Source organism: Capsicum annuum, chromosome 8 (assembly GCF_002878395.1).
Source record: "Capsicum annuum cultivar UCD-10X-F1 chromosome 8, UCD10Xv1.1, whole genome shotgun sequence".
In the NCBI taxonomy this organism is placed as follows: Eukaryota; Viridiplantae; Streptophyta; class Magnoliopsida; order Solanales; family Solanaceae; genus Capsicum; species Capsicum annuum.
Window position 1 is genome coordinate 136181993 of NC_061118.1, and position 72089 is coordinate 136254081.

The following is a 72089-nucleotide window of genomic DNA, read 5'->3' on the forward strand; positions in this document are numbered from 1 at the left end:
TCTAGTAGAGTTAGACATGGTTGATTTTGACGTCATATTAGGGATGGATTGGTTACACTCGTGCTATACTTTTCCAGATTGTCGAACCTATAAGGTCATCTTTAAATTCCCTAATGAGCTGATTATTGAGTGGGAAAGTGGTTCTCTAGTGACTAAGGAAAGGTTTATATCATATCTTAGGTTCTAGAGATTAATCTCCAAGGGGTGTCTTTATCATTTGGCCTGGGTTAAAGATTTTAACTCGAAGAGTCCTTCTTTATATTCCGTCCTGGTAGTGAATGAATTTTCTGAGGTCTTCCCTGGTGACCTTCCTGGTGTCCCTTCCGATAGGGAGATTAATTTTAGGATTGATCTTGTTTCGAACACTCGTTCTATCTCTATTCCCCCATATAGAATAGCTCCAACTGAGTTAAAGGACCTTAAGGAACAATTAAAGGATCTTTTAGGCAATAGTTTTATCTGTCCTTCTGTGTGCCCGTGGGGTGCGCCTGTTCTATTCATGAGCAAGAAGGATGGTTCTCTTTGGATATGTATTAATTCCCAGCAATTTAATAAGGTGATGGTAAAGAATAAGCACCCTCTTCAAAGGTAGATGATTTGTTTGATCAACTTCAAGGTGCTACGTTTTTCTCCAAGATCGATCTTCAGTCTGGTCCAGGTATCATCAGTTAAAGATTAGGGAAGTGGATATCCCTAAGACTGCCTCAAACCCGGTATAGTCATTATGAGTTTTTAGTCATGTCTTTTGGGTTGACCAATGACCCAGCGGCATTCGTAGATTTGATGAACAGGGTATTCTATTAGTTTCTGGATTTGTTCGTCATCGTATTAATAGACGATATTCTGGTGTACTCTAAGAGTGAGATGGATCATGCCGATCACCTCCGTATTGTATTATTGACCCTGAAAGATCAACAATTGTATGACAAATTTTAGAAATGTGAATTATGGTTGAGCGCTGTTACTTTTTTGGGTCATGTCATTTCTAGTGAAGGGATCATAGTGTATCTGTAGAAAGTTGCAGTGATTAAGAAGTGGCCTAGGCACACGACTCCAATCGATATTCAGAGCTTCTTGGGTTTATCCGATTATTATAGGAGGTTTGTGGAAAGTTTTTTGACTACAACTGCCCCATTGTCTAAGTTGACCCATAAGAAGGTGAAGTTCTTATGGTCTGATGCTTGTGAAGGTAGTTTGGAGAAGCTGAAAGATAAGTTGACTTTAGCTCCAATTTTGACCTTGTCCAAGGGTAAGATAGATTTGTGGTTTATTGTGATGCGTCCCGTGTAGGACTTGGTTGCATTTTGATGCAGCATGGTAAGTGATAGCTTATGCTTCTGGACAATAGAAGGTGCATGAGAAGAAGTACCCGACTCATGACCTGGAGTTGTTGGTTATGGTGTTCAGGTTAAAAATCTGGCATCACTATTTTTATGAAGTGCATGTGGATATATTTTCAGATCATAAGAGCCTGTAATATGTTTTCACCCAGAAAGAGCTTAATTTCAAGCAAAAGAGATGACTTCAACCACTCAAGGATTATGATATGAGCCTTTATTATCACCCAGTTAAAGTTAACATGATTTTTTATGCTCTTAGCAGGTTATCCATGGTAAGTCTAGCTCATATGGATGAGGAGAAGTGAGAATTGGTGAAAGATATTCACCGTTTGTCTAACCTTGAGGTTCGTCTCTTGGACTTTGAGAATGGTGGTGTGTTTGTGCATCAGGTGGCGCAGTCATCCCTCACTGCTTAATAAAGGAGAAACAGGTATTGGAACCTATTTTGATGAAGATTAAGAGATATGTGGGTCAGCAAAAGGTTGTAGTTTTTGTGATTTGTGGCGCTGGTATCTTGAGGTTCCAAGGCAGACTATGTGTTTCTGACGTACATGGATTACAATAAAGGATCTTAGAGGAGGCTCATGGGTCACGTTATACTATTTATCCTGGTTCGATAAAGATGTATCATGATTGTAAGGATATTTATTGATGGAATAATATGAAGCGGGATATGGCCAGTTTTATGGCTAAGTGCATGGAATGTCAAAAAGTGAAGGTTAAGCAGTTGAGGCGGAGTGGGTTGTCTCAGGAGATTGAGTTGCCTGTATGAAAATGGGAGGTAATCAATATGGACTTCGAGTGGGTTGTCTCAGGAGATTGAGTTGCCTGTATGGAAATGGGGGGTAATCAATATAGACTTCGTTACTAGCCTTCCTCGATCTCGGAATTAGTTTGATTCGATTTGGATCATCGTGGATAGGATGACTAATTCTGCTTGCTTCTTGCCAGTGAGGACTAATTACTCGACTGAGGATTATGCCAAGTTATTTCTAGATGAAATCGTAAAGTTGCATTGGTGCTTTGGTTTCCATCATTTTGAATCGTGGTACTTAGTTATCATCTCACTATTGGAGATCTTTTCAAAAAGGTTTGGGAACTAAGGTGAGCCTTAGTTACTGTATTTCACCCACAGACGGATGGACATGCGGAAAGGACGGTTCAGGTCTTAGAAGATATGCTTGAAGGCTTGCGTGATTGACTATGGTGGTAGTTGGGTCGATCATTTACCTCTCATAGAGTTCACGTAAAATAATAGTGAGTCATGGTGACTTACGGCTCATGGTGAGCCACTTGTACTCAGATCTAACCTAAGTTACTAAGTCTAAGATTAAGTGAATGAACCAAATGACATGTATCCACCAATACAACTCGTACCCATTCCAATAACCAAAATCCATCCCTCCAACCAACACTGGCCAACATACGACTGAACCATACCACCCATACCCCAGTGTACGACTCATACCCCATAGTCGTATCATGACCAGAAGCAAGAAATCCATGAAATTTTCTAAGGGTCAAAACCCAGGGTGTTATAGTCTCTCCCACTAGGAACATTCATCCCCGAATGACGGACAAGGTAGGGGTAACCACACGCATGAGTCATATGCATTATGAAATATATTTCCAATCTTTAACAAAGTTTGAAAACAAAGAGGCAAAGATATTAATCTTTTCTTTAATAAACTCAGAAATAAAGATGTGTTGAAGACACATACCTTCTGCACGAATCCTAGGAGCAAAAAATAGATGTAGATACTTGGACTTCATTTCCTCCTCTGCTTCCCACGTAGCTTCCTCCACCTTATGGTTCCACCATAGAACCTTACAAAAGCCACATCCTTGGTCCACAACCGACGAACCTTCCTATCTAATATCTCCACCGAGATTTCTTCATAAGACAGAGAATTTGAGATACCCAACCCCTTCAAATGAACAATCAAAGAAGAATCACCAATGCATTTCCTCAACATGGAAACATGAAATACCGGGTGAACCAAGCTCAAGCTAGAAGGCAACTCCAATTAGTAGGCCATATTACCAACCCTCCACAAAACCACATAAGGTCCAAATAACCGGGGACTGAGCTTCCCCTTCTTACCAAACCGCATTACTCCCTTCATGGGAGATACCTTAAGGAACACCTTATCCCCAACCTCAAACTCCAAGTCTCTATGCCTTTAAGCCTATCCTGAATCACCTTCACCTTCTCCATAGCCTGATATACCAAATTTGGACCAAACATTTCCGCCTCATCAAGCTCAAACCACCTAATAGGAGATCTACACCTCCTACCATACAATGCCTCAAAAGGTGCCATACCAATACTAAAGTGATAGCTATTATTGTAAGAAAACTCTACCAAAAGTAGATACTCAACCCATTTTCCACCATAATCAATCACGCACGCTCGAAGCATATCCTTCAACTTCTGAATAGTACTTTCTGCTTTCCCATCCGTCTGCGGATGAAAAATAGTACTCAGACTAACCTTCATACCCAGCCCTTTCTGGAAAGACCGCCAGAAATGAGATAAAAACTGCGTACCACGATCAGAGATAATAAAAAATAGGTACCCCATGCAGCTTCACAATCTTTTAAAGATACACCTTCGCATAGTCCTCTGCTGAAAAGGTAGTCCTCACTTGCAAGAAGTGAGCAGACTTTGTCATCATATCCATGATGACCCAAACCGAATAAAATTGGTTCCAAGACCAAGGAATACCGATAACAAAATCCATATTGATCACCTCCCATTTCCATTCGAGCAACTCGATTTCTTAATATAATCCACCAGGACTCATATGCTCAACCTTAACCCGTTGACACACCATGCACTTAACCACAAAATCAACCACATCCCTTTTCATATCATTCCACCAGTAGATCTCCTTGATATCATAATGTATTTTTGTTAAATCGGGATGAACAACATCACACGATTCATACGCCTTAGCCAAAATACTTTGTTGCAAATCGTCGGCATCGGGAACACACAACCTCCCTTGGTACCGCAAAGTACCATCACCACTATCTCAAATACCATTACCTTTTGCCCCCTAACATCACTCTTTATTTTTATCAGGATAGGATTTAACACTTGTTTATCCTTGATCTCTGCACCAAGAGACAATCGAACCACCTCCTGTACCATCACACCACCATTCTTGGAGTTCAAGAGACGAACTCCACGATTGGCCAAGATGTGAATATCCTTCACCAATTCCTGTTTTCCTTTCTCCACATGAGCTAAAATCCCCATGGAAAACCTACTAAGAGCATCAGCAACCGCGTTAGCTTTACCAGAGTGATAGTGAAGGATCATATCATAGTCCTTTAGAAGCTTCATCCATCTCCTCTGCCTGAGATTAAGCTCCTTCTGAGTGAACACATACTGTAGACTCTTATGATTAGAAAAGATATGCACATGTACACCATACAGATAATGCCGCCATATTTTCAAAGCAAAGACCACAGCAAGAAGCTCCAAATCATGAATAGGATAGTTCCACTCATGTACCTTCAACTGCCTGGAAGCATAGGCAATCATCTTCCCATGTTGCATAAAGACACAACCAAGACCTACCCGAGATGCATCACAATAAACCACAAACTCCTTATTTCCATCTGGCAATGTCAAGATCAGAGCCGAATTTAACTTGTCCTTCAACTTCTTAAAACTCCCCTCACAAGCACCCGACCAAGAAAACTTTACCTTTTTCTGAGTCAACTTAGTCAAAGGAGCAGCTATCGTTGAAAAAATTTCCACAAACCGCCTCTAATACCCAGTCAAACCTAAGAAGCTCCAAATATCGATTGGAATTGTGGGTCTAGGCCACATTTTGACCACAACCACCTTTTGAGGATCCACCATAATCCTCTCACTAGAAATAATATGACCAAGAAAAGTCCCAACGTTCAGCCAAAACTCATATTTAGAGAACTTGGCATAGAACTGTTGTTCCTTCAAGGTCTATAATACCACATAGAGATGATTAGCATAATCTACCTCACTCTTTGAATAAACCAGGATGTCATTAATGAACACAATTACAAAGAGATCCAAGAACTGCCTGAAAACCATGTTCATCAAATCTATAAATATTGCCGGAGCATTTATTAAACCGAACGACATTACTAAGAATCCAAAGTGCCTATAATGACTACAAAAAGCCATCTTAGGGATATCCACCTCCCTAATCTTAAACTGATGGTACCCAGACTGAAGATCTATCTTAGAAAAAAACTTGGCACCTTACAACTAATCAAACAAATTATTTATCCTTGGGAGAGAACACTTGTTCTTGACCGTTACCTTATTTAACTACCGATAGTCAATGCACATCCAAAGTAAACCATTCTTCTTGCGCACGAACAACACTAGTGCACCCCACAGAGATATATTAGGATGAATAAACCCCTTATCCAGAAGATCCTTAAGTTGTTCCTTGAGTTCCCTCAACTCAGCTGAAGTCATTCTATAAGGAGGAATAGATATTGGACGAGTGTCTGGAAGCAAATCAATACCAAACTCTATTTCCATATCCATAGGAACACTAGGAAGATCATCCAAAAAGACCTTTGGAAACTCATTAACCACAGGGACCAAATGAAAATAAGGACCTTCAGAGTTAGAATCCTTAACCCGAACCAAATGATAAAGACACCTTTTAGATATTAACCTTTGAGCTCTAAGATAAGAAATAAACCTCCCCCTAGGAGCTAGAGAACCACCCTCCCACTCTATAACCAATTCACCAGGGAACCTAAAGACAACCTTATGGGTCCGATAATCTAAGAACGCATAACAAAAATGTAACCAATCTATCCCAAAATGACATCAAAGTCCACCATATCTAGCTCAAAAAAATCCACCAAAGTCTGCCTACCACCAACAGATACCAAACACCCTCTATAGACTCTTTCAGCAGTAACCGAGTCACCTATCGAGGTAGAAACATAAAAAGGATCCAAAATAATTTCCAGATCAAAACCAATACATACAACCATAAATAGGGTCACATAGGAAATGATGGACCCCAGTTTAAGAAGACAATATACGTCACAAGAAAAAAATTGTAACGTACTAGTAACGACATCAGAAGATGCCTCAGATTCTTGCCGTGACACAAGAGCATCTAATTAATTTCGGACAACACTAGAACCAGGACCAGTAACCGACGCATAAATAGCACTACCGGGTGCAGGAAAAGAAGATGAAGCAACCGGAACCTTATTTTCTCCCGTAGCAACCTTATTAATTGAGCAATTCCTGAGCAAATGGCCTGGCTGGCCATACTTGAAATAGCTGTCCCTTCCTTCATCATATAACCCCGATGAGGAAGACCATAAAACCAACAAGGAGGTCATGATAAAACTGATTGTCCCCTACTCACCTGATATTGGACACCCTGTGCTCGAAAGTTATGACCACCTTGCTGATGTCTATCACCCAACTGCTTTGGGTAAGGAGCACTAACAGTAAAGAAGGAACCAGAACTCCCCCACTTTTTTTTCATCCATTTACTTCCATCCCAACCACCTTACAACTGAACACCTCCCTAGTCAGAAAACCTTCCCCTCTTACCCTGCCTATCTTCGAACTTCTCCTGTTTCCACTTCTCATTCTCCACCTACTGCATGTGGATAATCAACCTAGAAATGTCTATATCTTTAATCAACAAAGCAGTCTTACTTTCCAAGATCAAATCATAAGATAGACTAAAAGAAACTTTCTCATCTCGCTCTCATGTCATTCACCAAATTAGGAGCATATCTTAACAGCTGGTGGAATATCAGGGCGTATTCTGTAAAAGACATCTCCCTTGCTTAAGATTTACAAACTCCTCCATTTTTGCTTCCCTCAGTTCTTGATGAAAGAAACGATCCAGAAATGCACCAAAAAAGGCACCCCATAAGGATGACTCTTCCACATTACCTTTATCCATATCCCACTCATCGTACCATTGGTACACAATATCTTTGAGCTAATAGGATGCAAAGTTTACACCTTAAAAATTAGTAGCCTACATTACCCTGAATATCTTCTCCATTTAATCCAAGAAAGCCTGAGGATTCTCCTCCACCTTCATACCAGTAAAAGTAGGAGGATTCAGCTTTATAAATTGGCCAACCCCTGTGGCCTTAGCAGATAATCCACCAAACGTATCCCGCTCAGCCTGAGCAGTAACCAACTGAGTAGTGACATAAATAGATTGACAAAATTCCGCATTAGTCACCTTACCCTGAGGAGGACTAGTGTCAATCAGAGGATTCTCAAAACAGTTAGGGATAAGACCCTGAGATCGAAGACAAACTCCAGACATAAGACGTACCCCCATAACCTCATCCCCAGATAGGGTAAAAGAATTTTCTTGTGTTCTTAATTGCCAAGGCATGATCTAAAAAGTAAACAACCAAGGATTAGAGAAGAATCCAAAACTTAGACTCCAAGATTGAAAAGAGAATACCAAGAAAATGAAACATTCCTAAATACCCCGTAGCCTCTCTCTTATGAGTGTGGCACGCAACACACCCCTAAAAGAGACTCTATTAGACACGGCTTTGTGGACTCCCAATCGACCATGAACCTAAAGCTCTAATACCAACTTAACACGACCCGAACCAGTGCCTTCTTGTAATGGTCATCCCAAGTCCAATCAGTAATGAAGACCACCTCCATTTCCCAACCTAACTAGCCTACATGTACCTTGAGTTAGCTAAATTTTGAACATATAACAAGATAGCGTGATTAGACAGGGACTGACTTTTAGGATAAGTCTATCCCTATACCAAATCGACCAAGCTATTCTGTATGCCATATAGTACCAACCAAACCAACCAAGCCAACCAATACCAAATCAAAGGCCATAAACAAGGACACAACCAAATGGGTTCCAAGATATAATATAATAAATCCCAAAATAAAATACGATGGAAAAGTGAAAAATTATGTCTGATGATGTCAGCCCCAATACCAGTACCAATACTATGGCTGACACCAATATCGATCCCACTTATACCAAACCATAGCAGTACCATAAAGTCTCTAACTAAAAGAGTAATAAAATCTGGTTGGGACATGCCCCCAACCATAGCCAAAACCAAAATCCATAAGTAATCTAAAGTATGAAATAACATCCAGGAAATAGAGCCTTTTGAAAAGATAAAAACTCACCACTTTAATCCAATAACTAAAACAAGTATCTGAATGCTAAGCAGAAGGAGTAGAACATATGGTTCCTGCATAGCATGGTATACATCCGCTCAAATATGGGTTAGCAGGTGAACGCTAGCATAAACTCAGGATAAGGATAAAATAATATTATTTATAAAACCAAGTAAAATCATCCATAATGCATACAACCATACATATATATACATAACCATGCAGGGATAGAGAATCAGGTTTAGCATGCATTTGAAATCATTAACCTAGCCATGTGAAGCTTAATCGTCATAAAACCACCCACGGGCTATATAGGTCCAGTTAATCCCCTGAATGGGCCTCGATGCGTGTAGCCACACGAATCAGAGATATCATAAGATATTTCGATGTACCCGTCGCTCTATATGATACATATATACATATGTTAAGGGATTCCCATTTACCTTTCAAATATATGGACACCAAGGCCATTCCTCATGTAGGTAAACATGAGTTTCCAGTGACTGTCCTTTGGACTCACACCTTCATGGTTAGCTATCATAACCCCACCATTATTACCTAATTAAAACCATTACCAAACAACCAAACATTTATCCATTTATTATTATCCAAGGACATTAGTAGTAGTATCATCATACCAACTATAAGTTGCAAGTATTGTCCTTAGCTTAACTATTTTCAGATCAAGGGATTCCCATGTACCCATAAATCATATTATTCAATTAACTTGGGGGATTTCCACGTACCCCACAAGTAGGTTTATTAAGTCAAACCATTCTTTTAAACTATTCCAAAACCGTTTAAGCCATTTAGGCTTCCATTACTAAGTTTAAATCATGCATAAGTTCCATTGAAAATCCAATAATATAGTGAAAACATTGTTATAGGCATTTTATCAAACACATTTGGGGCATAGTATTTTCAAAACTAATTCCAATTATCAATAACCATTCCCATACAATCCAATTATCTGAAACCACCATTAAAGCATATAAAACATAATTAAAGCATAGGAAAATCATAATTAAGCATTTATAAATAAAACCCCCAAATCATATTTGAAAAATCAAACCATACAATATTCAAACCTTGCAAACATTTTATAAAACTATGCCTTTAGTTTGAACTAACAATGAGGGAAGAGAACATGCCTTAAACAAAGATGATGATAAAGAGAAATCACCAAGAATAGAGAAATCTAGAGAAGATTTAAGAGTGTTTTATAAGTGTTTAAGAATAGAATAATAGGTTAAATAACCTCCCAATAGGAATATAAGTCATGGGGACTTATTAGGATAAGTGGGAAATGTCATGATTGCCCTCACTTAAACTACATTAAATTCCCATCATAAGGTACGACTGACCCTTATGAGTCGTACCCAACCTGTATTAGTGGTACCCGTCTCTCGTACCTTAGGCCTTCCCCTTGGGCCCAACGTCGTCCAAGGTACGACACACCCAAACCTAAGTTATATCTAAGTGTACGACTGGTACCCATAAACCGTACCCCTAGCAGAATAGAATCCCAAGAAAATTAAATATTGTCCCCCATACGAGTTTATGGTATGACTCGTACCCTAAATTATGGCTCATGGTGAGACACTCATACTCATATCCAACCTAAGTTACTAAGTGTAAGATTAAGTAAATGAACCAAATGACACATATCCACCAATAAGACTCGTACCCTATAGTCGTACCTATTCCAGTAACCAAAATCCATGCCACTAACCAACATTGTTCAGCATACGACTGGACCATACCACTTATACCCCAGTGTATGACTTGTACCCCATAGTCGTATCATGATTAGAAACTAGAAATCCAAGAAATTTTCTAAGGGTCAAAACCCAGGGTGTTATACGTTCACCCCGCTAATAGTCTTCGGACATTATATCCCTACGCGATGCAGGAACCGATCATACTCCCACTCTTTCTGCTTAATAATATGGTGATTCGGGGATAAATTTTGAGTCATACTGAAGTAGTGAGATTCTATACTCCGAAAGACATCATTTCATGCTATGAATTTCTTTATGCCTTTATTACTCCTTTTGGTTTTGGTTTGGCTATGGTCGGGGACATGTTCCGACTGTATATTCTTTGGTTTTGATTAGAGGATTTTTCAGACCACTGTAGTCCTGGGTGATGTCAGTATTGATATCGATATTAGTATTGGTTAGTCATTTGGTTGTGGATGGTTGGTTTTGGATATAAATTTAGTATAATGTCTTTAATTTAATATTCTCTTATCTTGCTATATGTTTAAAATTCATCCAACAAGGGGTGTAAGGTATAGTCGATGGTTTGGGAATTTAAGGGAGGTCTTCGATCCTTGTTGGACTTGAGATACTCGTCACGGCCAGGCTCTGATTTGGATCATGATAGCAACACCTATTTATCACTTTATCTTGCATTAGTTTATCATGTTATATGTATCATATTTAGCTTTTATAAGTGATTTCCCATCTCACATACTCAGTAGATTCAAAGTACTAATCACATACTTTTTTGCCCTATATTGTCTCATCATATAGGTTCTGACGCTTAGCATCTGGATCGCGCATAATACGATCTACTACCGCATCAGCAATAACTTTTTGATGAGTCCTTATTATTAGAGGGCTAATATCAGTATTTCATTTTGTCATTATCGTACTTCAATTTTCAGATAATTAGAGTTATTTGAGGGCTTATCCCAGTAACTCGTCTTAGGAGAGGCTTTCAGACTTAAGGTTAGATGTTTAGCTTATGGTCTTAAACTCAGATATTGTAGTTGGTTTTCTTTTGAATATTTATTTTATTATTCAGTTCAGTTTCTGCATAAGTGTTTTTATAATTTATATTTGGTATTTTTAGTGTCTTGTTAGGCCATAAGTTAGCTTAGGGTCACTTATGACTTTAAGCACAGTGTTACGACTAGGGGGTAGTCTTGAATCTTAACAAACTTGGTAGTAGAGCATCAGGTTTAAAGTGCCCTAGGGTGTCTGAAAATTGTGTTAAATAGAGGCTTATTCATGGGTGTGAAGCGCGCCACACTTATGAGTGAGAGTATATGAAACGTTATAGGGAAAGCTTCACTTCTTTCATGTTCATATCATGTGATAGAGTGTGAACTCTATTAAAACCTTCTTCTAACTCATTCTCTACACGTTTACAAAATACTAGTTTAATTGTACGTGCCTCGCACATGTAAAGTTTGATTATATATAATTAAATAATTTTATTTACCGTGGATATTTTAAATGAAGTGTAAAAGTTTCAATCACTTTTCAAAGATTCTTCACACTTTAATATAATAATGTAATCATATATATATGTATATATATATATATATATATATATAATATAGTGTACGCACATATACATTTTACCATCAGAAGTTTCAAGTGGTTGACGGATCATCACTTTTGTATTTGTGATGCAATACCTCTTTTCGTTGCTGCCAGAGGCTAGGAGAGACACATCAATTTGAACCATATTTGTGGTACAGTTATTTTTTTTTATATTTAAAATATTACTTAGTTTTTAAAGTCAAATCTTTACAAAATCATTGATTACATTCTTATTACGTACTTAAAACTTTTAAAAATTTGATACTTCTTAAATTTTTCTTATTTTAACGCTTTTATATTTATTTCTATATTTTTTAAATCTTCTTAAAATCAAATTTAGTTGATTTAGAATTCTTAAATAAATAAAAAAAATATTATTAGTGATTAATTCTGTTGAGTTCTAATAAGAAAAGATTTTATCATAAACATATTTAATTGATTTTCAATATTTAAATATTAGGAAATATAGTGAAAAGATGTTTTTGTCTAAAACGAAGATTTTAATAAAGGAAAAAAAGTTCAAACAATATTATGCCCTTTACACTTTTAATATATTGTAGATGCCTCTTGAGAGAATGGATGGAAGGAGGAGTGGAGACGACAATGGTGTTAAGAATCAGCAAGTACCACCAACTCCAGTAATCCATCTACATGAATAGGTCTCCCATACTGAATTTCAGGGCTACTTTCACTGCCTTAGCCCAATCCATGACCACCCAAAATAACCAGCCGGTTATGGCCCTAACTAACCCGACATTGAATGCGATAATATCTAGAGTCTGAGACTTCACTCAAATGAATCCTTCAATGTTCTTTGAGTCCAAGTCTGAAGAGGATCCACAAAAAATTATGGATAGTGTTTCAAAAGTTACAGAGATCGTAGGTGTTACCTCAACTGAGAGTTTTAACTTGGTCGTCTATCAGCTACAAGAAGTAGCTCACACCTGGTATAAGTAATATAAGGAGAATGAGGGTGCAGATGCAGAACTGGTAGAATGGGAAGAGTTTGTTTCTTCATTTTTGGATAGGCTCTTCCCACTTGAGCTAAAGTAGGCTAAGGTGCGGAAATTCATAAGTCTGAAGCAGGGAAGCATGAGTGCGGAAGAGTATTCTTTTAAGTTTACTCAGTTCCAAGGTATGTTTTAACTATGGTTGTAAATTCCAGGGCCCGCATGAACAAGTTTGTGTCTGGTGTTTCTAAGGATATGGTAAAAGAGTATAGGACTGGTGTGTTGATGAAGGAGATAGACATCTCTAAAATGATGGTTCATGCTCAACAGATAGAGGAAGAGAAACTTAAGAAGAAGAAAATGGAGAATAAGAGGTCCAAAATAGCTAGCTTTAATTTCTCTCAACAGTGGTTAATAGTGAAAATTGCTCTCAATTCTTCTAAAAATCTTCAGCCCTATCCCCAGCCCCTGCTAGTGCTCCAGTGACCAAGTTCAAGCAAGATAATTGAGATAGAGCACCAGTCTCTAAATCCCAAAGTAGTGTGAGAAATATTCGTACCAACTTGATATGTAAAAAATAAGGTAGGAACCATAAATATAAGTGTATGGCTGGTAGTGACATTTGTTTTGTGTGTGGCAAGCCATGCCTCATATTTATGGAATATCCAGTGACTTCACAGAGTGGTAGGGATACTCGTCATCAAAATAAGTTCAACACTTCAGCAGCTCCAGTAGGTTGGCCAACTTAATAGGGTGCCTCATCTAGTCCAGCTGACAAACAATGTCAGAACAGGTTCTACACCCTTCAGACTTGATAGAATCAGAAGAGTTCTCCTGATGTAGTCACAGGTACGTTGTAAGTCTTCCATATTCATATTTACGCATTAATAGACCTGGAGCCATACCTTATTTTGTAACTCTATATATAATAATATACTTTGGTTTTAGTCCCAAAATTCTTTCAAAACCTTTCACAATCATTACTCCAATTGAAGACTCAGCATAGCTAGATGGATATACAAAAATTTCCCGGTCATAATTTCCTAGAAAGTCACCTTAGTTGATCTCGTAGAGCTAGACATGGTAGATTTCAATAACATTCTTAGCATAGATTGGCTACACTTTTGTTATGCCTCTATTAATTATAGGAAGAGAGTGGTCCAATTCTGGTTTCCAAATAAACTAGTTCTAGAGTAAAAGGGTAGTAGCTCAGCATCTATGGTTCAATTCGTCTCTTATATTAAAGCTAAAAAGTTGATCTCCAAAGGGTGCATCTATCATCTTGTCCTGGTTAAGGATTCAAAATCCAAAGACCCAACCCTTGGGCCAGTTCCAGTGGTAAACGAGTTTACAAAAGTATTTCTAAAGGATCTACCTGGAGTTTTTCCCAGATGGAAAATTGATATTAGAATAGATCTCCTTCCAAATACCTAACCTATTTTAATTCCATCCTGTAGAATAGATCCAACCAAGCTTAAGGATTTGAAGTAACAATTGAAGTACCTCCTTGACAAGGGTTTTATCAGTCTCAACATATCTATATGGGGTACTCCAGTTATTTTTGTATGCAAGAAGGATAGTTCTTTCAAAATATGAATTGACTATCGTCAGTTGAACAAGTACGCAGTAAAAATAGGTGTACCATTCCCAGGATTGATTACTTGTTCAACCAATTTCAGGGTATAAATTGTTACTCTAATATAGACCTCAGATCAGGCTATCCTCAGCTCAGAGCAAGAGAACGAGACATTCCTAAGAAAGCCTTCAAAACTTGGTATGGTTACTTTGAATTTATTGTTATGCCTTTTGGACTGATGAATGCTCCTGCAGATTTTATGGACTTAATGAATAGGGTGTTCAAGCAGTACTTAGACATACTTTTAATTTTATTAAGAGATGACATCCTCGTTTATTATAAAATTAAGGATGAATATACAGACCATTTGAGGATTGTCTTGCGGACTCTTAAAGATCGTCAACTATTTTCCAAATTCAACAAATGTGAATTATGGTTGAAATTAGAAACATTCTTTAGTCATATTATTTCAGGTAAAGGCATTTGAGTTGATCCCTAAAAGATCAAACTAGTAAGGAACTAACTTAAACCTATCTCTCAAGTAGATATCAGAAGTTTCTTGGGATTAGCTGGTTGATACAGATGGTTTGTTGAATGACTTTTCTCTATTTCTTATCCCATGTCTAGGTTGACTCAAAAGAAAGTTAAATTTCAGTGGTCCAATTCTTGTGAGAAAAGCTTCAGAAGTTAAAGACTCAACTCGCCACCACTCAATTTTAACTCTGCTGAGAGCTCAGATAGTTTTCTGGTTTACTGTGATGCTGGGTTGGACTTGGTTTATTGATCCAGCGGGGCAGAGTTATAGCATATGCCTCTAAACAGCTCAAGCCTCATAAGAAGAACTACCCGACTCATGATCTTTAGTTGCAGTAATTGTGTTTGCCTTACAAATTTGGATGCATTACCTCTATTTTGTTTATGTTGATGTGTTCACTAATCACAAGAGTCTTTAGTATATGTTCATTCAAAAAAATATAAATCTCTGTCAGAGGAGATGGCTAGAGTTGCTGAAGAATTTTGATATGAGTGTTTTGTACCATCCTGGTAAGGCTAATATGGTGGTTGATGCTATTAGCATATTGTCTTTGGGAAGTGTTACTTATATAGAGGATGAGAAAAAAAAGTTAGTCCGCGAGGTTCACAAGTTTTCCAGATAGGATTTTGATTGGTTAACTTTGCCGAAGGTGGTATTTTAGTTCAAAATGATTCTGAATCCTCTTTGATATCTGAGATGAAACAAAAGCAAGATAGTGACCCTATTTTGCTTAGATTAAGAGCAACGGTTTAGAGTCGGGAGGTTAAGGTGGTCTTCCAAAGGGGAGATGGTGTCCTTTGCTATTAGGGCAGACTTAGTGTTCTGGATGTGGATGACTTAAGAAAGTGGATATTAATAAAAACTCATGGCTCCCCATATTCTATTCACCCAGGAGCCACTATGATGTACCGTGATTTACGAAAAGTCTATTGGTGAAATGATATGAAGAAAAATATTGCATAATTTATGGCTAAGTGCTCAAATTTCCAACAGGTTAAGGTTGAGCAATAGAGACCTGATGGTACACTTCAGGACATCAGTATTCCTACTTGGAAGTGAGAGGTGGTGAATATGGACTTTATCATAAAGTTATCTTATACTCGTCGACAATATAATTTTATTTGGGTTATCATGGATCGAATGGCTAAGTTGGCCTATTTTCTACCAGTTAACACTTTAGATTTAGTTGAGGACAATGCTAAACTCTACCTGAAGGAGTTGGTAAAATTGCATGGAGTTTCTTTAACTATCATTTCAGATAAAGGTACTCAATTTACCTCTCGATTTTGGAAGACTTTTCAGAAGTGTCTTGGTACCCAAGTTCATCTCGATATTACAATTCACCGAAAGACAGATAGAAAGGACCATTCAGACCTTAGAGGACATGTTGATCGCATGTGTGATTGATTTCAAAGGTAGTTGGGATAATCATATGCCTTTGATTAAGTTTTCTTATAATAATAACTATCACTCAATATTTAAATGGCCCCATTTGAGGCACTTTACTATAGTGTAGATATCCTATTGGTTGGTTTGAGGTTGGTGAATCTACATTGATAGGGCCAAACTTAATCCATGAGCTATGAAGAAATTTCAACTGATTAGAGAAAGGCTAAGAACGGCTCATAGTAGGGAAAAGTTCTATGCAACTGTAAGAAGAAAGGATCTTGAGTTTACTAATGGTGATTTTGTCAACTTAAAAGGTTTACCTGTAAAGGGGATGAAGAGATTTGGGAAGCAAGGAAAGCTCATTCCTCACTTTATTGGTCCTTATGATATTGGTCATTTTGGCGATGTAGCCTATGAGTTAGATTTACCGACAGACTTAGCAGCAGTGCATCCAGTCTTCTATATTTCTTTGATGACAAAGTGCATTGGTGATCCTGCATTGGTTGTGCCCTTAGAAAATATGGGAGTGAAATATAGCTTCTCTTACAAAGCGGTTCCTATTGAAATCCTTGATCGTCAGGTTCGTAGGATCAGGAATATGAGGTTGTCTTGGTAAAGATTTTGTGGCTAAATCAGTCGGTTGAAGAAGCTACATGGGAGGAAAAGGCAGATATAATAACTAAGTACCCCCACCTCGTCCCTTCAAACTCAGTCCTAGCTTGAGTTAATAGTTTCTCCTTAATTAATTAATTCTTTCTACTTTATGTCACCCAACTATTCTCATGTCATAGCATGCGTCCATGAGTCCAGTTCATTCTATATTTCGATTATCGACTCAATATTAAATCAGCATTTAGCTCTTAGAGACTCAATATAGGAATTTCAGATACATATAGTGTGAAAAGGTTCTAATAATATTAGGAGAAGTGGTGAAGAAAATATGAGAATTGTAGCTCTTTTCCCCAAACCTTCTAGCTTAGTCAATTTTTATTCGGGCAGGAATGACCTTAAAAAGAAGATATTGTAACACCCCAAAAAATTCAAGTCAAAGCTAGAATCATGCTTCAAGTATATGTAGGATTAAACATCAAGTTTTAACAGTATGAGAAGGAATTTGGCCATATACTAAGGCCACAAGTACCTCCTAGCTGTAACAAGGCAAAACTTTTCTTACCAATCGATTCCTTAAGAAATAATCAGCTTCAAACCAGTATAACCTTTAGATTCTGAAGCAACTTTGAGCTGTAGACCCGTCAAATAATAGATATTTTAATTATTTTTTCAACATCTCTAGTTTTGCCTTAATCCAGTATTAAAGTAAAAAGTTACGGCCTTTCTAGTGAAACACTGTCATGTAGTTAGATATCACAAGCAAAACCATGACTGTAACAATACATCTAAAAGTTGACAAGTATACCTTCCAACCATGAGAGAAAATCATGATTGTGCTTTACAATTAGGATCCTAGGCACGATCGTGAGTCACACAACTGATTCTATTGAACCTTCAAAACTATGAACCAAGGTACTACCATAGGTAGATCCCACAATCATACTAAGACTCGTCTGATCATATTCAGAGAGATCTTATCTAGTTACTACCCACGATTATAACTCACGATCGCAGGTTGGTCCCATGATTGTGGGAAGGTATCGTACGTCCTTTCCAATTAAGAGTGAGTGAATAGAGATGGTCCTCTGATCACTTGCCTCTAAGCCCCGTCCCTCTTAAGCCCCTCATATCTTGATGTTCTTAGTCTTCCTAGCATCAGTTTTCTTTGTTATCTCTATGGTTTTTTTGGATCAGTACTTTTTGTAGTTATCAAGTTGGTTATGTATAATACTTTTTTTGCTTAATATAAATGAAAATTTTTCCCTTGTCTATTATCTCTCTCTATTGGATTTGATCATTTATGTTAGTGTTGCCTTAGTGTCCATGAGTTAACTTGTTGAGCATATTGATTATCTTAGTTTACTATTATTACTTTTTTATGATGCCAAAAGGGAGAAGATATGTATCGCTGTGGTAGATCAGGTTCTGGTTCATATTAAGGACCTGGTCTCTTGTACAAGAAGAAGGAGATAGTTGACAGAAGGAAGCTTGGTAATAGGGGGAAGCTTCGTGATCAGGGGAAGCTGGTCGGTGTGAGAGGCTCTTGAAAAATGATTTGTCATCATCAAAAAGGTAAAATAAAAAAGTTGTGTTTAGATTTAATCATGACCTCCATCCATGACATCTTGGGACCAGATTCGTTGTATGTTGAATCTGCAAATATAAATCTGGACAGTTGTGCACTGCTATGCACTGTAGTATTTTGTTTGCTAGTGCTACGACAATACAGTAGTTTAACGTATGGTAAAATGACACCTAGTCCAGTAGAGGGCAACTTATGTTTTGTTCCTCATTATATAAGCAAGATACGACAGATGCAAACCTAGTTTTTGTACTACAAAAGAAATTCTTCTAAAAGGCAAAACTTGCGCTCTCATGAAATAGGAAATCACTCATCTCAAGGGACCTGATTGACAAATGTTTTTTAATCTTATTTTCTTTAAGTTTTGAGTCTTGTTCTAAAAGTCTAAATGTACTCCTTCAGTTGTGATGTAGTCAATTTCTTTTAATGTGCTCTTTGTTGGCTTAAGTAGAGTTACTTAGCTGCATCAACTAGAGGTAGTTGATTGGTAGTGGTGTGGAAGAGTTACCACGCTAGTTTGTAATATAAGTATTACAAGAGATAGGAGTTAGAGTTAAATTCGTGAGATTGCTTGGGTCTGTAATCGTTTGTTGGCTTGATTATAGTGGAGATTGGTGAAATTCTTCGAGGACAGGTCATGATTTTTTCTCCTTTGAATAAGGAGTATTTCACGTAAAATCACATGTGTTATTTGTTCTGCACTTTCTTTTTATCAGGCACTTTCTGATTATTCAGGTCCCTTGTTGGTGGAGAACTCTTATAAATCAACATTCTCTATTTCGCCTTTGCTACTTTTACTGTTTTCTTGTTGTTTCTCTCACTCGTTAAGCATTTAGGGTCGATATTCTCTTATAGATAAGGAATCTTGACCTATATAGTGATACATATTTATCCTTAATCTTCGCTATATTTACTATATTGAGTTATTCATTTTTCACTGATTACTTTCTTGCAAACTCACGCTGCTAACATGAACCCCTATATGCATCCATCTTGCAATGAACATTAATTTTTTAAACCCCCTATATTCATCCATCTTGCAATGAACATTAATTTTTTAAACCTACTTATTAATTGCTGTTCTCCATATCATTATTAAAAAAAATAGAAATCATCGACAAACAAATTTTATAGCTATTAGCAAAATTTGTTGAAAATTCATCAACGAGATTGGAAATTCATCATCAAGATTGGATCCCAAATGTAGTGTTCCTTAAAGATTTTCAAAAATTTCAACAGTTTCCTTATTGAAATATGATTAAAAAAAGATAATATAGCAATCTGATTATGAGCATCCCAATTAAATAATTAGAAACTACTCTATTCAAAATTTGACGAAAAAGCATCAGTCAGCATGTTAAAAGTTTATACATAGTCAATAAGGACAAAATTACAAATTTCCCAGTATAATATTTGTTGAAAAAGTATGCCAAAGAGCAACTTTATTTTTAGGACAATTTAACGCATTAGTGATGAGTGATGACTATCTTTTAATTTGTGATGCTAATAACGCTGCAAATGATCAAAGAGTAAATTTCATAAATGGTAACGTAACTATGATTTTTTTTCATCAAAGTTGTATAAATACATTTTCACATTGAAAAATTATAAAAACTATCGCTGTATTAGCACAATAGTCATAATTGTCCTGAAATCTAGCCTTCGTGAATGACAATTTTTGCTCTATATTCTAATCTTATAAATACGGACCCAATGAAAATAGGAACTACCTAACCGGCCTAATTTTTGAAAAGTGTAGTTAGTTTTTTATATTGAAAGTCGCTAAAAATTATTGTATAGTAAGAATTGAATTTTATGATTTACTAGTTAGTACTATGACCTTTTTCAAAAAAATAATAGCCCAAGTTTGGGCATTTGGATATATAATGTCCAGTCAGGTAAACATATGTCATTTTATGGTCATTTCCTAATCTTTCCCAATTTGGGTCATTTTGATTCACGTAGTCCATATACAATACTGATACAATATTCAACTTGGGCAATTCGACCCCTTTAAAAATATTTCAATTTTTTTTGCTATAAATTTTTTAATTGATCAAATATTCTGCTTTTTTTTTACTGTTTAGAAATAATAATTAAATTATATAAAAATGATATAATTATTAAACAAAATATGTATCTATATAAGATATATGTATAGAAATTGTATAGTTCTATCAAATATGTATATGTAAAATATATATATATATAGAAAGTGTATAAAAATTATATAATTGTTGTATAAAACGTGTAAAAAAATGTACAATTATTATATAAATTATATATCAAAACTGTATAATTTTCGTATAGAATATTTATATGTATAAGATTTGTATAAAAACTGTATAGAAGGTGTGTAAAAACAGTATAGAACAATGAATACTCTCTATGTCACAATTTATGTGGCACAGATAAAATTTCGACAGTCAATGAAATTTTTTAAATATTTTTATACATGTATTTTTTGAGTTCTTATTATTGTGATTTACAATACTTTTTTTATCTCATTTTTAAATAATATATGTTATTTTATGTCTTCCTCTGTCTCATCTCAAATTATGTAACACTAATATAATTTTGATAGTCAATCAAATTTTTTATGTTGACATATTATTTTGGGTCTATTTTACCTTTTTTATAAAATGTTATTAGTTTTTTAATGCTTAAATGACCATAATAATTAATTAGGGGTGAATAGTAAAATCACAATTGAAGCAGCGAAATAGATATGTCTTAAATGACTTATAATAACTAATTGGAAGTGACATAGCAAAATTACAATAAAAAATACTCGTGAAAAAAATTTAAATGGACTTAAAGTGATATAGCAAAATTACTATAAAAAATATTTGTGAAAAAAATTTAAGTTAGCCTCACATAACACGTCAAGTTAATTTAAGACATAAAGAGTTAATTTATTATTTTATATCTATTTTATCTCTTTTAATAAATATTATTAATTTTTTTAATACTTAAATGACTTATAATAATGAATAAGAAGTGATATATTAATTTTTTAATACATAAATGACTTATAATAATTAATTAGGGCTGATACAGTAAAATCACGATTGAAGCAGGTAAAAGGGGGCAAGCTGACAGGACAACCTCGACCAGCTTACCTTCGCTCTTCTAGATATTACTAGATACCGACAGTATGTAACACCAATAGAATTCAGATATAATTTCGAGAGTCATGGAAATATTTTATATCTTTTAAATTTTTTAAGTTGTTGATTATGTGATTTATAATGCTTTTTACATAATTTCTTAATAAGAAATGAATACTCTCTCCGTCTCAATTTATGTGGCACAAATAAAATTTTGACGGTCAATAAAAAAAATATTTTTTATATATACGTTTTAAGTTCTTAATTATTGTGATTTACAATACTTTTATCTCATTTTCAGATAATATATGTTACTTTTTGTCTTTCTCTGTTCCATCCCAAATTATGTAGCACTAATATAATTTTGATAGTCAACCAAAGTTTTCATGTTGACACATCATTTTATGTCTATTTTACCTTTTTTTTTTTATGAAATGTTATTAGTTTTTTAATGTTTAAATGACCATCATAATTAATTAGAGATGATATAGTAAAATCACGATTAAAGCAGCAAAGCAAACATATCTTAAATGACTTATAATAACTAATTAGAAGTGATATAGCAAAATTACTATATAAAATACTTGTGAAAAAAAAAATTAAGTGGGCTTAAAATGATATAGCAAAATTACTATTAAAAATACTTATGAAAAAAATTTAAGTTAGCCTCATATAACACGTCAAGTTGATTTAAAATATAAAAAGTTAATTTATCATTTTGTGTCTATTTTATTTTTATTAAATATTATTAATTTTTAATACTTAAATAACTTATAATAATTAATTAGAAATAATATATTAATTTTTAATACATAAATAACTTATAATAATTAATTAAGATTAATACAGTAAAATCACAATTGAAGCAAGTGAAAGATGGCAAGCTGACAGGACAACCCTGACCAACTTACCTTCGTTCTTTCTTTTATATATTGGAATATTAGAAATACAGTTTATGTGTATTTTATGAAAAATAAAAAAAGTGTAATCATGTGGCCATTTATGAAATTAGCTTGTCTCTCATCTTTCTTATTGTTTGGTATACTGATGAGATAAAATATTTCAAATTAAATTTGGGATTAGATTTTATTAATACTTAAATCATTCAATTTTGTGTGGACTATTTTAATTTTTTAAGACACTATAATATTGAAAAGATTAATTTTTTGATTTCTTTATAGGAGAAGATAAATTTGTTTTTGATATAAATGTGATATATATGACATGAGAAAAGTCTTATATACAAGGAACTATTTTATTTTTGGCTCGCAATAATTTTATGACCCCAAGAACATAATTGTAAAACAGAATCAAAGTTAGGAATCCAATTTATAGGTCAAGGTGGAGGTAAAAAGCAATTTATTTCGTGTTAAGGTGTTAAATTAGGTGCTTGTTGAACGGCAATCCAACTTTACAAATTTCTTCTATTTCTTTTTTTTTTCTAGTATTGTTTTTGTTTGTAGGAAACTGTGAAACAAAGTCATTTGAAGGATGCAAAAGCGAGCAAGATAGTTTAAACTAAATGCGTAAGGATGCAAATTCCTTATGCATAAGACTTTTCTAGTATCGTCTTATCACTATAAGTGTCTAGAGCTGAGCCTACGTTTTACCCATCTCGTACCAATACGATGTGTGACATCATTGTCGATCTCTCCATTACCTTAAATTAGAGACCTCAGGTACTTGAACACCCTCTCTTGGGGATGATTTGAGCATCAACCCTCATTTGCATGCCGACCTCAGGTGCAACATCAATGAATTTACATTCTAAATATTCAGTCTTGGTCCTACTCAACCTGAATCCTTTAGATTCAGATTTTTGTCTCCAAACCTCCAGCCTTGAGTTAACTCCACTGTGAATCTCATCAACCAATACTATGTTATCAACAAATAACACACACAATGGCAATGACACCTTACTTAAGATATGACTCTTCAGTTCATCCATAAACAAAACGAAGAGAAATGGGCTAATGGCCAATACTTGGTGCAAGCCCACCATGACTGAAAAGTTCTTTGAATCTCCATCAACAATTCTCACTCTGATCTTGGCTCCATCATACATGTCCTCAGTCACCCTGATGCAATCCACAGTTACATTATTGGTCTCCAAGCATTTTCATAGAAACTCCCTTGAGTTTTTGTCGTATACGTTCTCTAGATCTATGAATACCATATGTAAATCTTTTTTCCTCTCTCTATATTACTCCACTAGTCTTTTCACAAGGTGGGTGACCTCTGTTGTAGATCTCTCTAGCATAAAATCAAACTAATTCTCGATAATAGACACACCCCTTCTCACCCTTTTCTCCATAACCTCAGCCCCACCCATATTTTCATAGTATGACTCAGCAACTTGATACCTCTATAGTTATTGCAATTCTCAATATCATCATGTTTTTATACAACAAAATCATCGCACTCCACCTCCATTCCTCAAGTATTATCGTTGTCCTAAAGATGACATTAAACAACTTAGTCAACCATTCTTTAAAAACACCACTAAAATCTCGCCTAGCCTGATTGTTCTTTCCCTGCACATCCTACAAATGACATATTTATGTTCATTCACTTTTATAGACCTGCAACACCCAAAATCTTGTTGCCCTTAGAGTGCTCCAGTTTTTTCAGCTCAATGTGCCTGTCCTTTTCTTCATTCAAGATTTTATGGAAGTACGTCTATCACCTCCATCTAATGAGTGTCTCGTCCATTAATATTTGCCTTCCTCGTCTTTAATGTACTTTACTTGATCTAGGTATCGCTCATTTCTCTCTCTCACGTTAGATAACTTATACAACTTCTTATCTCCACCTTTGGCCCTTAGTATCTCATATAAACGTTCAAAAACTGTCATTTTGCCACCATAACTGTCAACTGTGCCTCCTTTCTTGCCACTTTATAAACTTCTCTCTTCGTATCCTTCTCGACTTTGCTTTCGACCAACTTCACATAAGTTGCTTTCTTGGTTTCTATCGTTCAACATTCCACCACCAACTTCCTCGATGTTTGCTAGAGTTACCTTTCAAAATCCTAAAGAACTCTCAACCCAAGTGAAACATAACAAAATTAAATACGAAAAGGAAACACAATAGTGATACTAAAGTAAAATTTATGCCCTCTAATGATAAAATATAGAAAATAAATTTCTAAATATTGGGGAAGTAAAAATTTTTGGAAGTTTAAAACATATATAAAAGGCCAAACCCATCGACAGCCTCTGAACTTGGCATCATCTTTCACTTTGACACCTCAAGTGGACGTTATTCACTTTTGGTACCTTAAGTTGTCATAAAGTGTATCACTTTGGCACATTTTGCTGAATCAGCAAAGAGAGTGTACACTCACTTTTAAGCACGTTTGAGGGGTATTTTCATAATTTTTTGGGATATTTTCGTAATTTTTCATCTTTAAATTTTTTTAAAATTATTGAAAATCTCTATTGCCAAATCAGCAACAATTGGTCCAATGAATTAATGACACATGTTTTATTGACTAAATAATTACAAAAAAAAAAAAAAATCCTTACATTGTCTTCTCCATACAACCTTTCTTTAGTTTAACCTCCATTAATAGAGGTTGAATTTTTCAAGAATCAATGGAACACACTAACGCACTAACAACAATTAATAAATACTCCTTCTCACTTAATTAGTCTTAAGTTTAGTAGTGCTGATTGTCTGATTTGATTTCTAAATTATTACTGAGAAATAGAGAAATTCAAATCAGCGTCTTTGCTTAATATCTTAGTTTAATTGCTCTTATGTTTGATTGCCTTTAAATTATGGTTACTGCCTTTAGATTTTCTTATGGTTTGTTGAGAACAAATACCTTCACTTAATTTCTTAGTTTTAAAAAAAAAAATTGAGGAGAGGAGGCGGGAGGGGGCAAATGGAGAAGATGAGATGACTTGGGTGGGGTTGGGGGGTGGAAGGGGATAAAGAAAATGACTTTGGGTTTGGGGGTGGGAGGTGGGAGGGCAAATGGAGAACATGACGGGAGGGGAGGGGCTGCCAAATAGAGAAGATGACCTAGGGTGGGGGTTGTCGGGGGATGGGTGGTGGTGGAGAAGATGATTTTGGAGTTTGAGGGGTGGTGAGGTGGGGTGGGTGGGGTAGGGGTTGTCTGTCAAATAAAATTAAATAATTTTATAATTATTTTGAAAAATGCCACATGTCAGCAGTTAATTGGTTCCTTTAATTTAATTGCGTATATATATTAATGAGTTGGATAATTATGTCATTAATTGCCATGTGTTTTGGCCTATTAAAAAAAAGCTAATTGTGAATGTAAATAAACGTTGGCAGCGAGTGAACACAAGTACCAGTGCTGATGTTGAAAGGTGTCAAAATGACACACTTTATGGCTACTTGAGGTGTCAAAAGTGAACAACATTCACTTGATGTGCCAAAGTGAAAGATGGTGTCAAATTTATGAGGTCCTCGATGGATTTGGCCTATATAAAATCTTATAAACTGACATTTCGTAGAATCATTTTAAAAAAAAAAAAAAAACTAAAAAGAAGAAAAAGAAAAAGAAGAAAGGGCCTTCCATCCTTCTTGGCCATTAAAAGTGAAAAAGAAAGGAAACCACAAAAGCAGGTAGCAGGTAGAAACTTGCCCGTTAGTATTGAAATATATTTGAAAATTTACCAAATACAAAACCAATCAACGGCTCAGATCATTTTGCACAAACATCATCCACCGTTGAAACAGTCTGAGTATGTTTTTGAAACCTTAAATCCCTCATAAGGGTTTTCGAAAATACTTGTCCGCCTTCGTTAACATTTGAATTCCCAAGAGACCGTTTTTCTTTCATTATTTTCCTCAACAAAGAACACCCACTTCTCTCTTTCTCTCTCTAGAATTTCACTTTCCCTCACTAGATTTTCATCAGTTTCATTTGCAGATCTTTCAATTAATTTGTGATTTTTTTGTTTTTGGGATCGATCTGCAAATGTGCTTTCTTCGCGTTATTCCATTGGTTTTTTTGAATTTATTGAAGCTGTGTTCGGTAAGTGCATCTTTTTTCTATGATGGGTTATTGTTTTCTTGATTTATGATTTATGATTTTGTTTGTATTTGGGTATTTGGGTAGTTGTAAAGTTTGAATCTTGAACCCTAATTTGATGTTTATGGGAAACTCAATCAGTTTGATCATTGGTACTTGGGTAGTTGTGATCTCTTTCTTGATTTATTTTTCCTTCTTTTGGGGTTTGATTGAATTAAATTGATTCTTTTTTAAGGTGGGGTTTGTTAATTTATGATTTCTTGGTAATTGGGTAGTTGTAAAGTTTGAATCTTGAACCCTAATTTGATGTTTATGTGAAACTCAGTGAGTTTGATTTGATCAGATTCTTTTGTTTTGATCATTTTATTATTTTCTTTTTGTCCATCTTGTTTTGAGATTTCTGTTGATTTTGCTGATTTTTTTTGTGTGTGTGTATATTTCCCCAAATTTGTATGTTTGATTGGTGCATCAATGAGAACCTATGTTCGCAACTCTCGAAATGATGCCGCAACCTTGTCGAATTCTTCAAAAATGAACTGCTTTTGAAGGATCTAACATGCACCTGTCACATGTTTGGAGAGTCCGAGTAATATAGATGAGAACTGACTGTAGTTATTAAGGGAGCTTTGTCTTCACTTCACTTGTTCTAGTAATTGTACCCATGAGATTTTGAAAATTTATTAATCAAAAGAAGTAGAAAATAATCTTAAGGGGATAAAATTTTTAGTCTTCAAAGAAAGAAAAACAATAAGATTAATGAGTTGATAATAGATTTTTGGATTCTGTTACAGGATAGTTTATTTAAGCTTCTTATATCAGATTATATTGTAAGCTTTATTGTTTTTCTGCTCATAACTTCCAAAAGGATCAGCTGATTGCTTGCATAATATTTATTTGACCCCGCCTTGCTTAGAATGTTTTTCTTTGTTTTTTTGAAATTTTTGGTGAACAATTTTACAATTTGAATGTTGCACAACTTTGAACAAAAATTTATTAAAATCTAGTCTGCTTCCAAAACTATTAAGGAATTTAGCATCCAGCAGACTTTTAGTTGCTGAAAATGGGACTTCTGGTTTGTTCATGAAAGAGTAGATGTAGCATTATCATAAACAAAGCAGTCGAGGACTTTTTGTATACTTTCTTTTCCACAAAGGAAGTTCTCTGATTGTTTTTATTTCTGTAATATATCTCATGCTTTTTAGAAACCATTATGTTGTGATCTTTGCTCTGACCTTATCCTCTCATTTTGTCATAAGATCAGGTAGGAGATCATCCCACATTTTAGGGTGGCATATAATGAATTGGGGAAGACATTCGGGAGAGAAATATCGACCTTTGGGCGTTGGGTTAGGCAGATTTGCCTTTGTGTCAAACAACCATGGAAAGTGATAGAATAAGCACTCCTTCAGATGGCACTAGCAGTAGTTTCCAAAGAGTTCGATCTTTGCATGGGTGATTTTCTAAGCACTGTACCATTGCTTCTTTCATACCATATATTTCAAGTGCCATTACGTGGTTTTGTGCATTTAATTTATTGAATTTTTTCTGTTATGTTACACAAACCCTTCAGTTTTTTAGCGGACAGGACAATTAAAAGGCTATTAAAATGTATTTTGAGTTCAGATTTCGTCTACTGTGGTAAATCTCACTCAAATAGTCTATGGAATGTTGATCTACTCACTCATCTGATGCTAATGTTAACAGGAGAACTAGTGGTCCTACGAGACGTTCCACAAAGGGGCAGTGGACTCCAGAAGAAGTAAGTGTGCACTTCCTCCATAGTGAACAAGTTAAAAGTCAAAACTTTATGCATTCAAGTTACTATCTTCTTGATGTTTTGGCTTTTCCTTTTTGTTCCTTTTTCTTTACTCTTAAACTTTTCTTTTCCTCCGGTGCTAGAGGTTGTAATCCATTTCTAGGATGACAACTTTTTCCCAGGTTCTATAAAGTCATAATAAGATACCTTATCAAAAAGAAAAAGAAAGACGTAATAAGGTTGGAATGGTGCTACCTAATTTGAATTTCTTGTCCTTGTATATGAGGTATTGGTCCAAGTACAAGTAAAAGAGGGAGTGTAGCATTAATCAAATTATGATGAATCCTCATAAAGTGGAATATATGTGGAGGATTCATATCGCTGTTTTCAACTAGTTTGGCATTGTGGCATAGTTGATTTGTCCATGCTTTTGAGAGATAAGAATCCAATGTTAAGCGGTACTAATGATGACTGCTAGCTGCTGCTTGAAGCTTTAAATAGGTTTATGGTACTTGTTTCATATTCATAAAAATATCTGAATTTGTATGTTTCCCTTTTCTGGGAATTGGCTCCTCATAAAGTTAGCCCAGGAATATGTGTTGTTGATAACATAACTTAATCGATATAGCAATAAGAAAATACTGATATGCACAGGGTGTGATAAAAATAGGATAGGTATCCTACAGTTCCTGTATAGTGTAGGAAACTCAAAAGGCTAATCAAAAGTAGCAAGTATAAACATACAAACTTGTGTTTATGTGTTGCCGCTACTGATATCTCAAAACGTCTTTCACTCTTTCACTTACATCACATAGGATGTAGGCAGGCATAGTGATACATTTAGGCATGAGTGTTTTTGCCACTTTCTTACCCATCAGCTGCTTATAGCCTCCTTTACTTGTATAAATTTTTAGCACAAGAATATCTGTATCACCGCTTTTCCCTGGGAGGTATATAGCAAATTCTCCAGATCAATACCTATCAATGATACTCAACTTGAATCTAGTAATCTGCATGATGGTAAAGGATTTAATTTGATGGAAAAGTCACCATGTCGTAAGAACGTCAGAAGTGTTCTATGTGGTAGATGGCTATTGATTGGGTTTCAACTGGAAGTTTTATTTGCATTAGTTGTTGTCTTCTATCCTTCTGAAATTCATAGGTTTTGATTTTCGTTTTATACATAATTTACATGTTTGATGGAAAAGTCACCATGTCGGAAGAACGCCAGAAGTGTTCTATGTGGTAGATAGCTATTGATTGGGTTTCAACTGAAAGTTTTATTTGCATTAGTTGTTGGCTTCATAAGTTTTGATTTTCGTTTTATACATAATTTACATGTGGTGGAGTTTGATATATTTCAGTATACATTTCAATTTTTTGTTTTATATATTCGTAACAACATAAATCCTTATTCCTTTCAGGATGAAATCCTATGCAAAGCTGTCCAACGTTTTAAGGGGAAAAACTGGAAAAAGATAGGTAAAAGCACTGCATCATCCTGTCATTTATTAACCTAATGTGCTTGACATTCGCGGGGCAGACTGCTGATCCTTCACCTTTAATAAAAGATGCTGATGATAAATGCTATCTCACCGCTTTAATAGGACTATCTCCGCAGTTGGTTTGATGAAAATATGTTATGTCTAAGTAGATCACACTTGAGGATACAGTCACAAAGCTAACGTCATGTTTATACAAATTACTGTAACTTGTGTTTTTTCTGAATGAGTGGTCAACTGGTCATTTTATGGACAAGGGAAGTAAAAGTTATTTGTCAGATTCTGTATAAATGCCAGTTTCTCTTGATGTTTTGGTCATATGAGCAGAACTTTTTCTTAAAGTGTAATCAGCTTGCACTCAAACCTTTTCAATGTCATGCACACTAGTGCTTCTATTTGTTTTGACCTACTATAATGTGCTAAGGCATATTTTCAGTACAAAAGACCTCATTTACTTTTATGTACAGAGTCAACACATGCTTTGAAAGTAAAAGTCAATGAGTAAGACACAATTAGTGATTGTTTCAAGATGGAACAAATAGCATAATGTAAAAGTTTCTGAAAAATTTGGCCCAAAAGCAGCTTCTTATCTCAACTTTGGTCAAGCCCGCAGAAATCAACATTTACACTGAGTTGGAAGCTGATCATAGCTCAAGAATAAGAACGAGATCCTCATAGGGAGGCAGTTTTTTTTATTAGGAATTAGGATATGGTGTGTTTATACTTGTCGAGTTCTTTGAGATTCACTGCAGAAATATGCTCAGGGGAGCTTTAAGAGAAAAAGGGTTTCATATTCCAAGGATGAAACTTCTGTTTGATTTGTTTTATGTTTCTTATACTCTTTCTGTCCAAGTTAAATGTCCTTTTGTCTTGTGTCAGTACAAAATCAATCCCCCCTCCCACCCTTGGATGGAGGTTTCTCAGTGTTTTCAATTTGACAGTAAGTACTCACTTTTTCTGCACATCTTAATAGCAGTACTACCAAGTCAAAAAGACATTTGTTCTGGATGAGGTAAACCTTGTACCATCTGGTCTGCAAACCTTGTCTGTTTAGAACAACTCTAGCTTTGTCTTCGGCATCAACGGTTCATTGCTCACTTGTCCTTACTTGTTCTGCTCATACTTTTAGTCGCAGATCAATAACTGATAAGGGGAAGCAGTTGGTAGTCATATATAACCTAACACCACCATAAATTGTTTGCACTGTGTTAGAGATGCTCTAGTTAAATGAGTTGGTCTTCCCAGTTTGTATAACCTAACACCACCATAAATTGTTTGCACTGTGTTAGAGATGCTCTAGTTGGTTTTCCCAGTTTGTATAACCTAACACCACCATAAATTGTTTTCACTGTGTTAGAGATGCTCTAGTTAAATGAGTTGGTCTTCCCAGTTTGTATAACCTTTCCCCACTATCATTTTCTTTAGAAGTATTTGCTGGATTGTGATTTTTGAGGCATGAGTCTTTCCCTGTTATGATATCTGCTGCGTTTGAGTTGGTTAGCTTACCACTGCATTTGAAGTTCTATGACACATCCAGTCACTATAGCAGAAACTATTTAACATAATATCAGCTTACTGCTACTTCAGCATTTGGGAATGTACTGATTTGAGAAATTTACTCTGTGCAGCGGAATGTTTTAAAGACCGGACTGATGTACAATGTTTGCACAGGTGGCAGAAGGTTCTTAATCCTGAACTTGTCAAAGGTCCATGGTCTAAAGAGGTAAATATATGCTTCATAATACATGGTTATTCTGGAACACTCGGCATCCTTGTCTTTTATATTGCTACTAACTATTTTACTTCTTGACTTCCAGGAGGATGAAGTAATAGCTGAATTAGTTAAGAAATATGGCCCCAAAAAGTGGTCCACCATTGCTCAACATTTGCCAGGACGTATTGGAAAACAATGTCGGGAAAGGTAAACAAGTTGATTCTTTTGTTTTCCTAAATGACATGTGTATATTGCTTTTTTTACTTTGATATGGTTTCAGTTTTCTCCATATTTCTTTTGTGAGTTAAGTTTCGAGAGCTTGTGGGTTTTCAACTTCCTAATTTTTCTTGTTCAGTTATAAATGGAAACTCCATCCTCCAGTTGAGGCATTAATTATTTTTTAACCTACTTTGTTGCTGTTTCCCTTTTCACTAAGTGTTAGATGTTCATCAACACAAGTCTCAGTAAGATTTAAGAAATGCATGCCAATGGAATGATAATGAAGAGGCATCTAATTCTGTGGGGTGATTTGTGTTCAATTTTCTTTTATTTACCATAATTGAAATTGAAGAATATGAAGCTTATTTTCTTCCACCTTTATTTGTGAATATGTTATAGTAAGGAACCATCTATTGTCTCTAATGTTTCGTTTATTGCACTACTTTGTTGTTGTTATTGTTTACAATTCAGTTGCTATGTTTTCTTCACTGTCTTTCTCCTTTTCATACCTACTTCGGAAACAGCCTCTCTACCTGAACGAGGTAGTGGTAAGGTCTGCGTACCATCTACTCTCCCCAGATCCCACTTGTGGTATTTCATTGGGTATGTTGTTGTTGTTTATAGTAATCATTTTTAAGATCTTTTCAGGTGGCACAATCATCTAAATCCTGGAATAAACAAGGAAGCTTGGACGCAAGAGGAGGAGGTGACTCTTATTCATGCCCATCAAATTTACGGGAACAAGTGGGCGGAGTTGACGAAATTTTTGCCTGGAAGGTACATTGAAGCTGTACGCCCTTTAGAGAACAAGAGTTTGTTTAGGTTTATTTTTCCCTTTGAGTTGCTGTACTGAGAATTCCTACAGTATTTTATATGACATAAAGATTTTGCTATGATTTCCAGGACAGATAATGCAATTAAAAATCACTGGAATAGTTCTGTCAAAAAGAAATTGGACGTGTATTTGGCATCAGGTGCACTTGCAAAGTTCCCTACTCTGCCCAATGTCAACCATCAGAACCAATCAATCCCGTCTTCGATAAAGTTGCAACAGAGTAGTGAAGATGATAGTGTTCGTAAAGAAGGAACAGAAATGGAGGAAGTTTCAGAATGCAGTCAAAGTTCAAATCTTGCTGGCTGTTCCCAATCTACAAGTGACATGGGCAACACATTTGTATATACAAGAGAGGAGGGCAAATTGCTGGAGGATTCAAATTATAGGAAGGACCCAAGCGCCAGTTCAGCACCGTGTTCTGAATACTATACCCCAGCTTTTGAAGATATTACTTTTTCAGTGGCAGAAGTGCCCAGTGAACTTGCTGAATCCAAGCTCCTGGAGCATAACTTCTCACAGAACTGGGCAACATCCATGGGAAAAGATTGGCAGTTTAATCCAGATGACATACCTAATATTTCTCCTCTGGAGTTGATGCAGGATTCTTCAGGTTTCTTCATGCAGTGTCTAACTGGTACTGGGAATCATGACATGGTAACCTTTCCACAGCAAAATGAAATGAAGTTTGAAACAACTAATGATGGGAGCATGGTTGTGGGGTTACATAAGCCGAATGAGATGTTTACTTCTGTGGAGGGTTGCAGTATGGTATACCCTGAGGCAGGGATTCCTCAATGCTTTCCTTCTGAAATTGGTATGAATGGTGTAGATGAAACTGCCGGTTCTATGATTTATCAGATCTCTGAAGGTGGAAATATGTCTATAGAAAAGTGCAATCCTCTCTGTTCAGATGTTATGGGAACTTCATCCTGTCAACCCTGTTCTGTTCCTTCACAGTTTTCTTCAGAGCAAAGCTCACACATGTTTGGTATTCCCTCAAATCAGTTTCACAACCCTTCGCACACAGCTCGTGAGTCCCAAACAAATAATTGTGATGGTTTTCTATATCCCATGGAATCTGATACTCCTTGTGACAACATAATGGATGATCCTCTCCTGAAAGACCAACTGGATCAAACGTCAGATTCTGTACAGCTAGTTTCTGTGAATGATTTTCGCTCAACTCCTTCAAATACTATTCAAACATGTCCATTGGTAAATGAAAATTCAGCTGTAAAGGAAGACCAGATGGATGGGGGGGCCCTATGCTATGAGCCTCCTCGCTTTCCGAGCTTGGATGTTCCATTTTTCAGTTGTGATCTTATACAATCTGGTACAGATACACACCAAGAGTACAGCCCTCTTGGCATCCGCCAGTTGATGATGACTTCTGTGAACTGTCTTACTCCATTTAAGCTGTGGGATTCACCAACAAGAGATGGTAGTCCAGATGCCGTCTTGAGAAGTGCTGCCAAAACTTTCACAAGTACACCTTCTATATTAAAGAAACGGCACCGTGATTTGGTGTCACCTTTGTCAGAAAAGAGATGTGGAAAGAAACTTGAAAGCGATCTCCGTCAAGAATCATTTTCTAATCTGACTAAGGATTTTTCTCGACTAGATGTTATGTTTGATGACTCTGCAAATGAAAAAGCAATGCCTTCCCTAACTAAGGATCAAACTCTGGAACTTCAAGCATCTGAAGATAAAGAAAACATAAATCCAACTGAAGATGGACAAAAGGAGGAAGACAAGGGCCGAGATGGGCATTCAAGCTGTGGAACTTCTGGGAGACAGTTAGATGGAGGTGAAGTTCACTATAAGGATCAAGGAACAAGGGAGAGCAAAAGGCTTGGATCCAAAGATGCAGTTGGAAAGGTGAGTCGAGTCATTTTGCTTCCTTTTAGCACCACTTTTTGTTTCTTGAGAGTGGTGGTGGTGTCAGTATTAGCATTACCATTTAATATTAAATATGTGGAAAAAGAAATTCTATGAATTATTAACACAATCAAAGAACTGGAGCTCGATGTTAAGAAATTCCTTCTTTTCCGTTCAAGATCTTGACTACATCTGCATTTCCTTTGTTTCCATTATTCTTAATGTGCTGTAACATCTAAACCATTTTGTGTCTTGTTGCATGATACTGTAATATCTTTTATAGTCTGTAGTTTTTGGCTGATGTTCAAATTCTTTTACAGTTTTAATATGGTTATGACTACTGTCTATGCTGATCTACATATGCTTGCAAGACCCATTCAACTTATTCAACAGAGAACCCTTTAATTGGAAATAATTTATGCTCTGCTTGTTTCAGATAAAACAGCCTTCTGGAGTTCTAGTTGAACTGAACGCAAGTGGTCTGTTCTTTTCTCCTGATCGTTTTGGAGCCAAGTCTGACAGAGGTACAAATCTAAGCAATAAAGCTCTAGGAAATCAGTATTCTAGACGACTCGAAGCTGCATCAAATCAAGGTTCTGTTTCATCTTCATTTGAGACTTCAAGTTTCTCTGTTATTTGCTCTCCTCGTATACATGGAAAGAAAGATGGAAGTAGTTTTGTTATCACTACATCGATGCAATCTGCTCCAACATCAACTGCCTTGGAGAGCTCAGCTGAAACTTCAGGAAATGGAGCTGGAGCTGGGATTATTGCAAGCATGTAAGATAGTTGCTGTTCTTTTACCCTCTTTAGTTTTTCTTCATACCCTTTTCACTGCATTTCTGTCTTGCAAAATTAACGGCCCATTTACCCCATATCTTCGCAGATCTGGAGAAACACCTTATAAAAGGAGTATTGAATCTCCCTCGGCTTGGAAATCTCCATGGTTCCTCAACTCTTTCCTGTCAAGCCCGAGACTTGATAATGAACTTACTTTTGAGGTAAATAGGATTTTGGAAACTAGATTATTACGTGTTCTACAATGAGACTAATATCTTTATGTGTGCTATTTTATTCTGTTCAAATTCAGGCTCATATTTTATGTACTTTAAAACTTTGTAGGATCTTGCACTGTTTATGAGCCCAGGGGACAGAAGCTATGATGCTATCGGATTAATGAAGCAATTGAGTGAGCAGACTGCAGGAGCATTTGCAGATGCCCAGGAGGTCTTGGGAGGTGATACTCCAGAGTCAATCCTACGGGGGAGGAACTCCAAAAACCAGAATGCGGATGAAAATCGTTCTCTTTTGTCAGCCAATGCTATGGTATGTCAAGATGATTGCAAATAATCTTGTTCCCAGATGTGATTTTTTGTTTTAATATCCCATGCTAATTTATGCAAGTGTTTTCAGATGTGATCACTATGCCAGTTCCATTAATGTGTTCCCAGATATACAACTATGCAGTTTTTCAGAAATTCTAACATCTTTGCCTCTTTTTAGTTTGTTCAGAAAAGATGACACCTATTAGTCTTTTTAACTTTAAACTGCCCATTTTATTCAAATATCCATAGGCAAGATTAGTTATGTTTAGGACCTCAAGTCCTACGGATGCGTTCCGTTTGTAACAAAAGTCTACTTTTAAATTCTGTTTTCAGTCACACATCTCGTATAAATTGGAACTGAGGCATTGGAACAGAGTAATATCCTCTTTGTAATAAATATTTTCTGACAAATTTTAATTAACATGTTCAAAGCTTCTTAGCCCAAGTGGCCCAAGGCATGAAAAATTAGGAATCCGCTCATCTGTTAAATGTAGACTGAAATTTTTGACTTTGCTATTATCTGTTCATTTGCAGAGTGAGCGGCGTACACTCGACTTCAGTGAGTGTGGATCACCTGAAAAGGAAAAGGAGACTGAAAAATGTAGTACAAACAACAACAGCTTTTCAAGTCCTTCTTCCTACCTCTTGAAAGGCTGCAGGTAGCAGCAGCAAGTCCTTTTAGGGTGGCTGGAAATTCTTGCTGTAACATATATTAGTTGATATACCTGTGTGTATTTTTTATTTTTTATTTTTGCCTTACACAAATACTTGGTCCAATTGTTTGTCAAAAGATATGGATTAGATATTTATCATTTCATTAAACATTATTTTGCTTAATCCCATTTTGTTAAATAAGAAAACCAACTTGTACACATCTCTTTTTAAACTTCATTTTGCAGGAAGCAGTGTTACTGCACTTGGGGGAGAAAATAAGGATTGTGTAGCTCCAGACTGAAATTGCCTTTACTGCATGTGCCATTTTAGTACAAGTTTTTACAAATATATGGTTTGATCTCTAATTGGGGTTTCGGTTCGAAAAATTGTGGGGTATTCATCTATGCTTCACTTTGTATTAAGCAAACCCTTTGCAATTAAACTTGCCCTTTTGCACATAATGGCTAATCATCCTTGATAAATACTTGCCTAATCAAGTGGCAGATGAATTAGCAAAGTACAAAATCTATAATGCTTTAGTTTTTAAATAAGCCTTTGTTATTCCTATTTTCGGTAGTTAGTTCAATAAAATCTATAATACGAAAGTAGAGAGAGATGAAAGAATCAATGAACCACTCCACCCCCACTCCTCAAGTTTTGCTGCAGTACTACCATCAGCATCGAAAAAATCTTAGGGTACCTTAGGAAAAAGGGCAATAACTTTGAATCTGGGTGAGCGGGTGTGTAGTGAGGGAAAGAAGAACGATCTGAGAAGGCAAACTTTGTAGCACGAAGGGTGCAGGTGTAGTGCTCAAACCCCAATCAACTCGATTGTCTGCTGATAATAGATTGGTATCATTTGCAGCATCAACAATTATCGAAGGCAAACTTTATAGCACGAAATGAAAAATGTAATAAACCCCGTTGCCAACTGAGATGACATTCGACAACTAACTGAGTCTAACAGCCATTTTACCCGTTTTTCAAATTTAAATACTTGTGTTGAAACACACTCATCATATCGTGTCATTCTGGGAGATTGGCTTAATGAAAATAAGATGTTAAAGAAATCAGCTTTGACTTTATCAAGATAAAGCAAACGTATTATTACGAATTGCTAATAACAATTGTAGGTATGCTACCTAGCACTATATGGCAACTAAGACTAAAGGGGTTATGAAATAGATTTGCTACATTAAGCAAGATTATTCTACTCATTACAGATATATGTTTATTATAACCTCCAACTAAGAGGAAACTAGTTATTACAAGGAGGGGGAATTGCAATCTTGTTTTTACTTGAGCAGAAAATAATCAGCCAACCAAAATGATAGCAGCTAACAACCTTAGCAAGAACGTGATGGAAAACAGTAGTAATGAACTCAACGAGCCCGAGTCACAGCTGCATGGATGGCATCTGCTAGATGTGGAACTGTCTTGGAGCTTAGACCGGCCATGCTAATGCGTCTGCAAAATAAATATGCGATCCATGTCAAAGTTTTCGGATTATCTGATAGCTAAGCTTCATAGAGGTAGCCACAATTATATAACAACTCAGTAAGAATTACGCTCTAGAAATGTTCATCAATACCATCAGTTTCTCTCTGTGTTCATGAAAGCTAAGGTAGCAAGAAACTACCCAAAGAACTCGTGATGACTGATAAAATTTTAACAAGTTATTCCCCATCCTCCCTTCCCACTTTCTGCTTTACCTTCCTTCCAAGGTAATAGTAGTTACTTTACCAGGTCATAAAATCTCATATGAGTTGTTGAGGAGACATAATATTGTCGAAATATGACTAACAGAACTTTGGGCTGTAGAAATAACATATTACCCGTCTGATGTCATGTAGATGTGGTATTCTTTGGTCATGAAGGCAACTTGTTCTTTGTTAAGTCCTGTGAAAGTGAACATCCCAATCTGCTTGATAATGTGACTCCAGTCACCAGGGGTACCTACCAATCAAATTAAGGTAAATAGAAACAGATATCTTGTTCATGCAATGCTCGACATTTAAATGGATAAAAGAGTGCCTGACCAGAAAAAAGGAATTGACAACATCATGATTCTGACTACTGGTGTGCCCAAGGACAGTTACAATGTAATTTTTTTAACATAATGCATATGAACTCAAACCACAAAGTTTGAGGGGAATATTGACAGAATAAAACTTATCAGAAGACAGATCGATCCAAGAGTTTTATGTCACCCAGGAATTGCAGAGAGAACGTTGGAGATGGTTTTCTTAAGGTGTAGAAAAATGCATTCAGTCATCATTATGGGGCGTCTAATCCCATAATAGTAAGCAATATTTTAACAAGGAGAATTACATTATGTTTTGGAGAAATATTTGAAATCGTCTAATTCCAGGTTTTGTTTGTTCTCTCTTTTTCCTGGTTAAGTTTTCATTCAGGAGAATCAGCTGCTACTACGAGTTAGTCCTATTCAGCAATTATGTAGGGCAAATGAGCAGGACAAATTGCAGCAGATTCTATGGGCGTACACAGCATTAATATTTATTTTCATATACAAGGACACCTGAACAAGAATAATCAAAATGAGAAGAAGAGCAGAGGCCAATGCAACATTTATTTTCAAGAAAATGTGAAAGTACTGATAGCAATGTTACCTCTAGCACGTAAAGCATCAAAAAGTTGCTGGCGCATTTTGATGATTCGATCAGCCATTGCTTTCAACTCAAGAGTCCATTCGTGGTACAAGTTTCTGCAGGAAGTTAGTGATTTATTTTGCAGAACAATGACTGAACATAAACTAGATTATATCATATACAGAAATTAGGAAATGACTTTTTAGGGTCTGAGGACCAATTTTCCTGATGGTTGATATATATTACCTGTCTTTGAGGATTGCAGCAACTATTGATGCTCCATGAATTGGCGGATTGGAATACATTGGCCTAATCACCAATTTCAACTGGCTCTCAACTCGGCTTGCTACATCAGCATTCCTGCAGACCTGCAGATTTGAGAAAATATAAGGAGATATAACTGTCAGCAGAATGTAACTGTGATAAGCCATACATCATATTACGCAAACAGCCTGCCATAATAGGTTGATTCCATTATTGAGATATTCATCCATTCCAAGATGGCACCAATATGCTACAAAATTTGATATCTTTGTATGACTAATTATTTTTTTTGGGTTATGTGCAAGACTGTCACGTTTATATATTTTGAAGTAAGCTACATGGGATAAATATTTCACAACTACCAACAGTAATGTACCTCCACGATTCAGCACCAGGAGAAAAGGTCAATTGAGAAAATAATAAGAAAAGCATCACTAGAATATACATGATTTGAGAAACACGAAGACAACCCGACAAATGAACATTCAAATGTTTCAGAATGAGACACAGGTATCCTTGGGAATCGTTTTACACATACAATGCTTAAAGCTCCGACACGTTCACCGTAAAGCCCCATATTCTTTGCATAACTTTGAGCAAGCAGTACTTCACCTCCATCAGCCACAAACATGCGAACAGACTGTGCATCTGTATCTAGGCTTCCGCTGGCAAAGCCCTATAAATACCGAAGTTCGAATATCAAGATTAATTAACATAAATTGAACAAACTGGCTCATTTTAAATGCTCATATAAAAAAAAGCCAGAAAGCTCTGAACTTCAGTCTGTTGATGATTCTTTTACCTGATATGCACTATCAAAGAAGGGTAACAATCCTTTTGATCTCATCAATCTCCTAATTTGCTCCCACTGATCAATGGTCGGATCCACACCAGTGGGGTTGTGTGCACAAGCATGAAGTAGCACTATCGCTCCTGACGGGGCAGATCCAAGGTCTTCCAACAAACCTGTCATGTACAAAAAGAAATTTCCATAAATAAGTTGGCAATACGCAGACACAAGCAAAAGATATTAAAGAAAGTCAGTCAGGTTTAAGCATATGGATAGTATTACGTGCTCCCTTCATTTCAATTTGTCAAAATGGGAAGTTTAAGAAAGTAGCAGATTTTTGAATCTTGTGATCTTGAATTAAAGATGTGTAGAATGTACCACACTATTCTTTAATATTGTGGTCTTAAACGTGTCATGAGAAAAATTGAAATTAAACTTAAAGAGCTTCGAGAATAGGAAAGAAGCAATTTTTTTGAAACGGACTGAAAAGAAAAGTAAGAGAAACAAATTGAAATGGAGGGAGTATAAGTTTATATGTATCTTATATTCCCTTATTATCAAGTTCTATATTTATTTGCCTCCACTCTCTTATTTTCTTAAAAAGCATTAGAGCTTCTATGATCATTTATAGGGATGACAAATGGAAGTCGAGTTGGCTATGGGCGGGTCGAAAATGGATCAGGTAAAAACAAATAAAATATTCAACCCGACCCATATTTCATATGGATAAAATGGGTAAATCCAATGGATAAAGAAATACATAAATCTAACTGGTACAACTTCCATTTTTAATTTCTCACAATTTGCAGATAAGTCAATTTTTATTTTTTGGCCATTAGTGTGGAGAAACAGTTTATCCTCTTTATACCAGAACAGAGCAATTATTACATGTTTAACTTATCCTTCGTACCGGTAAAGTTGTATAGTAATCGAATGTAAGTATTTACACTACTAAGTCTGACGGTAAAAATTTTCGGTGATTATACCAAAACAGTTCATTTAAACTTAATAGCTAAAAATTAAAGTTATAATTATTTGATAAATATGTAAATGAAATACACAATTGCATTCATTAGCTTGATGTAAACGAAGTGTGTTGAAATTTTATTGATCGAAAACTAAACTCCATTTGAAAAATATTTTTCACAGCCAACTAAACGTGGAAAAAATTAAAAAATTGTTCTTCATACCAAACACACCCTTAATAAGTGTTCTTTTTAGAGGTTTCCCTTACATATTTTAAGGGGAGGGAAATTGATGGATACCCATGGGTTATCATCATAATATAGAATTATCCATATCTGACTCACTTTTAAATGGTTGGCTATCCAACCCATTTAAAATGGATTGAATCAGGTGGATAACCATGAATTTTACCCATTTTGCCACCCCTACATGTAGATACTCTAAATAACTCTTTTGAAGAGTCTCCCAGTCAATTTTTTCACAGTTCTACCATTCTAGGAGCCTTTTCCAGTGACCATTCAGGTGGCACCACTTCTCTTTACTGTGACTACTGTTGCAACATCAAACCTCTTTCCCGTGACTATTTCAATAACCCACTGCTTCTTTCCTATGCAGCCCCATGCTTCATTTCAATAATCATTCCGGTATTACTGGGTCTTTTAGATTGTTACTGGCCTGGCCTCTAGCCTCTGGCCTTTCAGTAGCACAGCCTCATTTTGACCAGCATTATTGCCATTCTTCCTCCTATATTCTGACCGTTACGATGGCACTAATTTTGTTCAATATTTCAGCAACTGTAAATCTTAGACAAGATCCAACAATTTGTTCATCTAACTTCTTACTTTTTTATATTTTCATCATAACCAAATTGTGTTTAAAGTTTGTCCAATTACTACACACTATTTAAATTGTGTTTTCTAATTGTTAAAGAAAAAGTCTCACATTGATGGTTAATGAAATGGGTGGTTTCTTCATAAGGCTTGGGCAATCCTCCTTCCTTTGAGCTAACTTTTGCGAATTTGAGTTAGGGCCAAGACCTAATTTTCCATGGTATTTGAGCATGACCCTCTCACCCAATGTTGGGCCCCCGAAAGTAAAAATTGCCCACTCACCAAATGTCCATTCCTGGGCATGAGGTGGGGTGTTAAAAAAGATGTCCCACATTAGTGGTTAATGCGATCAGTGGTTTCTTTAGAAGGCTTGGGCAATCCTCCTTCCTTTGAGCTAGCTTTTGGGGTGTGAGTTAGGCCCAAGACCTAATTTTACACTAATATTCAATCAAATAAGTGAAACACACTCAACCCCATTTTGATTCAGGTTTGTGATAATTTGCAGTCAAATACCAGGATAAGATTGAAAAGAACATCCATCTTTCTGGAAGAGATTAATAACAAATTGAATAGCCATAGTTATAAGATATCTACTGGAACAATACCCTGTCACATCACTTTCTTGTAGGACGAAGTTCCATACCTTGAAAATGGAGTCCACGGGTTGCTGGATCATAGTAGCGGTAACTCTTCACTGATAACCCAGCTAAAGTAAAAACTTTGGGGTGGTTTCCCCATGTTGGTTGGGGAATGTAAATAGTATGCTGCATAGACAATTACATGAAGGTCAATTCGACTTTGAAGATTGTGGTTTCATGCAGGCAAAGAATTGAAGGAAACAAAATGTAGGTCAAGAAATCAAAGCAGTTCTACTTGATGATAATGTCGAGCCAAAAATTCAGCTCCAACCCTCAACGCGCCTGTGCCAGACAAGCACTGCACAGTTGTTAGTCTGTTCTCTTGAATAGCAGGGCTGTTCCAAGCAAAGAAAATAATAATAAGGCCACTGGAATGAAATGAATTACAAATTTGAACACTATTAACAACTCTCTTTTAACCTAAGTTTATCTGAAAAAGCCTTTTTTATATGAAGAAATTTATCTGAAAGAGCTTGCTACACACATTAGATAAACATCTCTGACAGTTCTGGGCATTGATGTTACACTTCACCATATGCATCAAAATTTACCTGTTTAGATGATGCTAATGCTCTAATCAAATATTGAAACCGCATTTGCAAATAAGGTATGGCTTAAATTAGATCACATAATGAAACCACACATCGAAATTATGAGTACATCTGACAGCACCAGCAACAGGGAAACAATATATATGCAGGTACAAGGCAGTTCCATTAACAACTGACACATGGCATGGACGGGATAAGTTGGTTGAGAAAATGTGACAGGCAGATGTTAATAGATGCTTCACAGATCTACCAACTAAACAAACACCTGATAATGAAGCCTGAATATTTTGAGGTACTAACTTATGCAACAACATCCGATATTGTTTTTTTAAAACTGGCAACAATATACACTATTTATCTATCTGCATATCCTATTTGCAATACTAAACAGATAACGTGAACTGTACCTGTCAGCACCAAGTATCAGCTTAGCACTCAGTTTATTGAAGTCTGCCAACCCAGTAATTGGAAGGTACTCTTTAACGCGAGACCTACAGAAACCTTGAAAGTTAATATAGATTTAAGATAAAATGAGGGTTCAAATTTCTTGAAATGGAAAGCAAGTACCTGTCATTTACTAGTTGCTGCTCGGCTTGTCTCACAACATTCAGAACAAGAGGTTTTCCTTCCTGATATCACCGCACACAAAGGAAAAAAGGAACACATTAGCATTGTTAGTTGATACGTTTCAATATAGCAGCACAAACTAAGGGGCCCCAGATTCAATAGTCGGCCAGAAACAAAGTGAAGAGGTTCCTCTGAAATTTGAGATGTGAAGAGTCCGAAGCATCCACAAGTCCTTTATCAATAAACCTCCTCCCCAAATTTTCCTTATGAAAAGATACTAAGAAACTTAAATCTAACAAGGGTCTTTAACAGTTCAATTTACTGTGAGTGGAAAATCAACATGTCAACTCCAGAGTCATTGGTTTGAGTACGCTCAAGAAAGGTTAGAGCAAATTAAATCAAATCATAACCCGAGCAATAAGAACCTCCGGGAAAAATTTATTGATGACTCTAGTTTATTAATAATAATATGATGAAACATACAAATCGGTTTTGACAAAGTCTGATCCAACTAGCCTACAAAGCACATCTCCAATATTCTTTGTGATCTTTAGAACAAAGACATCTGATCCAATAATTATTAATTACTACTAGGTATGAGAACTAGAAATCACACAATGACGAACTTAGCAGATATATAGAAACTGTTTAATCTGCTTCAATTCCTGTTCACTCATCAGAAAAGAAATCAGAAACTGTTTAGTATATTTGACAGTGATATAACAGAAAAAATAGAAGCACAATTTGAGTTTTTAATCACCAACTATGAAAATCTAAGGTTGGTTTATCCATATCAATCACTACTAGTTATATAATAGCAGAACAGCCAATACATTGAATTTTATCAGTTATGGGAAACCATAATCTTAAAAAATCATTTCTTAGCAAAGCATCAGCCAAACACTTCAACATTGGATGAACTATTCAAAACTAAAATAACACCACAATCACCAAGACAATCAAAATTTCTTTCGGTCAACACGAAGAAACTAAAAAAGCAGATCCGTTGTCAATAGTAATTTCTTTCTTGTTCATGTTTTTGGAGTTCAACCATGGAAACATCTAAATCATGATTTCCCAGCTACCAAAAATAGTACTGCACTGATGAAAAAAATTTAAAGAAATAAACAAGCAAAAGGATGATCACCTCTGTCCTATATGCACCAACTCCCAAGTTCAACTTCACAGGGCTGGTATCTTTGTTGTATGCAACAGTAACCTAATAACCAAAACATAACACCAAGATCTCATCACATGAAGACTTCAATCAATTTATATGAAATTGCAAAAAAAGCAAAGATCATAACATAAACTAAACTGCAGTAGACCTCTACAATTAAATATTTTATTTCCCGATACCACTCACATGTTTCAATTTGCTTATCTTACTTCCCTTTTAGTCTACTAAAAAAATGTCTCTTTGCCTTTTTGACAATTCTTCAATTCTAACTTTTCACGAGACATATTTAAGATCACAAGATTAAGTGGGATTTTGATAATTTTATACATCTTTAATTTAAGATCTTGCTTTCCCTGTATCAAATCTAAAATAGACAAATAAATTGAACAGAGAGCGTATATTTAAATAATTCTTTTTGTGCGCTCATTAATATGTAAAACAGAATCAGCAAACTTGATCCATGAATCAAGTCTCTTCCTCACTTTAAAAAACAGAAAGTTTAGAATTACATTTCCATCAATGGGACAAAAATCGTATGAGCGTGTGCTCCAACACGAAAATTCAACTGATCGAACTCACAAAAGATGCTTCAAAAGATATATATCTTCTATATTGAAAAGAATATTCAAATAAATATTAAAAAGAATGAAATGGATCTCTTCTGTTTTATAGAAGTGGTGTAGGGCCAGGTTTCGTTCGTGCGCTTCACTAAATCAATGTATATGTGCCACCTCCCACCAGCAGATATGAGGTAGATCTATCCACCACAGCTAGAATAGATGAATTGGATGCCTTTACAATTTTTAAAAATTCAAATTCCTCCAAATTCAGCTCATAATCACAAAAAAAAAAAAAAAACATTAAACACGATCACACACATACACCGTGTGTGCGTGTTTGTGAATGAAGACTTCAAGAGAGAGAGAGAGAGCTACGCCGAGAATAGGATCTTCGGGAGCGCGAACAATGTGATTGAAAACAGACTGGGTGGTTCCAGCGGTCGGAGCAGCGACGACAATAGAGTGGTTGTTGACGGCGGGGGAGAACGACGGTTCAAGGTGTCTTGCCAGAACACTCAACCTCCGGTCGGCGGAGGGTGACGCTGATTGTGATTGTGATTCTTGTGTGTGCATTTTAGTGAAATACGCAACTTTTGCTTGCTAAAGTACGGCTTCCGGTGAGTTATAGTTTGCTTTCAACTTTGATCCGGGAAAAAAGTCCTTTATATATCAGCATCGATTGTTACGCGGCGGGTGATGGGATCGGTGTTATCTGATGACATGGCAACTGTGGGTCCCATGTATAACTGTCTATTTATGGGTTATTATTAGGTGGTGATAAGCATCTAGATGGAGGAGGACTAATTTTGTGGCACGTTTTTCAAGAATAAAGATTTTGTTTATTACCTAATCATTTTATCTTTTTCCTTTCAAGCAAGGTGTTTGGATTTTTATTGAGTGTGCGATCGATTTGATTCTATTTTGTGTACTATTTATTTAATTTGATAATTTTTAATTTATAATATATTAAATTAATAATCAAATTAATAAGATATTTTATATTTATTATTGATTTGATTTTTTATTTAATTGATAAAGAAATACTCATCTAATTTTTTTTTTACGTTCTCTTATTTTTATATATTCTACATTAACTTCATACATAAAGTCCTATACAAATTATAAGAACTAAGGCAACAACTATAAAATATAAAAAGAGAAGTATACATTACCCCTCTGAACTTGTCGAGTTTTATTCATAGTATACCTGAACTTTGACTTGTCCTGAGTACTCCTCCTGATATGATACTAATTTGGTAAGTATCAAAAACAAGCCAAAAATAGTCCACAAATAAAGAAAAACCCGAGAGCTCAACAAACATCAAATCTCGATTCCAACAACATCAACAAACAAGGTGTAAATGACACCAAAAACACTAACAACAACAAGAGATAAACAACAATAACGAGAGGAACAACACTACAATAACAACAATCCAACGGTTACAAGATTATAAGAACAACAAGAACCAAACGGTTCACTAGACTACACAGCTAGTACATGATATGTAAAGATAGGAAGTGAGACATACACTATTACAAGGTTAAGAACCCAAAGATGTATTAAATCTAAGGAGCCCTAAGACTTACAATAGCAACACCACACTCTTACGTGACACAAGAGGGATTTCATCGCTCAAGCACCAACGTTTCCAAGCAATACACAATCACAAGTGAATCCACACTTGTTCATGTCCTAGTTTAGGCCTAGAGACCTTCTTTCTCAAGAGATGTGTTCTTTCAACAATATCCAACAAAAACTAATGAACTAAAACCCTATATTGTTCTATTTATAGTACTTTACAAATAAAAAGATAAAATGACAAAAAGGCCCTTTAATGACCAAGTAGGCAAATAGGCACCCATGGAGTGTTCTTAGGGGCGGTTTGGAGCCCTTTTTAACACTTCAACTTGTTCACCTCCGAGGTTAAATCCAAAATACTCAAAAACGTTCATCTTCATGATCGTGCTTGTATCATCCTCTCCATCTTGAGAGGAATTTGACCTCAAATTCATGACACTAGCCAAATGAAAATGACTCCAAAACAGTCCACAAAATAAGAAGATCGAGAACACAACAATTTCAAGTCTTGGTCAACGCCTTCATTTTGCACCTTGGCTTCCTCTCCATCTTGAGATTTGCCTTCAATCTCATCTGGCTCAATTGAGTTTAGCCAAGAAGTTTCACTATAAAACAACAAACAGTTTAGTTGTAAAAGAAAGGTCCTCACACTCTCTCTTTATTTCTTTGTTCTCGAATTTCTCACACTTAATCTCACAAGTGTTGTATGCTTGCTTGTATTCCGTGAGGTGTTGAGAGGTGAATTCCAATGTTTACAACAACTCCAAAATAAAAAAAAATACACAAGGACGTAAACACAAAGAACGATTTCAAACCAACTCACAATCTGGTAAGTGGTTACTAGCTTGTACGTTAGTATTGGAATCAACAAAATAAACAACAAAATGAAACTAGAAGATAAAATTTGAGCTTAAAATTTATCTGGTGAACAGTAATTGGTGACGTGTCACCCCTTAATTAATCACGGGTCCACACAAGTTTTAATCACCATTCTTGAAATTTTTAGTCCTTATACTTTTGAAATGGAAGACAATTAGTATTTGGAGGGAAAAACACAAGTCTTGTAACTCTTTTCAAATTCAACTAAAAAAGGTGAGATTAGACTTGTACTAGTTTTCACAAAACAAGACTCCTAGAAACAAGGAAAGTGGTTGAAAAAGTTGTTGTCAAGTCAAGAGTGATGTGAGCTAGTCCTTTCACCAACAAGTCTTCCAACTTTGTCTTTACCTTTTCTAGATCTATTAACTACTTTAAGTTGGTCAAGATAAGAGAAGTGATGAAAACAACAACTTTTCAAGAACAACAATAACAACACCTTCAACGCTCACTCCAACCTTCAAAAATTTCAGTCTAGATCTTTGTTCACAACTTTAACTAGTTTTTAAGCTCAAATATAGATCTAGATACCTTTAGTGTTAGTGAATCAAGAAACAATAATAACAACAAAGAAATCCTAGATCTAGACTCCGCAAATTTCGGCCAAGACTACAACAAGAACACTACAAGTTTCTCGGCCATGAACAAGAACAAAAATAAGAACAAGAACATGAACACTTCTTTTTCTTTTTATTTTTTGATTTTTCTAGCAAGCCCAAGACTGATTTTGTTGGAACAAAATCAACCACAAGCTATGATACCAAATGATACGATACTAATTTGGTACGTATCAAAAATAAGCCAAAAATAGTCCACAAATAAAGAAAAACCCGAGAACTCAACAAACACCAAATCTCGGTTCCAACAATATCAAGAAACAAGGTGTAAATGACACCAAAAACACTAACAACAACAAGAGATAAACAACAATAACGAGAGGAACAACACTACAATAACAACAATCCAATGGTTACAAGATTACAAAAATAACAAGAACTAAACGGTTCACTAGACTACACAACTAGTACATGATATGTAAAGATAGGAAGTGAGACATACACTATTACAAGGTTAAGAACCCAAAGATGTATTAAATCTAAGGAGCCCTAAGACTTACAATGGCAACACCACACTCTTACGTGACAAAAGAGGGATTCCACCGCTCAAGCACCAACTTTTCCAAGCAATACACAATCACAAGTGAATCCACACTTGTTCATGTCCTAGTTTAGGCCTAGAGACCCTCTCTCTCAAGAGATGTGTTCTTTCAACAATATCCAACAAAAACTAATTAACTAAAATCTTATATTGTTCTATTTATAGTACTTTACAAATAAAAAGATAAAATAACAAAAAGGCCCTTTAATGACCAAGTAGGCAAATAGGCACCCATGGAGTGATTTTAGGGGCGGTTTGGAGCCCTTTTTAACACTTCAACTTGTTCACCTCCAAGGTTACATCCAAAATACTCAAAAATGTTCATCTTCATGATCGTGCTTGTATCACCCTCGAACTTGTTTTTCAACGTCGCGTGGCAATTTTTTGCTGATGGTCCAGTGCATGTAAATCACGCGCGTACACGTGAAAAAAAGTGTTGATGTGGCTGTCCATGTGGATAAATACCATTCACTTCCCTTATATTTATTTTATATTAAAAAATAATCCACTTCTACCCTTAATTATTCGATTTCTATCTAAAAAATTATATTTTTTAGTTTTTCTCTACTCCAAAATAGTGAAGGTTGAATTTTCATCGATCAAGTAACTATTATCTAAAAATTTATATTTTTTGGTGTGTGTTAAAAATATGAAATTATTTTTTTCGGGTTAGTGTTTCATAGTAGTTTTCGATTAGAATTTTGAGGAGACTCACATGCACAAATACGTTTCTTATTATAACTAACGGAGTAAGAAATTGTAATTTAAGTTAGGGGCGTACAAAAATTAAACCGATAAAAATGTTATTGATTTATCATTATAGGGTTAATGATTTTGTAATGATTTTATATAAAAAAAAATTATTGGGTTACTGATTCGATTTTGATTTCTTTTACTGGGCTATTGGGTAAATCGATAACCCAATAAGTTTATGCTAAATTATTATTTTACATCCTACCTATATATATATATATATATATATATATATATATACATATAGGTTTCGACCACCTCTTGCAATTATCAAAAAAACAACTACTTCCACTTAATTACATACCATGCTTCAATATATAATAATTTCATTATTTCATCATAATGGTTTAAATATTTAATATATTCTATTAATTTATATTAATTAACTATAACTACATATTGAAAGTAATTTTTTTTATTTATTTAATTGTCTATCATGTTCAAAACTAATTTGTTACCACAAATCACAATAATTAATAATTTAAAATATTTAAAAGACATACAGAAATTTTAATGACTCTTACCAGAAAAACTCCTCTACCCCCACTTAATTACATATCATGCCCCAATATATAATAATTTCATTGTTTCATCATAATTATTTAAATATTTAATGTATTAAAACAAAGTTTTAGGATACTAAGGTGTGTAAAATATTTTGCAAGATTAGTTTGCTTAGGAAAATTGTATTTTGAGTTTTAATGTTTGGACCTTATCAATAACTATAAGAAAAGTTCATCCATTTCGAATTAATTACAACTCATGTCATTCCAATAAATTATCACTTTGCCATTGATGCTACTCCTATAGAATATGATGGGGTCCATAGATGATTATCTATTGAAAAAAATACATAAAGTATCAAACTTAAGCATGAAATTACAAAAAATAACAACAATTTTATTAAATTATATTTTGTAACATCCATAGCATTATTTTATGTGATCCCTACTTTTTACCCACATGGAGAAGTAACTGTCAGTTTTCCCTCTTTTCACGCCATTAGCTTTCTCTTTCATTATTTTGAAAGATTTTTGTCTTTTTTTCACCTAAAGTATATCTTTCCGCTCTCATTTTCTTTCACTTTGCACGATTTTAGCACCATCAGTAAAGATTATCTTCATCTATTTCAGGTAACTCTTAATTTAGCTATTGCATGTTAGCATTTTTTTTGGGGTAAATTTCAGAAGATTAGCATACTCTAATATATCTCAAAATCAGAATTTAAGGTTTTTGATTTTAATGGCTGAACAAACACCAAAATCACGAACAAATAGTGTTATAAGTAATTCGAATTTGGTCTATGATTGTGGACCATCTTTTAGTCTTAGGTTAACTCAAGAAGATGTAGTTAAAGTTGTTTCAAATTCTTTACAGTCGAAGAAATCTGAGAAATCGGAGGAGATTAGGTCGAAGTTTCGCAACGATCTGCTGAAGATGAAAAAATTTTTGAAAAAAAAATTGTTGAAGAAATCGCCTTCTCAGAAGGAAAAAAAATTAAAAAAATCTAGAAGAAAAGGAAAGCGAAAGAAATTGAAGGTTTGACTAAGGTTGATGAGGATGTTCAGATCTCTTTTGATGATGATTCTGAAGATGTTAGCGAGGAAGAGGTATTTTTTTGTTCTAAATGTATTTTTTGAGTAAAATGTATTTTGCCCCAAGTAAAGATGTTGTTAAAGTTGTAAGTTATATGTATTTTTTCGATGTAGTTAATATGTATTTTGATGTTATGACGATACTTAGTGATTGAATGTTGATTTGTGAAGATGATAGTATAATTGTGAAAATATATTGTTGTATTAACTACTCATGAAGAGTATATTAGCTATATGTATTTTTTAGCATAAATGATTTGTATTTTTTAGTGTTGGTTGCAGTTTTGATATGGTAAGAAATACATATGCATGTTAATTTTACTTGAAATACTACAACAGTCTGTTGGATATATGTATCTTTAGTACATATGATATGTATTTTTCAGTGTTGGTTGCAGTTTTGATATGATAAAAATACATATGCATGTTAATTTTAGCTTAAATACCAGAACAGTCTATTGGCTATATGTATTTTTAGTATATTTGATATGAATTTTTCAGTGTTGGTTGCAGTTTTGATATGATAAAAATACATATGCTTGTTATATGTTTTTTATTTTTATTGGCTGCTTGATTTTTTGGTTGCATGTTATATGATTCTTTGTATAGCTGATGCGGGATGAAATATTCATTGTCAGAAAACTTTCAAGATTTGCACCACACATGTGTTCTTACAGTGACAAAGATATTTATGAAAGCATACGCGTAATTTTAAACAAGGAACAGTTTAAAAACTTTTGCGACAAAAACATTTTTGGTTATTTTATGAAGAAGCAGCAATGTGTAGTGCAAGCACAGTTGTGCAGATGCGTTATCACGCTTAAGGTGAAGGATAGTTCTTCTTCTGGGATTCTGATTTGTGCTAATGAGACCTTTCTTAATTTTACTCTCAAAAAATTTGCTATCATAACTGGATTGAATTGTGTGTCAAATAGGTATTACTTTATTTTTTACAAGGGTGTACCAAATAGGATGGTTGAGAAGTATTTCAATGGGGCAAAAATTATACAGAAAAGGCAACTATTTCTAGCATTCACGGGGAGAGTATGGGGGGAGAACAATGATGCGGATGCTGAGAAATTTGCAATCCTGTACTTCCTGCATGCATTTATCTTATCTAATGTTGAAACTGTGGTAATACCCCGTCTTCATTTCGATTTGGTCGATAGTGAAAGATATAAGGATTTTTCATGGGGTTCTTTATCTTTTGAAGATCTGGCCAGAAGCTTGAACAACCGGTTGAAAGCTGGTGGTCAATTTTATTTGATTTAGGGAATGCCACTGGCTATTCAAGTGTGGCTTTACGAGTATTGTTCAAATGTCCCATAAAGATTGCATCGAAGGTTGATAATCGGATTTCCCGATTATTAAATTGGAAGACGATTGCACCTCGTCCACGCTTTGAGTTTTTGATGAATGCTATGTTCAATGACAATGGCAAGGTTTATTGTTACTAATTCCATATGTATTAATATGTATTTTACAGTATACATATATACATTTTCATTTACAATTGTCTAACTGATTCTTTAACATATATTATTTACCTATTATTCTAGGTTGTATTTAAGAACATAGAGCCAAAGAAAAAGGAGCTGTCAAAATTGCAAATACCACAGAAGGATGAAATGCAACATGAACGTTCTGTTGATTCTGATGACGACTTTCAGGATCCACCACCAAGAAAGATCAACGAACATTCAAAGAAGAAACAGAAGGTTGATTCCTCAACACCAGTAGCGAAGAAACCTCTAAGGAAAAAGCAAGTAGATATTTTTGACGAGCATACCCAAATGAGGACACCAGCTCATCGTGCTGCAAAGGCTGATGAAATGAAGACACCAGTTTTTAAGCCAATTCCAACATGACAGGCATCTTCTTCAAAAATAAAGAAAGAAAAGCAAATATCTCAGGTTATTTTTCCTCAGGTACACTCAAAGCCAGATATTCATGTAGAAGAAGTAGACGTGTCAAAGTCTGAGAGTTATGTTTAGAAAGAAGCCTTTATTTCTAAGAAAGATTTTGATGCATTCCGCGATGAGGTAATTTTTTTTGACAAATATTTTATTTTACATGAAAAAAGTTTTGTATATAGATTTTTTATCAAAACAGGTTCTTCGCGAGTTTAAAGGAATTTGTGGACTAATGAGAAAAAAATTTTAAAAGTTGAATAAAGCATTTGCTCAAAGCAAGGTAAATTTTTTCTTTGAAAATCTTAGTTGATTTGAATATATATACTTATTTGACTGCCTTATACAAATACAACATATTTTGTAAAATAACTCGTTATGTTATTGGACACAAATTTTTCAGGAGCAGGTTGTAGATATAGAAGCTGATAAACCAAATGTTGATGAGGGAGGGTTAGAGCAATCTGGACAACATTTCAGTCCTGATGTTGTTCAATCTTCGGATAATATTTCTGACAGTACAAAGGTAAATATTAAAGTTCCAAACACATATTTGCTTGTACTTTTAAATTTTATATTCAAAATATAGTTGAGGTTAATAGAACTGTCAAATTTGGAATAGAATTGAAGATTGACTTAGTATGATATGCAAGTATTATTTGTTTATGTGTTGTTGATACTTTATGTATTTTTTTCTTAAATATATATGCATTGTTCAATAAATACAATTATTTTTTACATTGCATGTAGTGTATATATATATTGAGTATGCTCATATAACAGTAAATATTATTTGGTTCATTAAAAACATTATAACATGCAACACAGTGTGTTTTTAGTTGTATTCATATGTATTTTTTAACACTGCATATGTATTTTCTATACAATGCATATGTATTTTTAGTTTATTCATATGTATTTTTTAATACTGCATATGTATTTTAACATTGAGTGATTATTTTGTTATGTTCTATAATATGTATTTTTGAGTTTGATGTTATATATAAATATGTATATTCAATTTCATTAAAAAAAATATTAAATTTGACTCAAGTATTAATAGGTTATTTTAATTTGTATATGTATTTGTAGCAACAACATGCAGATAAATATCCTGACCTTCAGAATATGGATTATGTTGGTACCGAAAGATCACCACAACGATTAAGTTCGGAGGTTGATCAGGAATTGGAGGCAACTTTTCTTGGTAAAAAGATAAATAATTAAGTTTCATATATATATTTATTTGAATTCACATATATAAACAGATACAAGTACATGTTTGTTTGATGTTTTGATTTTTATACTTGTTTTCAAGGGGGGCACTGATTTGCATTCTGAAAAAATGAATGTTGAAATTGATTCTCAACAATTAATCCCTCATGAGCTTCTCCGAAGTATAAATTTGAACTACTTGCATTCTGAGAAGGTTGTTCAACATGATTGTCGAGTATGTATAGTGATGTTAACTTTTCTTCATGTCATGTAATAATTCAGAGGACAATTAAATTTTTACTTTCATTTTTTTGCAGACCAGCGATGAGAAAATTGATGAAACAATTTTGTCTGATTTGCGATTCACAATCCCTAATGAGATGTTACCTAGCCTAAATGCGTATCAAATATAAAACATTATCATACATCCATCGATAAATCGTCAAGAAGAATCTCATTATGAAATTTTAGATGCAGAAACTTCTAAGACTGTTATTGAAGATCATGATCAAGTATGTATCTTACTATTATATATTTTGAGTTTATTTAGGTTCAATTTGATGGAAAAAATGTAATATTCTTTTTTCAATCTTTTTCTTAGATGAACAGAGGGATCACTGATTCAGAGGTAGAACTTTCTACCAAGGAGCAAGTTAGGACACCTCCTAATACACAAGAAGTAACCAATGATGAACAGAGGGATGAACAATTGTGGCCTGATTCACAAAACACAATCCCGGATGAGTTTCTACCTAGCTTGAATGTCTACAATAAAAAAAGCATCATTATTCATCCATCCTTTAATCGTGAAGTAAAAATTCTTAGACCAAAATTAAGAATTAGGCGACCATCAAAATTCAAGGAATCGCCATTCACCGAAAAAATTGGTTCAACTGCTGGTAAGTGCAATAAGATATATATAATTTTTATGTAATATGTCTTGCAAATACGTTTGTATTTATTAAGTTCTTATATTATATAATTATATAGGGAGCTCAGCAGGGCTAATACGCATATTCCCCCAGAAACAGCCATTTTTATATCACCCGATTGATGGGATAATAGATATAAAGATTGTCAAGAACTTCAAGGACTGGATTTCTGCCGACCTATTAAAAGCTACTGCTAAGAGGTAGTTCTTTTGAATTGCGACATATTATTTTCTTGTATCAATACATGTTTTCATGGTTTACCATCTTCTTAAAATACCTAGGAAAGGAAAAGTGGATCATTACAAGAGGGGAAAATCAGAAATTCCAAAGATGCATTTTGGTGTTGGGACCGTTGAAGATAAAAATTAGTTCTATATGATGGGGTTTGCAGATCAGACATGGACAGACTCAGTTAGTATATTGTTTTAAAAAAATTCCATTTCGTCTGTAACAATAATTAAAAATACATAATAGGTTACATTGAAATACATATGGTTTAATATGTATGTATTTTTAAGAATTCAAAGTATGATATAGTATACTACATCAAATACTGTTGCATATACTATTAGATAAAATTGTCCGCATGTAATTGAACTTTAAGAATGTAATTTTAGATACACAAGTCATCTACATTCATATAAAAAAATGCATAAGTATTTTTTACTTTCATACACTTAATATTTAGAATACAATTTTTTTGAATTCTCTAATAGGAATCCAAGCATTATGCATGTGGTAAAACAAAACATCTTTAAGATTTTAGATTTGTGGAATGCTCTAAATTTTGTCGTATTCACTAATGTAGCACATTGATGTCTGCTTATACTACTTGAGGAAGAAGTCGAATTATGGGCCGCACAGTTTGTATAAAAATGAGCCAAGCAAATCATACAAATACAGTACAGTTGACTGCAACTTTATGAACGTAATTAGATCTTTGAATGATGTATATATCATCAAAATCTTAAAGATGGAGGACAGGAGCACCATCTTATTGAATACATCAATGGGTTCCGTATGCATGCTGTAGTGTCATGTCATACAGTGGAAGACATTTTTATTTTGGTCAATATAAAGGAAAAACATCACTGGGTTCTGGCGGCTTTATCATTTTTAGAGAGGTGTATATTCTTGTATGATTCATATGAATCCAGTGGTCATTATGAGATTTTTCTTGCTGAGATCGAGAAAATAGCAAAGATTATTCCATTGTGTCTCCAAGCTTGTGATTTCTATGTTAAGAAAGGAATTGATCTTCAAAATCATCCAAGATACAAAGACAAAGAATCCTCAGATATGTTTGATGTTTTATTTGAAGATGATTTGCCTCAACAACCGAGTGGAAACTTGTAAGTTTTAAAATTACATATACCAAAATTGTATCTTCTTTACAAAATATATTTCACTATTTAATCAAATTTGTTTTCTTTTTTTTTTGTAGGAATTGTGGTGTTTTTATGGTTATGTATGCAGAGTGTCTTTCTTATGGTCACAAAGTTATTGCGACTGAGTTCGACCCCAATGCACTCCGTACAAGATATGTTGCACTTTTGTGGGATTATGGGATCCGAAAATAAGAAGCAAATTCCATTAGTGATGTCGAAGCACCCGTGAGGCCTGCAAGGCAAAGTAGAATAACTAGTGTCACTGAAGCTGTTGATGTATGATGGTTGATTGATTTTTGACTTTTTGTACTTTAGAAACTAGTTTATGGATGTAGGTTTTGATTGTACAGACTAATTTTTATGTTTTGAATTGGTTCTATTTCATGGAGTTCTACCTTTTACTGTGAGATTTTGTTAAAAAAATACTTACGTAGTTTTTATATTATCTTTAAAAATACATATATCGTATAAACCAATTTTATTTAAACTAAAAATACGTATGCAGTGTTAAAATCAAATATTGTAAAAATATATATGGACCATTCCTAATATGTATTTTAGTATGTTGTTGTTGTTATTTAAAGTTTTTCACCACATTCCTATATTGTTAAATATAACACGTAGTGTTAGATTTATGGAGTTCTATATTTTACTGTGAGATTTAGTTAAAAAAATACATATGTAGTTTTCATATTATGCTTAAAAATACATATGTAGTATAAATCAATTGTTTTTCAGCAAAAAAAATACATATGAAATGTTAGAATGAAACATTACAAAAATACAACTGCAACATACCTAATATGCATTTTTAGTATATTTTCATTAACTATAATTATAAATTATTAAAGTTTAATTTGACAGTTTAATGCAGTTATTTACAAAATATATATGCAGTGTTGATATTTTGCTATAAAATACATATGGATTATACATTATAAATATTTTCTAAAAAAAATACATATTTCGTGTTAATATAAAGTTGTTGGAAAATACATATTGATCAAACCTAATATTTAATTTTGATATGTGTTCATTTAAAATCATTATACAAGAGAATTTAAATTAAAGATAAATTTAACTTTTTTATGCAGTTATAGGTTTGATTTTAGTTACAAAATATATATGCAGTGATTATATTTTTTTAAAAAAATACATATGGATTATACATCAAATGTATTTTTACAATATAAATACATATGCAGTAATATCATTATGCAATTCAAACATATATTTATATGTCACATATATTTAAATCTTTGAACAATTACGAATCATATACTTGTGTGGTTAGTCAAAGTTACCACCTTTAACCTAAAATATATTTACTATGTCAAAAATACATATGAACTGTTGCTTGAAAATACATATGTAATGTACAAATTTTGAAACATATATAGATCCATTATTCATATATTACTGTCTTCAATTGTCAAATGATTCATAAATGCATTAACTAAACTGAGTTAGTTCATCATTATAAAAAATGAAAAAAAAAAAGTTTTAAGAAATAATATAGAAGAAGAAATGTATCATTTGCGATTTTTCCTACAAGAGACCTATTGTGACCCTTAGCCCTACAACCACCGCATGAGTTGATATTCTTCTTTCCAAACATATCCCGGCCTAATTTTTCACGATCCTTCTTTGCAGGTCTTCCTGGAGGTCTTTTGTATTTTAGAGGCAGTACTATTTCATCAAGTATGCTCTCTGAAATTATTCAGTCATCGCTGTGTGGCAACGAGTAGATTGGAATATCATATGTCTTCAAAACAGTTTTTGCTTTAAACAAATCAGAACAGTATGGCCCCTTCTCAAAATTCTTTTTCTCCAACACCGCACAAGCATGCGCACATGGTATCTCATCTATTTGAAAAGTATTACATGAGCACTTCTTTTCTTTGATGCAACCAATGAAGTGCTTTTATTTATCGTGTACCGTATACACATAATCTGTGGCTGGTACAACCTGACATAAAAATAAAAAATTAAATGCACTAATACAAAAAGATGAATTCAATATTCCATTATATGTTGTAAGCATACCAGCATTTTTGAAAAAAAAAAATACTTATGCAATAAAAATACATATGCAGAGTGCATTTTAACAGAGCAGCCAAATACATATGCAGTTGTTAATAATTTTCAATACAACAAAATACATCTGCAAAATACATATTATATATTTTAAATGTTCATATTTTTTATGTTGTATATCTTTTCATTAGTTTACAACTGCATGGAAAGTATTTTCATATTTATGTTTCCATAATTATAATTTCCATAAATCTAAAAGATCATACCATCATACGGGTACACAAAGTCTCGTTCTCACTGAATATGTCATTAAACTTTTCAATGAGTGTTGTGAAGGTATATGAAGTCTCCTGCCTATTTGCGCAATTCCATTTTGCAAACAGTAATCGAACTTCCTCAAGAAAGTTATAAATTGGCAGTTCTCTAGCTGATACAAGCACTCCATTTATTGACTCTGCAATGTTTGAAGTCAAAGTCCATCCTCGGTGAACTGTTGCATATGACCTAGCCCACTTTTCGTAACCCGTCAATTCCAAATATTTCTTCACCCTAATATCAGCTGCCTCAACTTTTTCCATTAATATGTGGAATTCTGACTTTGAATATGATTTGGCCATTGAATAAAAGATCTCCAACAATGCATCGTGTGACTTTCTGTAAAGTTCTTTCACATTTCCTCATAGATGCCACATACATGCATAATGTGTAACATCTTCGTACACATCACCAACAGCATTTATGAAGCTTGGATTGCCATCAGACACAACACACATGTTTTGTCTTACCCCGTACGCTTTCTTTAGATTCTCGAAGAACCACGTCCAGGATGCATCATTTTCAGAATCAAGCACACCATATGACAAAGGAAATATATGACCTGTATACATAATTCATCATTTTCAGAATCAAGCATACCATATGCCAAAAAAAATATATAATCTGCACATATAAAAAAATTTATGCAGGCCGATTTAAATACAGTTAGGAACTGCATATGTATTTATTACACTATAGGTCAATTAAAATGTATATTTTATCTACCAGAAATGGTATCAATTACATATAATAAAATTTAAATGAACCTCACTATCAAACATAATCAATTTTACATGTTTCATTCAGAAAACTTTGAACATATATCTAACTATATACACATATGTATATATGAACTGTATATATGTATTTTTCAAGTTAACAGCAGAAAGACAAAAAAAATACAACCAGTTATACTAATTAAATGATACTAACCTGCTCCGTCCGTTGTACATGTTGTTACAAATGTCCCAATATACATTCCTCTCAGATGACTAGCATCAACAACTACGACTGGTCTACAATGATCGAATCCTTTAATGAATGCATGTAGAGCGATAAATACATACAAGAATGCATTATCATCTGTCTTCTTCATTCTTATATGAGACTTCGGATAGGTAGTATTCAACACATATAAGTATGATGGCAGTTTCCCATAAGATGCTGATGGCTTACCCCTCAACTCTTCTAACGCTCTTTCCTTGGCCCTCCAACATAAAGTGTATGTCAAATCCATATCAAAATCTTCCTTCATGTCATTTTTTATCTCAGTCGCACTGTATTTTTGTTTGTGATTTTTGAATTTCTGTTTAACCATACCAGCTATCAACATAATAGTTGCATGCACCTTTGGATAGATCTTGTCCTTCACCGGGTATGTATGTTGAGGTCTGAATTCTCTTATTCTAAACATTCTTGTTTCTCCCATTCCTGATGCACGTATTAAAAACTCGCAGTTTCTTGATTTGCAAAACAATGCATACCTGTACGCAACATAATTTATTACATTTAAAATATATTTCCAAACTAATATTAAACAAGATCTGAGAGATATAGAATGTATGTACGTTTTCTTAGTTGACCTTTTACTGCGCGTTTGAAACTTCTCCCTAATTGAATAGTCTTTCATGACTGACTTTAAAATTCTTTTTCTCAAGTAAACCTGATCTTCCTCAACATGCTTGTGATGTGGGTCTGAGATAATCACCTCGACAGGATCCATCTCAAAAATATCTAATGCTTCTGTATCTTCACAAACCACCAAAGCTCATTCATTTGTTGTTTTTATCACTGTTTCCAAGTTGTTACAGTTGATAGAAACATATATAGATGAACTTGCCAAGTTGCTCCCTACATCTTTATCCAAAATGATTACATATAAAGGAAGACAATTCATGTCTTGTATCAACTTTTTCTGCAATATAAACACCTTTAAACTCATATCGTTATGTATTTTTATCTGCCTTGCATTGGGAGTGATTTGATATTCCACTAGAATATGTTTGATGGTTAAATCCACACTTAAGCAAGATGTCAAAACATCGTGCAGCTCAACGAATGTTGCTGATGTGCTTAACAGTATAGCATCAGTGACATATTCTTTGAAGTTCTTTTCGTACGTGCATCGACCAGAGTGCTTCACAAGGACTGGTATGCTTCCCATTTCTACTTGATTTAGCCAATAAATAAACAAATATTCATATTTGTCAGATATCACTTATTTTAACACGCACTTTACAACTTTAAGTGCAGACAAAGTTACACAGCCAACATCTCCATTTAAAAAATACATTTAAACAATATTTGTTTAATTTAAAATACAAAATACAAAAACTACTTAATCAAGCGGAAGTAAAACAGGCACGAAATATATTATCACATATACAATTATACTCTCAAATTCCAACAAAAAAAACGAAAATACATATGCAGTGTTAACATAAATCACATAAAAAAATACATATGCAGTGTTAACATTAAGCATATCAAAAAAATACATCTGGAGCATACCTAATTTGTAATTTGATATGTTACATACATATTTGTCAAATGTCACTTATTATAACACGCACTTTTCAGATTTAAGTGCAAACAAAGATTCACAACCAACATCTCAGTTTAAAAAATACATATACACAACATTAGCTTAAAGTAAAATATCTTTTCAAATATGCATTTATATTACAGAATTCCGACAACAAAAATAAAAATACATATGCAGTGTTACCATTAACAATATCAAAAAATACATATGCAGTGTTACCATTAAGCACATCAAAAATACATATGGAAAAGATATTTTATACTTTTATCTGGGTTCATAGAATATCATCAAATTCAACAGATACATTCGACCATTTATTTATCTAGTATTTTAGAAAATAATTGAATATACTTCAATTCGAAAGTTGTTTACATTTGTTTTATTGTTAAAACAATCAAAATAACAACAAACGATCCTAAAAAATAGAGTCGAATACTGATTTTTTTCCCATTGAAACAAATTTAAATCTAAAATTTGCAACAGATACTTGAATTCCAATTTACTGTTGTCTTGATTCTAACTCAAATTTGTTTTACAATTTTTTTTCACATACAAATTAACGACGACAACCAAAACTTGATAGGCACATCAGTAATGGTTAAAAAAACGAACTGAATAACAATAATGATTATGTACCTTGAACAGTAGTAATGGTTGAATTTTCAACTGATTGTTGAATTCAAACAAATAAAACAGATGAATCAACAATTGAATTTGATTCAATCGAATTACTGCTTCGTTTTGCAATTGTTGTTGATTTCTAAGAAGAAACAGTCCAATCTGATTCAGCAACACAGGGTTGGTTTAGAAGAAATTGCTAAGAAAAAGATGCAGTTATTAATGGTGAAAAACTGAAATTTGAATTATGAAGTTATAACGGATGTCACGTTTTTTAAGAGTTTTACCATATTGCTCTGTGATTTACCATATTACTCCTAATTAATTATTATAAGTTATTTATATATTAGAATTAATAATATTTTTACTAGATTACCCCCTAATTAATTATTATGAATTATTTATTTATTAGAGCGTTGGTTTCAACTAGCTGCTTCATAATTTACTATATTACCCCTAATTGCTTCATGATTTACCATGTTACCCCTAATTAATTATTATAAGTCATTTATATATTAGAATTAATAATATTTAATTAAAAAAAAAGATATTTATGATGTTTGTTTCAGCTGCATGATTTTACTATATCATTTTTAATTAATTATTATAAGTCATTTATGTATTAAAAAATTAATAATATTTAATTAAAAAATAGATGACATATCTGCTGCAGCTGCTTCAACCATAATTTTGCTAAATATCGCTCATAATTAATTATTATGAGTCATCCAAAGTGTTAAAAATTTAATAATATTTTAAAAAAATAAACATAAACATAAAATGATAAATTAACTTTTGATGTATTAAATTAAGTTGACCTCCTTCAACCGTGATTTTACCGTAACACCCCTAATTAATTATTATAAGTCATTTATGTATTAAAAAATTCATAATATTTAATTAAATCATTAGTTTCGACATGGCTAATTCAAAAGTTGCGCCATGATTTTACTATATCACCCCTAATTAATTATTATAAGTCATTTATGCATTAGTATATTAATAGTATTGAATTAAAACAAGAAAAATATGCGTTTATGACATGTTTGTTGCAGCTGCTTCAACCATAATTTACTAAATATCTCTCCTAATTAATTATGACGAGTCATCTAAGTATTAAAAAATTAATAATATTTAATAAAATGACAAAATCAACAAGTGATAAATTAACTCTTGATGTTTTAAATTAAGTTGGCGTCCTTCAACCTTAATTTTATTGTATCACTCTTAATTAATTATTGTAGGTCATTTATTTATTAAAAAAATAATAATATTTCATTAAAAAAAAAATATTTATGACATGTCTATTTCAGCTGTTTCAACTATAATTTTACTAAATACCGCTCTTAATTAATTATTTAAGTATTAAGAAATTAATGATATTTAATAAAAAGGATAAAATAGACATAAAATGATAATCAGGTAGCAGATCGACGTGTTTGTTTGTGTTGCCTACTTAGATACTTCCTTTTATATTTGTTTATTTTACTTTCAATTTTAATCTATTATATATTTAAGAATTTACGTAAAAGTATTATAAATCATAATAATTAAAAATTTAAAGTAATTAAAAAGACATAAAAAATTTTGGTTGACTCTCTAAATTTTATTACTTTCACGTAAATTGGAACAAAAAAAAAAATACTACAAATCACAACAATTAATAATTTAAAGTATTTTAAAAATATGTAAAAAATTTAGTTAACTCTCAAAAATTATATCAATACCACATAAATTGAGACAGAGGATATAACATATATCATTTAAAAATTACATAAAAAGTATTATAAATCACAATAGTTAATCTTGAAAATATCTTTCGCGCTGCCACCTCAATTCTAACTGTTGTTATATTTGGATATCTAGATCTGATAATATTGTACACCCATCTATAAGAAATTCTTAACTTAGTAGTGGTTCAAAACATTTCAATATCTGTATTTATAAGTGTTTTGCCTTTGAGAAGATGATCCAAGACTTTGTTGTTAATTGAAGTATTTTTTGTTTCAGTTTTTGTATGAAACATTTCAATATGTACATTTATGTTTGTATCTCATCAATATCGAATTTTGGTGGATTGATCATGACGAGAATGGACTTCTCTAAAAAATGTCTATAGTGTTGGGCTCATACTGACACGGGTCATACACCTCTAGTATATATATATATATATATATATATATATATAAGTAGGATTTTGGTTGCAACTAAGATTCGGTTTCTTTTCATGTTAGTTACTACTTTTTCTATTTTATGAGTATTTTCTTATCGGTTAAATCAAAAATTAAATCGTTAGGGACTAAAATCGATAATCAATATAATTACGTTCTCTTTATTATAAGTATGTGTCTTAGTTTCTTTAATATTTGTTTTGTTATTATTTTTTAAAATATCTGCTTCAATATTTAGTAAATTTTTTTTAATTACAATGACTCATATAATATATATAATTAAGATTATAAAATTGAAGGAATTTCATAAAAATGAAAGATGGAGTTTTAGATTGAATTAATAAATGGATGAAATTTTTTTTAGATGAATAAACGAAATTTTTACCAAAATTAATAAACGGATAAAATTTTTATTTCATAAACTAATATTAATAAACTGGAGTTTTACAAAATTAATAAAGGGATGAATTTTTTTTAGATTAGAAGTAATGAAGGAAGAGGGATAGTTGAATTTTTTGAAAAAATTAAAAGAAAATGAATTTTTTTCCTTTTTTAACCATTAAAAATGTTGATTTGGTCAAAAAAATCACTCCATCACGCGCGTGATGGAGTGTGACCACAAACATTTTGCCACATCAGCAAAAAAGGGTCACGCGATGTTGTAAAACAACTTCGGGAGGTACTTAGAACAAGTCAAAGTTCAGATGTACCATGAATAAAACTCAATAAGTTCAGGGAGCTAATAGATACTTCTCTCAAATATAAAAGATAATAAAGTATTCTTGGAAGAGTTACCACAGAGTGCAAGAGGCCCTTACAGATTAGTTCAAATGCAAATGCTTCGATAAGAGCAAACATATGAAGCTTAATTTTTGGTGACTCGTGTGTCCTAACCTTAGTAAATAACTAACTGCTTTAGGATGTTATATAATCTCTGCATAATTAGGTTGTAATTTTGATATGCAGTATTGAAGTCGAAGGCAAGGATGTTTTAATCCACTTCTATGTAGTTCACTATTTTGGGTGGTAATGAGATATCTAGGCTACTAGAAAATTATTTTTTAGAAAAATATATATTGAATTATCGATTTAATCATTAATTAAAATTTTAAAATTAAAAATAAAATCGATAGGCCAAAAAAATTACAAAAGTGTTAACTCAATAACTCCACACCGATTGTTACAAGATGAGATAATTCAGAGAATTCTGTATATTTTATATTGAGTAGGATAACTGAATATATACATGGTTATTTACAACAAACTGCAAAAAAATAATAGGGAGATAGTATAGTTAACGTATGACACTAAGCTATGTATCTTAAAATACAACTAACTAAACTTATATATCCCAGTTTATCTCTAACACCCCCTCAAGCTCAGAAAGTTTGTCCAAGGTTCTTAGCTTACCTTTGATAAATTGAAATCGAATGGTGGACAAGGGCTTAATAAATATATCTATCAATTGATCGATAGAGAATATGAATTGCACTGATATATGACCAGCCTTGACTTATTCTCTAACGAAGTGAAAATCAACTTCTACATGCTTCGTTTGAGCCTTAAAACATGGATTAACTGTTAGATATGAAGCTCTAATATTATCATAGCATATGATCGTAGGGTGATGGGTTGGTTGTTTAAGCTCTTGAAGAAGACAACGAAGTCAAATTATTTCTATTATGGTATTGGTGACGGATCGATATTCAACCTCGATTGATGATCGAGCAACTATTGGTTGCTTCTTAGCTGACCAAGATATTAGATTCCGTCCCATATACACAACTAAGCCTCTTGTGGATCTACTATCATCTTGGTTGCCTGTCCAATTAACATCACAAAAGGCCTGAAGTTGGGAGTTGGTTGAGTGAGTAATAAATAGTCCTTAATGCAAAGTTGATTTAACATATCGAAGAACATATTTGTAGGTTGTCCAGTGAGTGGTTGTTGGTGCAAGTCAGGATGAGCTAGACAAGCATATTGTAATATGCCTACGGCTTTCCTGTAAAGCTTGGGATCAACCAGCGATTCGCCTTCATGAAGTTGCAAATTTCATGTGCTAGCCATAGGAGTCTTGACAGATGTGGCATGTTTCATGTGAGTAGTGATGAGAAGATCCTGAAGGTATTTTTGTTGAGAAAGAATAATACCATTGCTGAGATATCTAACTTCATTTCCTAGGAAGTAGTGAAGTTTTCCAAGATCTCGCAACTTGAATTCTTTGGACAACTGAGTTATGCAAATGTGAACTACATTGGAGTTACTCCCTATGATGATAATATCATCAACATAGATGAGGATATGAATAACATCATTGTTTTAGTGTTTGATAAAGAGTGAGAAGTCAATATGAGAGTCTGCAAAATCAATGGTTAGAAGATAAGAACCCAGTCTGTGAAACCAAGCCCGTGGAGCTTGTTTAAGGCCATAAATAGATTTCTTCAGTTTACACATAATCAAGACATCGTTGATCAATAAAATCAGGATGTTGAGACACATACCCATCTTCTTTCAAGGTTCCATTGAGAAATACATTGCAAATGTCCAATTGCCGAAGAATTCATTTATTGGAGATTACCAAAGAAAGAATAACTCAAACTGTTGTAGGTTTGATAATCAGACTGAAAGTGGTATCATAATTTCTTCTCTCAACTTGATTATAGCCTTTGGCTACCAAGTGATCCTCGCAACGCTCGATGCAGCCTTCAAGATGGCGTTTGATTCAAAAAACTCAGTTGCAACCTACAATATTGGAATTTGATGATTTTGAAACAAGTTTTCATGTTTAATATTGTTTCAAAGCAGTTATTTCAGAGTTCATGGCCTCTCTCCATGATGGAATTTTGAGTGCTTTTGTGCACCATGTTGGTTCCAAAAGAGTAACCAAGGAAGATTGAACTTTACCATCCAAAAGAAACGTGAAAGTCAATGTCTTTTCTTAGGATTTTGCCTCAGAACCATTGAGTGATTGCGTCCAGGTGGTTGTGATGGTTCAGAAGGGGTTGGAAGGACAGGCCAGGTGCCGTTGTGCATGAGAACTAATAGGATCTTGAGAAACACTAGAAGGTGATAATCTAGAACCTGAATTATTATTATTAGAAAGATTTACAAAATTAGGTGAAAGTGTTGAAGATGATGGTACAATTGAGTTAGGTGGTGATATTGACGTAATTGAGGTGAGACAAGAAGTTGAATTAAATTATTTTGGCGAAGTGCCTAGAATAGAAGAATCAGATAACTTTTTCTCCTTATATAGCAAATGGATTTCATCAATACGTATATGTATACTTAGATAAATTTTAGTATCATGAGGATTAAAATAGATATACTCGTGATGGTCCTTGACATATCCAAGAAAAACACAAATTGTAGTTCTGTAGGAAAATTTGTGTTGATTGTAGGGTCATAACAAAGGATAAATAGTTCAGCCAAAGACACGAAGAAATTCATAATCTGGTAGAGTTCCGTGAAGTTTTTCAAATGGGGAGACATGTTGAAGCACTTGAGTCGGGAGCCTGCTAATTAAATATGAAGCAGTGTTCATAATAAAGTTCCAAAATATGGATGGAACTGCAGTATGAGCAAATAGAGTGAAACATGTATCCACTAGGTGTCAAATTTTTCTTTCAACTTGATCATTTTGTTGGTGGCTATTAGGGAAAGTAATGCGATGTTGAATATCATTTTCCTTCAGATAAGTATTAACAGGACGAAATTCACCACCTTAATCTGATTGAAAATTAATGATTTTATTTTCAAACTATTTTTCAACCAATTTATGAAATTCGACAAAAGTAGAAAGAACCTCATGTTTTTGTTTAATTAGAAATAAACAATAATAACGAGAGAAGTCATCTAAAAATAGAACAAAATACTTTTCTCCATAAAAGTATAAGTTGGGAGCTGGTTCCCATACATATACGTGAATTAATTCTAATGGTTTACTATCAATAGAACCAGCGATTTTACTAAATTACTAGGCAAGCAAAACTTATTAACAATAAAGGAGACAATTGATTGTTGAGGATGACCAAGCTAAGTATGCCAATCAGGTGCAACAGTCTGATCTGATTTAAAAGTCGTGGTCTGGCTTGTAAGGTCCTTGAATGTAGCAATAGAGAACTTGTAAACACCGTTGGCAGTTGGTCCCTTTAACAACACCTGATTATTTGTCTGATGCTTTATAGTAAATCCAGCAGAGTCAAATTTAAAAGAGTAGTGATTGTCTTTGGCAAATTAATTAACAGACAACAATTGTTGTTGTAGGATAGACATATGTAAAATATTTTTCAAATAAAACTGATTATTACTCGAAGATAGTGCAGTGTAACCAATGTTTTTAATGTGAAAATCATGCCTATTACCTATAGTGATCGTGTCAGGCCTTTTGTATTCCTCTGAGAATTCAAGTGCAGATAAATCAGGAGTCATGTGATGAGAAGTAGCAACGTCAGAAAACCAATCGTTGGAAGAAGCAGTAACGTTATGGCATTGGTATTATCACGATTATAACATTTGCGACACCACTTAACTTGATGATTGTTTAGTCCACAGATCTTACAAGGATTAGAAAAACACTTCTTGTTTCCAGTTGTGGACACATCGTTATTTCTATAAGTATTGTTTTTCTGGAAGCTCTGATTAGATGGACGTGCAGATGAAGTGTGTTGTCGAGCAGCATTGACAACAATGATTGGTTTGTGGGAGCTCTGCAAAAGGATCTCATGAGCCATAAATCTACCAGAAAGATCAGAAAATGATACTTGTGACTTTTCTGCAGATAACGTTGCAACGGCGGAACGATAGTCAGAGGAAAGTAAGCGAAAAATGATGGCATTGAATTCATCAGAAGATAGAGGTGTGTTAGCTACGGCAAGCTCGTCAACGATAGCTTCAGCTTCGTGAAGAAATTGAGCTAGTGGCTTGTCACCAAGAGTCATGTTTTGCAAGGTGATGTGTGACTGAACTCTTCTAGCACTGTTGCTTATACTAAATGCATTTGAAAGAGCAATCCAAGCTTCAAAGACAGTATCTAAACCACTAAATCAGTCACATAAAAAAAATTTCCTCAGTTAAAGATGCTAAAATCCAACTTAGTAAGAGTTGGTCTTCTTATAACCACTTTGATAATCAAAATTTGGTTCTGATTGATTTGTTATGGTATTGAGTTTTTCAAATCAGGTAGTTTGTTGTGTGAGTTTTATGGAAAAAGAAAATTGATCATGAGGCAAAGTAGCAAAAAGACTTGGAGTGATTAATGTTGTTGCTGTTGTAGAGGTGGAATCAGAAAGTTGAGAAGAAGTTAATTCCATGGTAGGTTCTGGTACCATGTTACAAGATGAGATAATTAAGAGAATTTTGTATATTATCTATTGAGTAGGATAACTGAATATATACATTGTTGTTTATGATAAACTGCAAGAGAATAGGGAGATAGTATAGCTATTGTACGACACTAAGCCATGTATCCTAAAATATACTCCCTCCGTCTCAAATTTCCTAATTTGATTTCCCATTTTACTTGTCTTTTTTCATTAATCAAGAAGAGACAAAAAAAAAATTTCCATGTTTTACCCTTTACATTAATTGTTTTTTCTTCAAATTAAACTGTAAACACCATTTAATAAGGGTACTATGGTAAGCTAGGCATGTTATTAATTATTTTTCTTAATCACTATGTCATTTTAATTTGGGACGGATAATTTGGAACGAAGGGAGTAACTAACTGAACTTATCTATCCTAATTTATCTCTAACACCAATAAATCAATAATATTTTTATCAATTCAACCGATTTTGCACACCCCCGATGTTGAGCATTTAAGGGTCAAAATAGAGGCAATCCCATGACGTTAAAAGTCATGCCAAGTCATATTGTTGGTGATTGGGAGTGCCATTCCCAACTAAAATGATTTTGCAACAGAAATAAGTTGAACTATTTTATCATTACAAAAATAAGCAAAGTGATTTTATATACTTAGTGACCACTTGAGATATTTATCCATTATATTGATGGCTGAAAGTCATTCATTTCGTGAAGCTTATAATCATTTTGTCAAACTCAATGAATAATGTTAGCTGAAAAATTAATTAGTGAATGTCCTCTGATGTGATATACTCTTCTTTGCTGATTTAGCAATCTCCCGAATTCGATACTCAATTGTTTCTTAATTTCTACTCTACACTTTAAATTTCACTGTCATATTTACCCATTATTGTAGGTTTTGATAAGGGTAGAAATACATTCTTATAGGTGCATAAAAATTGACCTCTTTTGGGGAAAGGGGAACAACTCGAGAACTGTCTACAAAGGCCAATTGTTATAGTAACTAAAATGGTAAAAGCGAGAGTTACGCAAATATTAGGAGGATTCAGCTGAAGACATACCCATAGTAGGCCCGTTTGGGATTACTATTACAAAACTATTTATTTGAGAAACACTTTTATAAAATTGCTTTTCAAAAAAGTATTTTTTTAAAAAAATAATTTGTGTTTGGTAAATTAATTCGAAAAGTGCTTTTGATAATTAAATTATGTTTGGATAATCTTTTTCAAAAAGTGTTTTTTTGAGACTAATGACCAAAAAGGACTTCTATCAATAGCCTTTATTACTAAAATCAATTTATAGAGAAAAATTATTTTAAATATCTATGTTAATATTTTTAATTAAATTTTTTTTATTTAATTAATAAGTACGTACTCTAAAATTTTCAATCAATATTTACATACATAAATACATTAAAAAAATTAAATGGTGATATATTACTTAAATAATTCAAATATTACTCAAAACATCAAACAAAAATAAATACAAAAGTTATTTTATAAATTAAATCATTAAAAGTTAGCAAACACTATATTCATGTTTACAAATATCTAAATGATATAATATTTGTTATTTGTTACGTTTACTTTTGGATATGTTTTTACCATTTCAATTGTAAAACTAAGTAACCAAATTCATATATGTATACTACCTGATGACAAATATTTAAAATAAAATTCTATCTATTATTTGTTATCTTTTTTTAATATATTTTTACAGTGTCAAAATTTACTACGAATAAACAGTCATCATATTCATATATATATATACACTATATTTTAATAAATATGTCACTTTTAATGAATTATTTATTTAAAATTAAATATTCGAGAAAAAATTTATATGTGGTGTCACAATACAATCTTGTAACGTGATTCATCTGTCAATTGTTATCATTAATAATAATAAAATAATTTATATATTCTTTAGTCATCATCATCAATGATATTTTTAAATTTATTTTTAAAAAAATGAGTAAAAATAAAATAACAATATATAAATCATAAAGAATTATGACGTAAATATGAAATGTAAAATTTTAAAAATCAAACGTTAATCAAACTTGTAAGATATATTAATTAATTAATAAGGTATATGTATATATGTGTGTGTGAGTGTGTGTATGATAGGGATATTTTTATCATAAAAAAATAATTTTTTGCTTCTGCTTTTTTTAAGAAGCAGAAAAATTGCTTTTGCATATTTTTAAAAATATTTTTACAA

At 33.8% G+C, this 72089-nt stretch overlaps 4 protein-coding genes across 5 annotated transcripts; 2 read left to right on the forward strand and 2 right to left on the reverse strand.

The window, feature by feature from the left end:
• The first annotated feature begins 26177 nt into the window (after positions 1–26177).
• On the forward strand, positions 26178–36708 carry LOC107839124 (transcription factor MYB3R-1). Of its 2 annotated transcripts, none has more exons than XM_016682490.2 (12): positions 26178–26611; positions 27870–28060; positions 28313–28367; positions 29789–29846; positions 31495–31589; positions 31684–31787; positions 32448–32576; positions 32703–34512; positions 34949–35292; positions 35399–35513; positions 35635–35838; positions 36372–36708. In XM_016682490.2, exons 2-12 carry the CDS (start codon positions 27987–27989, stop codon positions 36498–36500), a joined length of 3117 nt encoding a protein of 1038 aa, XP_016537976.1. In that variant the 5' UTR covers positions 26178–26611; positions 27870–27986; the 3' UTR covers positions 36501–36708. The 2 variants fall into 2 exon arrangements, with proteins under 2 accessions (XP_016537976.1, XP_016537977.1); XM_016682491.2 differs by having other exon boundaries at positions 26251–26611; positions 27865–28060.
• Positions 36709–37552: 844 nt separating this feature from the next.
• Positions 37553–46349, reverse strand: LOC107839125 (aspartate aminotransferase, cytoplasmic). Its single transcript, XM_016682492.2, has 12 exons — positions 45822–46349; positions 44854–44925; positions 43707–43768; positions 43547–43630; positions 42824–42923; positions 42594–42714; positions 40167–40330; positions 39903–40040; positions 39347–39468; positions 39122–39216; positions 38327–38447; positions 37553–37958 (listed from the first exon to the last, which is right to left on the reverse strand). The coding sequence occupies exons 1-12, from the start codon at positions 46017–46019 to the stop codon at positions 37874–37876; spliced, it is 1362 nt and encodes a 453-aa protein (XP_016537978.1). The 5' UTR covers positions 46020–46349; the 3' UTR covers positions 37553–37873.
• A 5673-nt stretch (positions 46350–52022) lies between these two features.
• LOC124886648 lies at positions 52023–57047 on the forward strand. The gene is made up of 10 exons (XM_047395525.1): positions 52023–52235; positions 52742–52852; positions 52970–53254; positions 53724–53846; positions 54413–54514; positions 54639–54770; positions 54853–54935; positions 55145–55434; positions 55526–55667; positions 56912–57047. Exons 1-10 carry the CDS (start codon positions 52023–52025, stop codon positions 57045–57047), a joined length of 1617 nt encoding a protein of 538 aa, XP_047251481.1.
• An 11921-nt stretch (positions 57048–68968) lies between these two features.
• On the reverse strand, positions 68969–69481 carry LOC124886649. Its single transcript, XM_047395526.1, has one exon. It carries the CDS (start codon positions 69479–69481, stop codon positions 68969–68971), a length of 513 nt encoding a protein of 170 aa, XP_047251482.1.
• Between the last annotated feature and the right edge of the window lie 2608 nt (positions 69482–72089).

What these genes read in the sequence shown, in the direction of transcription:
- LOC107839124 (XM_016682490.2), top strand. Translation starts at nt 27,987, where the DNA reads ATGGAAAGTGATAGAATAAGCACTCCTTCAGATGGCACTAGCAGTAGT. An exon ending in ACGAAATTTTTGCCTGGAAG is followed by an intron (nt 32,577 to 32,702) that starts GTACATTGAAGC and finishes TATGATTTCCAG; the next exon opens with GACAGATAATGCAATTAAAA. An exon ending in GCTGGGATTATTGCAAGCAT is followed by an intron (nt 35,293 to 35,398) that starts GTAAGATAGTTG and finishes ATATCTTCGCAG; the next exon opens with ATCTGGAGAAACACCTTATA.
- LOC124886648 (XM_047395525.1), top strand. Translation starts at nt 52,023, where the DNA reads ATGCGGGATGAAATATTCATTGTCAGAAAACTTTCAAGATTTGCACCA. An exon ending in ATATTTCTGACAGTACAAAG is followed by an intron (nt 53,847 to 54,412) that starts GTAAATATTAAA and finishes ATGTATTTGTAG; the next exon opens with CAACAACATGCAGATAAATA. An exon ending in ATGTTACCTAGCCTAAATGC is followed by an intron (nt 54,936 to 55,144) that starts GTATCAAATATA and finishes TTAGATGAACAG; the next exon opens with AGGGATCACTGATTCAGAGG.
- LOC124886649 (XM_047395526.1), bottom strand. Translation starts at nt 69,481, where the DNA reads ATGACTCTTGGTGACAAGCCACTAGCTCAATTTCTTCACGAAGCTGAA.
- LOC107839125 (XM_016682492.2), bottom strand. Translation starts at nt 46,019, where the DNA reads ATGCACACACAAGAATCACAATCACAATCAGCGTCACCCTCCGCCGAC. An exon ending in CAGCAACTAGTAAATGACAG is followed by an intron (nt 43,631 to 43,706) that starts GTACTTGCTTTC and finishes AGGTTTCTGTAG; the next exon opens with GTCTCGCGTTAAAGAGTACC. An exon ending in GCTGCAATCCTCAAAGACAG is followed by an intron (nt 39,217 to 39,346) that starts GTAATATATATC and finishes AACTTCCTGCAG; the next exon opens with AAACTTGTACCACGAATGGA.